Source organism: Xenopus tropicalis, chromosome 10 (genome assembly GCF_000004195.4).
Source record: "Xenopus tropicalis strain Nigerian chromosome 10, UCB_Xtro_10.0, whole genome shotgun sequence".
NCBI classification, from domain to species: Eukaryota; Metazoa; Chordata; class Amphibia; order Anura; family Pipidae; genus Xenopus; species Xenopus tropicalis.
Genome location: NC_030686.2, coordinates 13838176 through 13901456, shown reverse-complemented (window position 1 = coordinate 13901456; position 63281 = coordinate 13838176). Strand labels below are relative to the sequence as shown.

Here is a 63281-nt window from a genome sequence, read left to right as displayed (position 1 = left end):
AAGTATACAGAACAGGAAACCTACAAATTTCTTGAGTGTCTGATTATGAGGAATTATAGCAAATGAAGCAAAGCAGCCTATGTACATAGGGTGCACTCAGGGCTAAGACTGCCCATCAATTACCGCCTTTTACTCATCAATGATCCCTTTCAATCTTCTTCACCTTTCTCTATTTGCCCCTGGAGCCAATATGTGCTGCAAATCCCATACAGTAGCATTAAATCCTTAGGAAAAAAAATCAACTAGAAGTTAGGCAGGTTATATAGGCATTATGGTTGAACATGATGGACGTACGTCTTTTTTCAGCCCAACTTACTATGTTACTATGTTACTATGTATGTTCCTACAGCTGCTTAAGAACCTGAGTTCCTGTTAGAAGGAGGCTCAGTGCTTTTGCCCAAGTCATAGGGGTTTAAGTGTTGAGATGGACCTCACTAAGGGACTTCACAGATGCCCAGCCCAGGCCTGAATCTCATCCTAATTGACATTTACGTTGACTGACTGGTCCACTAGGAAACCTGGTCCCAAAGATGTCTGGTGTCTTAAGGATTCCAGTTACTGTAAATCAGCCATTACTAACTTTGTGCTGAGAATGTCACCCAGCTACATAGTTGTTATATAACAGGACGGAAGAAGAGTAACATGACTGCTAAGATCAATCGTTACCCCCTCCCCCATATACACACAGAAGGCTTTTATTTATAGCCAAACAGAAGCACTTCCCTCTTCAGGGTACACTATATACAAGAATACAACACTCTTTCAAGCACAAATTCTGTAAAACAAGAAAATACATACATAAAGTGCTGTTCGGTCTCAACCCTGACAGCTTGTCAATGTGTCGATGGGTTCTGGGTAGTAATGAGCAAATCTGTCCCGTTTTGCTTTCCCCAAAAATTCGCAAATGTTTCAAAAGATTGGCGAAATGGCGAAAATGTTGCGTGTCAAAAAAAATTGTCACCCACGACTATTCTTTTGACACCCGCAACTATTCTTTTGACGTCCGCGACTATTTATTTTGACCCGCAACTATTCTTTTGACACCCGCGACTATTTTTTCAACTATTTATTTTGACGCCCGACTATTAATTTTGACGCGCGACTATTTATTTTGACGTGCAACTATTCTTTTGACTCCCACGACTATTTATTTTGACTTGCGACTATTCTTTTCTTTTGACGCCCGCGACTATTCTTTCGACTATTTATTTTGACGTGCAACTATTCTTTTGACTCCCACGACTATTTATTTTGACTTGCGACTATTCTTTTCTTTTGACGCCCGCGACTATTCTTTCGACTATTTATTTAGACGAGCGACTATTCTTTTGACACCTGCAACTATTCTTTTGACTATTTATTTTGACCCGCAACTATACTTTTGACGCCCGCGACTATTCTTTTGACACCCGCGACTATTCTTTCGACTATTTATTTTGACCCACGACTATTCTTTTGACGCCCGCGACTATTCTTTCAACTATTTATTTTGACACGCGACTATTTATTTTGACCCACGACTATTCTTTTGACGCCCGCGACTATTCTTTCAACTATTTATTTTGACGCGCAACTATTCTTTCGATGCGCAACTATTCTTTTGATGCCCACAACTATTTATTTTGACGTGCAACTATTCTTTTGATGCCTGTAACTATTCTTTTGACTATTTATTTTGACCCGCGACTATTCTTTTGACGCCCACGACTATTCTTTCAACTATTTATTTTGACGCGCGACTATTTATTTTGACGCGCGACTATTTATTTTGACGCGCAACTATTCTTTTGATGCCCATGACTATTTATTTTGACGCGCAACTATTCTTTTGATGCCCACGACTATTTATTTTGACGTGCAACTATTCTTTTGACAGTTTTTGGACGTGTGCAAATTTTTCCACGGCAAATTTTTTCAGCCGTTTCGCGAAAAAATCCGCCAATGGTGAAATGCGGAAATTCGCCGCAAATCCATGTCTGGTGAAACATTTCGCCCATCACTAGTTCTAGGAGTATTAACAAGTTGCATGTTGGGCAACACTGTCACCATCTTGCCCCATTATACCTGCTATCCCTCACTCTTCCTATTTTAAACTGTCACATTATGAGAACTCTGTGTGTGTGTGTGCATATGGACTCATGGACAGTCGCCCTCTGCACCCACCCACCTCTGAATACACACGTTACAATGCGGGTCTGATACCTGGCACCTTTCCCTTTGAATTACAAATCTGCCCACTATTATCTAGTCATTGTCTAGTCATTATATAGCCATTGGAAGCCCAGATCACACATTCCTAAAGGAGGGGGGAATGAGTTCTTATGCATTCTTATGGGTGGGGGGAGGGGGAAAGGGAGAGAGGAGAGAACTGAGCAGACTCGTGCCCCAAACCTGAAGGAGCCCTAAAAGAGAGGAAATCTGATACCGAAGAACATGTTTACAAAAAAGGAGACAAGAAATCCTGTGTTTCTTTTGATAGAGGACTCAGTGTAACGTTTCTGTGAGTGCTTATGGCTGTATTTACATAGACTTTTCTGATAAAGGTTACATAGTTTTTACCTTTCCTTCTCCTTCAAGCTGGGTGTTGTTTGCTGAGTTCAATACAATTATACAGAGTATTAGGCTCTTTGTGCTGGAAAACCTATGCAATATGTTTTTACTGAGCTTTTAAGAGCAGATAATGGGAAATGAAACTGCTTATAAATAGCTTCATTTTCCTTTTAGGACACACAACCATTCACAAAAATATGCACAGATAGACTTTCCAACACACCAGGACACTAGGGTCTCGCAAAGAAATACCAAGTTTGATTAGGTACATGAAACATTTGGCTGCACAAGAGAATTAAAACAGACCACCAGCATTAGTAAAGCTGAAAAAATAAATATAGTAACATCATTTTCTATTTTAGTGGTTTTCGAGATATTAGCCGTTTCAATTTTAGACTGCTAATAGGTTTTCAGCTCAAAAGCTCTCTTTGAAGGTCAGAGACTTGAACTGTCTATGCACTTACTGTATTCAGCAGACCCCAGGGTTTCTACCCCTCAACTGAGCCAAAAGCCTGGTATAAGCAGTCTAAAACTGCAAATACCTCAGCCCATTAAAAACAGAGAATTAATGTACAGAGAAGCACCCTAAGTAAGTTTACATGAAATAATTTGGGTGTATATACCCTTTAAACTTAATGATCCCCTTTGTGGCTCACTATACAGCCACAAAAAAAAGACCATTTTGTACAATTAAAAAATAATCATACAGTCACCCTGTTCTTTATGTAGGGCCTAGAGATGCAACTTAACGTATACTTATAATGGAATCTAAACCCAACAACTGATATAAAGTTACTCAGGGTGCTTCTCTGAGCTCACTTGCCAGTTACATTCATTTCCTGTTTTTAAACATTTTCAGTGATATTTTGCATTATTAGACTGCGTCTAGAGACTGAGAGACTGCAGCTAGCAGGGTCAGACTGGAGGGGGCAAGGCCCACCGGGGCTTCTGCCGCCTTCACACCCCCCCCCGCAGGAGCCCCCAACACCCTCCGACCCCCTAAATGAAACTCACCTGCGGCACGTCGGGGGAAAGAGACTGGCAGATCGTGGGAGTGCCCTGGGGGGTTTGGGTCTAGGCTGCCGGGGCCCACCAGGTTTTTTCCCGGTGCCCCGATGGCCCAGACCGACTCTGAACTCTAGAGTTAATTGTATACAGAAAATGCATAGAATATGTGTATAGATTATATATGTCAAACACAAGGCCCGGGTTCCAAATCCGGCCCACCTGGCTGTTTTATGTGGCCCTTGGTGAGTGTGTCTGACCATCGAGCCTGATCAATTTCCATTTTCCTCACGTAGTAACTAAGACTAAGGGGTATATTTATCATGCTGTGTAAAAAGTGGAGTGAAGCATTACCGGTGATGTTGCCCAAGGCATCCAATCAGTAATCAGATTTCAACAGTAGCAGAGCATCTATTGGCTGCTATGAGCAACATCACCGGTAATGTCGTACTCCACTTTTTACACATTGTGATAAATATACCCCTTAGTATCTTACTCAGTGGCGTAGCGAGGGGGGTGCCGAGGGGGCCATGGCCCCGGGTGGCGTATCAGAAGGGGCGGCGGCAATCACCATGATATTTAACGTACCCCCAACAGACCATCGGCGGCGGTTCCTTCTCTCTTATGGCGCGGCAACAGGCGCTTTTATAAGGTTGCGCCCGTGCGTATGACGTCACACGTCAGCGACGAGGCGCAACCTTATAGAAGTGCCTGTTGCCTGTAAGAGAGAAGGAGCCGCCGCCGATGGTCTGTTGGGGGTATGTACTATGGGGGAAATTGGGGGCACTGTGTGGGGGCTACTGTCTATGGGGAAATTGGGGCACTTTCCATGGGGGGGGGGCAGGTCTTTGTGGGGTATTGTGTATGGGGGCACTTCCTATTGGGGGCACTGTGTATGGGGCAATTGGGTCTCTGTGTATGAGGGCACTTTCTATTGGGGGGCAAGGACTTTGGGGGGTATTGTCTATGGGGACACTGTGTATGGGGCAATTGGGGCACTGTGTATGGGGCACTTCCTATTGGGGGCACTTTGTATGGGGCAATTGGGGGCACTGTTTATGGGGGCACTGTGTATGGGGGCACTTTCTATTGGGGGAACTTTTTAAGAATAACTAAATAGAGGGGCGGCAAATTTCCGGTCGGCCCCAGGCGACGAAAGCCCACGCTACGCCACTGATCTTACTAAGTATATTAATAAAAAATTTGGCCCGCGACTTAGCCTGTGTTTTAGATTTCGGCCCCCTTATGTGATTGAGTTTGACACCTCTGGTATAGACAGTTAGGGTCACTGACACTTTGACCTTAAAAGAGCTGTTGAGCTGTTCTGGTATTAGCAGTCAGAACTTTTGTCTAAAACTACTACAGGTATAGGACCTATTATCCAGAATGCTCGGGACCAAGGGTATTCCGGATAAGGGGTCTTTCCGTAATTTGGATCTTCATACCTTAAGTCTATTAAAAAATCAATAAAACATTAATTAAACTCAATAAGATTATTTTGCATCCAATAAGGATTATTTATATCTTAGTTTGGATCAAATACAAAGCACTGTTTTATTTTTACAGAGAAAAAGGAAATCAATTTTTAAAATCTGAATTATTTGCTTATAATGGAGTCTATGGGAGACAGGCTTTCCGTAATTCGGAGCTTTCTGGATATCGGGTTTCCGGATAAGGGATCCCATACCTGTACAAGGTACTGATTTATTATTACAGAGAAAAAGGAAATCAGTTTTAAAATTCTGAATTATTTGATTAAAATGGAGTCTATGGGAGACAGGCTTTCTGTAATTCGGAGTTTTCTGGATAATGGGTTTCCAGATAAGGGATCCCATACCTATACCCTCAAAAAATATCCAGACATTCCATAAAGGTCTTTGAATGACATGATAAATGTAATATAACACTGCCCACTAACATGTGGCTAAAGTAATCGGCCAGCTACATGAAGAAGTGGGCAGTGCTGCTTTAGCTAATGGTTTGATGGGAAATATAACCGGGAAGCTGAAACTCACAATTAGAACTGGACATCTGTCAGCAGATTGATACCAGTACATTTAAATACTTCCCGGTTCTGAACCTCCTCACTGATATCATTATCCTCTTATGGAATTCTGATAATAAGATCAAAGAGGATTCCAAGTGATCTGAAGGTTAATATGGAGCCTTTTTTAGCAATGACGTGACCCCTTTCCCATCCATCCCCCGCATTTTTTGAATACCTGTTGTTCCACTTGTGACTTGTACATATCACTGGGTATGAATTCTAACCTTGCCTTAGCTAGTGATAGAGATGACTTGGTTCTGATATTAGTAACAAACCTAGGGCATTGTGTTTCTGCTTGTAAAGACATACAATAGACAATTCTAAGGGGCAGGTGTACTAAAAATCGAATCCAGTGTAAAAAAGCATGGGTGGCAAAAAAGTCGCAAGGGGGCCCAGCATCTAAACAATTAGGGGCCCATTCATTAAAGCACAATTTTTTTTTTTCAGAAAAAATCGTATTATTTTTAATTTATAGAATTTTCGTAATGACCACGATAATTTTGTTAAAATTGCACAACTTTTTTGTGGTCTTCATTACCTTCTACGAAAAAGTCATATTTTTTGCAAAGACTACGACCATTTCGGAATTTATTCAAGCTTCGGTATCGTGACTTTCCTTGGGCCAGGTTGGAGCTGCAGAGTGCCATTGAGCCCTATGGGAGACTTTCCTTGGGCCGGGTTGGAGCTGCAGAGTGCCATTGAGCCCTATGGGAGACTTTCCTTGGGCCGGGTTGGAGCTGCAGAGTGCCATTGAGCCCTATGGGAGGCTTTCCTTGGGCCGGGTTGGAGCTGCAGAGTGCCATTGAGCCCCATGGGAGAGTCTCCTTGGGCCGGGTTGGAGCTGCAGAGTGCCATTGAGCCCTATGGGAGACTTTCCTTGGGCCGGGTTGGAGCTGCAGAGTGCCATTGAGCCCTATGGGAGGCTTTCCTTGGGCCGGGTTGGAGCTGCAGAGTGCCATTGAGCCCCATGGGAGAGTCTCCTTGGGCCGGGTTGGAGCTGCAGAGTGCCATTGAGCCCTATGGGAGGCTTTCCTTGGGCCGGGTTGGAGCTGCAGAGTGCCAATGAGCCCTATGGGAGACTTTCCTTGGGCCGGGTTGGAGCTGCAGAGTGCCATTGAGTCCTATGGGAGACTTTCCTTGGGCCGGGTTGGAGCTGCAGAGTGCCAATAAGCCCTATGGGAGACTTTCCTTGGGCCGGGTTGGAGCTGCAGAGTGCCATTGAGCCCTATGGGAGACTTTCCTTGGGCCGGGTTGGAGCTGCAGAGTGCCATTGAGCCCTATGGGAGACTTTCCTTGGGCCGGGTAGGAGCTGCAGAGTGCCATTGAGCCCTATGGGAGACTTACCTTGGGCCGGGTTGGAGCTGCAGAGTGCCATTGAGCCCTATGGGAGACTTTCCTTGGGCCGGGTTGGAGCTGCAGAGTGCCATTGAGCCCTATGGGAGACTTTCCTTGGGCCGGGTTGGAGCTGCAGAGTGCCATTGAGCCCTATGGGAGACTTTCCTTGGGCCGGGTTGGAGCTGCAGAGTGCCATTGAGCCTTATGGGAGACTTTCCTTGGGCCGGGTTGGAGCTGCAGAGTGCCATTGAGTCCTATGGGTGACTTTCCTTGGGCCGGGTTGGAGCTGCAGAGTGCCATTGAGCCCTATGGGAGACTTTCCTTGGGCCGGGTTGGAGCTGCAGAGTGCCATTGAGCCCTATGGGAGACTTTCCTTGGGCCGGGTTGGAGCTGCAGAGTGCCATTGAGCCCTATGGGAGGCTTTCCTTGGGCCGGGTTGGAACTGCAGAGTGCCATTGAGCCCTATGGGAGACTTTCCTTGGGCCGGGTTGGAGCTGCAGAGTGCCATTGAGCCCTATGGGAGACTTTCCTTGGGCCAGGTTGGAGCTGCAGAGTGCCATTGAGCCCTATGGGAGGCTTTCCTTGGGCCGGGTTGGAGCTGCAGAGTGCTATTGAGCCCTATGGGAGACTTTCCTTGGGCCGGGTTGGAGCTGCAGAGTGCCATTGAGCCCTATGGGAGGCTTTCCTTGGGCCAGGTTGGAGCTGCAGAGTGCCATTGAGCCCTATGGGAGACTTTCCTTGGGCCGGGTTGGAGTTGCAGAGTGCCATTGAGTCCTATGGGAGACTTTCCTTGGGCCGGGTTGGAGCTGCAGAGTGCCATTGAGCCCTATGGGAGACTTTCCTTGGGCCGGGTTGGAGCTGCAGAGTGCCATTGAGCCCTATGGGAGGCTTTCCTTGGGCCGGGTAGGAGCTGCAGAGTGCCATTGAGCCCTATGGGAGACTTTCCTTGGGCCGGGTTGGAGCTGCAGAGTGCCATTGAGCCCTATGGGAGACTTTCCTTGGGCCAGGTTGGAGCTGCAGAGTGCCATTGAGCCCTATGGGAGACTTTCCTTGGGCCGGGTTGGAGCTGCAGAGTGCCATTGAGCCCTATGGGAGGCTTTCCTTGGGCCGGGTTGGAGCTGCAGAGTGCCATTGAGCCCTATGGGAGGCTTTCCTTGGGCCGGGTTGGAACTGCAGAGTGCCATTGAGCCCTATGGGAGACTTTCCTTGGGCCGGGTTGGAGCTGCAGAGTGCCATTGAGCTTCCAAAATCATGCACTGAAGGTTCAAAGTCAGAAAGGTTTTTACATAGTAACATAGTAAGTTGGGTTGAATAAAGACATACGTCCATCACGTTCAACCATAATGCCTATATATAACCTGCCTAACTACAAGTTGATCCAGAGGAAGGCCATTTACAATTTTGTGACTTTCGGATCAACAGTGTTTTCATCATAGGAAAACTCAATTACACACTCCGTGTGTCTGCACCCAGGCTGATGCAGAGGTTGACAAACAGCCTTGTCTGATCTTAGCTATAATCACTGTAAATTGCCCAAGATTATGGTCTTCAGAGTTTTTAGAGATAATCGTGCCCATGTTCTGCACACATGCTCAGTCTGGCAAGCAGGGGTACAGAGCTACAATGTCAGCTGGGGGCTGGACAGTTTAGGGGGGCAGTAGCCACAAAATTGGTACAATTAAGATAGTTTTCAATAAATTTCCTTTAATTGTCCAAAACTGTTTAAAGCTATAGTATCCCAATGATTAGCTAAATGGCTTCTGGAATGTTTCTACTTGTCTTTTGGAACCAAAAAGACAAGTTATCTTGTTGTGCCTCTGGCAGCTTAAGGCCAGAAGGGTGATGCCTCCATCAGAAACCCAAATAGTTGCTCAAGGTTGCAGTACAAACAGGTCATCATGAGCCTTACATACCTTTCACAACTTGAAAATTGTTATTTAAGCCAGGATTGTTGGCATTTTGTACTTTGGCATTTTGCACCCCTTCTAGCTATTTTACAGCTACCCTACTCCTCACAGAGCCATCTATGCCCAAAGGGAAAAGCCACGCTCTAGAGGGTTGATAGGAGAAAACCTGTTACAGGTAAATTGAGAAAAGGGGCACTCAGATGGACACTACTGGACAGGAGATCTCTTAAGCCGCCAGAGACACAACAAGATAATGGCTCCATTGCAGCAAAAAAAATGTGCTCATCATTAGTGATGAGCAAATCTGTCCCGTTTCACTTCGCTGAAAAATTCGCGAATCTTTCAAAAGATTTGCGAAACGGTGAAAATGTTGCGCGTCAAAAATAAATAAATTGTCGCCCGCAGCTATTCCTTTGTCACCCGCGGCTATTCCTTTGTCACCCGCGGCTATTCCTTTGTCGCCCGCGGCTATTCCTTTGTCACCCGTGGCTATTCCTTTGTCACCCGTGGCTATTCCTTTGTCGCCCGCGGCTATTCCTTTGTCACCCGCGGCTATTCTTTTGTCGCCCGTGGCTATTCTTTTGTCGTCACCGGCTATTCTTTTGTCGCCCGCGGCTATTCCTTTGTCGCCCGCGGCTATTCTTTTGTCGCCCGCGGCTATTCTTTTGTCACGTGGCTATTCTTTTGATGCCCGCGGCTATTCTTTTGCCGCCCGGCGCTATTCTTTTGTCGCCCGCCGCTATTCTTTTGTCGCCTGCCGATATTCTTTTGTCACTCGCGGCTATTCTTTTGTCGCTCGCGGCTATTCTTTTGACGCCTGCGACTATTCCTTTGTTGCCCACAGCTATTCTTTTGTCGCCTGCGGCTATTCTTCTGTCACGTGGCTATTCTTTTGTCGTGCGGCTATTCTTTTGTCGCCCGCAACTATTCTTTTGTCGCACGGCTATTCTTTTGTTGTGCAATATTGGAAACCCCTAATATATCAATTGTCAATGTATGCAAATATATGTTTTGTTATGGCTCTATTAATATCCCCTATATGTAATACAAAAGCCATTAATCAATAGCGAATTTTACTTATTAATAACAAATGCACTGTTTAGTCATCTATTTAAATATAATTATTATTATACACAAACTGCTTCAGCACACTTATATTCTCAACACTGATACTGAACTCTAAGCAGGTTAGACTTCCAAGCTGTTTATCAGATTAGGATTAGAAGGAAGACTTCCATCTGTGGTCTTATATACAGTGTAACAGGGAAGGAATCAGATCAGAAACCAGAAGGAGTCTGAGAGAGCGCCGATAGCTGTTTCTAGAGGAAAAAAACTCTATCCAAATATTCCTCCATATATCACCTGTGTATTAGCCAAGGCACTCACAGACAATGGCTCAAGATATGACGGAGAAGGATATACTGAAGATGGAAGTGGAACAGCTAAAGAAAGAAGTCAAAACAGAGAGGGCACCGGTAATTTTTCTCTATTTTTCTACTACCCCTCTCAAACAAGGCCTTACTTGTGTTAAATTGTGTCTATATATATATCTATACATACACGCTCTTCTTCTGAGCCCTATTGTTGCTAAATGTAGGAAGTATTTTGTTCACAGGGCTGTACAGGGACATGTTGAAGTCCAAAACAAAAGGTATTTATAGAGGATGTGGAAGTGAAGATATAGTATCGATTTGTCATCAGGGAGATAATAATCTACTCCTGGTATTGAAAAAGCCCTATGTTAGAATACAAAAGGAAAGATCTGGTTGGTTGATATGGACAACATCAACGGTGATGTTTATATGCCCCTTAGTGTGGAATGCAGGTGTAAATGTGCATTAATACCCCTGTGTTTGGGGTAATTTAGTTTTAGTTTTTATAGTTTATTGAGCTCTTCTAATTGGCTGAGCCATAAGGTTTTTCATTGCAACCTCTGCCAATATGCAATATTACTGCTAATTACATGCAAACTCCCTGGGAGGGACACAGCAGAGGATGGGGGGTTTGGTGAGGTGCCATTTGGGGTGAGGTTTGGGTATAAACCTTTTTACTCTCCTAGATGCTAATGGAAAGCTCAGGCATAAAGAAGAAGGAAAGTTAAATCACTGGGGGTACCTACAGTGTCGGACTGGCCCACAGGGATACCAGGAAAACTCCCGGTGGGCCCAGGTGTAAGTGGGCCCTCCTGCTTCTAACCATATGACCTAATTCATGGTTATTTCCTATGGGAACAAATCAACTAAATATAAAGAAGAATGGATTATAGTATGTAAAGATTAAAAACTAGGAAAAAAGAGGTTGAGTGAGAAGTGGATGAAAAATAGTTTGAAGAGGGGGCCAATGGTCTAAGGTTTTCTGGTGGGCCCCTGGCATTCCAGTCCAACACTGGGTACCTAACCCTCTTTGAGAGCTAACATTTGGCCAGGCACTCTCTTAGGTCATAGCAATGCTCCTATTGAAATGAAACCTACTGTATCATCCCTAGTTCCCATAATATCTAGCACAACAAATCAGATTTCAGTTCAAATCTCACAAATATGACCTAAGAGAGTGCCTGAGAAGTCTCAAAGAGGCTATGACATTTACCTGTAAGGCAGTTATAAAAGTGCTTTCAAGCAGAGGTTCTTGTAGGTTGGCATTTACTGTACGTACAAAACACAAGTATAAAAAGTGTAGCTTGTAAGGATGTAATACCATTGAGAAATCACTTATAAACAAGCCCTTTAGACTACTTCATGCAGTATTTAAAGCACCAGAAGAATGTTATAGCTACGTTCATCCTTGGAGCAAACTACGTCAGCTACAGGTACAGACAAATGTTATCAATACCCTTACATACTGCTTATTGCTCTACATCACATTGTTAAGACATAATAAAGACCCATTTCATACAATGTAAGTTGAATATTTATGTTGCTGGGAGTTAAGTGGCTTAAATAGGTTGACAAGGACCCGAAGTAGAAAAACAAAGTCAGAATGTATCATCTCAAGGTTTAATCCTATGCATTAGGCAGGATGCCCACAATCCTACAGCTGGCCAAAAGCCTTATGTCTTTGTAGTCTCTATGTCAGGGGTCCCCAACCTTTCTTACTTGTGAGGCCTCACCACCTTGAGTATGGGGGGCAGTTTTGGGCTCCAGTCCTTAAGAAGGATATTAATGAGCTGGAGAGAGTGCAGAGACGTGTAACTAAACTGGTAAAGGGGATGGAAGGGTTAAACTATGAGGTGAGACTGTCAGGGTTGGGGTTGTTTTCTCTGGAAAAGAGGCGCTTGCGAGGGGACATGATTACTCTGTACAAGTACATTAGAGGGGATTATAGGCAGATGGGGGATGTTTTTTTTTCCCATAAAAACAATCAACGCACCAGAGGCCCCCCTTTAGATTAGAGGAACGGAGCTTCCATTTGAACCAGCGTAGGGGGTTCCTCACGGTGAGGGCAGTGAGGTTGGGGAATGCCCTTCCTAGAGATGGGGTAATGGCAGATTCTGTTAATGCCTATAAGAGGGGCCTGGATGAGTTTTTGAACAAGCAGAATATCCAAGGCTATTGTGATACTAATATCTACAGTTAGTATTAATGGTTTTATATATAGTTTATGTATGTGAGTGTATAGATTGGTAAGTATAGGTTGTGTGCTGGGTTTACTTGGAAGGGTTGAACTTTTTCAACCCTATGTAACTCTGTACCTATGTGAGCCACAGTCAAATGTAAAAAGACTTGGGGAGCAACACAAGCACCATAGAAGTTCATGGAGGAGCCAAATAAGGGCTGTGATTGGCTATTAGGGGCCTCTATGCACCCTATCAGCTTACAGGGGCTTTATTTGGTAGGAAATCTTGTTTTTATTCAACCTAAACTTGCCCCCAAGTCAGGAATTCACAAATAACTCCCTGGTTTGGGGGCACTGAGAGCAACATCCAAGGGGTTGGGGAGCAACATGTTGCTTTTAAGCTATTGGTTGGGGATCACTGCCCTATGTAGTCTTCTGATGTAGAGCTCTTAAGCTATAAGCTATATGAAAATTGGTGAGCTTTAGCATTGTGGTATTGAGCATAATTATTGACATAATTCACAGATATGACTGTATTCTATTCTACTCATTATTAGGCTAAACCCAAAACTGATGCATGGTTTGGTGCATCCCTACAGCCATGGACATATTATGTGCATTTTTTGGAACATTCTTCCTCTGTTAGACCTCTATTGTATTTACATTTTCATAAAACACTTAGAATTTGGTCAAACAACATTGATCATTTTGGCCTTTCCTTTCAGATTTCAACATCTTTATCAGAAATGAAGACTTATATTGAATCTCATGCGACAGAAGATCCTTTGATAAAAGGAGTTCCAGATGATAGGAACCCCTTTAAGGAGAAAGGCGGATGCTCCATATCTTGATGAAGGGCTAAGCAATCTCCACTGAGCAACAGGATCACAAAATTGAACTTTCATTATCTCACTTGAATCACTGCAGCTTTACTGGTCTATTCTTTACTATTTAGAAGATGATTTATGAACTGGGCTTGGGTCCTGAGCTTAAAAAAAAAGAATTTTGTTTGCGATTGATTGGCTGTATCTGCTCAGGTTGGGATATTTGTGCGCTATTGGGGATTAGTAAACAATTAAAAAACAATTTCAAAATTTGCTGCTGAATTCTGTATAATTTAAACTTGGATGCATGGATGTATTTGATAAAAGGAGCCTTTCATACACAATTATTGGTTGTTTGTTCTTATTATATATGGGTTTGCTACATTCTTATCCCCCCGATTGGCTATAGATTGGTTGAAGCCCTGCCTACTTTAAAGGTGCTTACATCTAAATTAGCAATGAGCGAATTTTTTCAACAGGCATGGATTCGCAGCGAATTTGTGCATTTCGCCATTGGCGAATTGTTTCGCGAAAGTTCCTTGAAAATTTGCAGTGGAAAAATGAATTGCGCTGAATTTTTTTTTGTCACTCGTCAAATTGGGCGCAGTTGCGTCAAAAAAAGCGCGGGCAACAAAAATAGACGCGAGTGACAAATAAAAATAGCCACGGGTGACAAAAAAATTGTGCAACAAATGCATTTCACAAATTTTTCGCCGTTTCGCAAATTTTCTTGCTGTTTTGCGAATTTTATGGCAAAGAGAAACGGGACATATTCGCTGATCACTAATCTTAATGCAAAACATCATTTACTAAAACATGATTTTTTGGATCTTTTTTTTGTCGCTGAAAACTCAATTTTGTCATGGAATAAAAATTTGAATTTCCGCAAAATTCCCAATGCTAAAATATTCCATCTGAAACCTGTACATATATAGTGATGAGCGAATCTGTCCCACGAAACGCATTTGTCGCCCACATCTTCTTTTTGTCGCCTGCGTCTTTTTCTGATGCCTGCAGTTTTTCTTGATGCGTCTATTTTGTTGTGAGCTTTGCGACTTTTTTTGACGGGCAACAAATTTTTCCACAGCAAATTTTCGCTAAAGTTTCGCAAAACAATTCGCCAATGGCGAAATATGGAAATTCGCTGCAAATCCATGGCTGCCAAAAAAAATTTGCTCATCACTACATATATATATTTAGGAAGACTTTAAAAAAGACGGTAGATGTTTTGGGTCATGTTTTGGGCTATTTCTCAACTGTAAGCTTCCACTGAATCTAAGCAACAATCAGGCCCAGTAATAATATGATTTTGCAACATTTTCAAATATTTATTTAACTTTTCACCACCAAGGAAGTAGTGAAGGGAAACTATAAGTGCACAATGAATATTTTGAAGGCCTTATTTATGTATTTATTAATTTATTTGTACAAAGAACTGCCTGGGGATAAATTGTTTGACATTGCTACCAACCTTGTTCTCTGCTGCTTCTCTGACATCTGGCATGAAATGTGCCATGTACATGGGAAATGTACTCATCTGTGCCCAAAGCAATATCGCTCTTAGTAATCATAGGTTTTGGAAAGCTTTGCCCATATGTTTTGTATCGGACCCTTTATTCAGAAACCCATTATCCATAAAGTTCAGAATTACGGGAAGGCCATCTCCATAAAACAGTACCTGTACTTGATCCCAACTAAGATATAATTACCCCTTAATGGGGCAGAACAACCCTATTGGGTTTATTTAATGGTTAAATGATTCCCTTTTCTCTGTAATAATAAAACAGTACCTGTACTTGATCCCAACTAAGATATAATTACCCCTTATTGGGGGCAGAACAGCCCTATTGGGTTTATTTCATGGTTAAATGATTCCCTTTTCTCTGTAATAATAAAACAGTACCTGTACTTGATCCCAACTAAGATATAATTACCCCTTATTGGGGGCAGAACAGCCCTATTGGGTTTATTTCATGGTTAAATGATTCCCTTTTCTCTGTAATAATAAAACAGTACCTGTACTTGATCCCAACTAAGATATAATTACCCCTTATTGGGGCAGAACAGTCCTATTGGGTTTATTTCATGGTTAAATGATTCCCTTTTCTCTGTAATAATAAAACAGTACCTGTACTTGATCCCAACTAAGATGTAATTACCCCTTATTGGGGGCAGAACAGCCCTATTGGGTTTATTTCATGGTTAAATGATTCCCTTTTCTCTGTAATAATAAAACAGTACCTGTACTTGATCCCAACTAAGATATAATTACCCCTTATTGGGGGCAAAACAATCATATTGGGTATACATACTGTTTAACTAATTTTTTTTTAATAGAATTAAGGTAGGAGATCCAAATTACGGAAAGATCCCTTATCTGGAAAAACCTAGGTCCCAAGCATTCTGGATAATGGGTCCCATACCTTTACTAGTCACTTTTTGTTTTAAAAAAATATTATTGCATCTCACACTTAAAAACTAATTACCTAATTACCTAATTACCAGTATGGAAATACAAAGCCTCTCCCTGCAAATCACTCCAGGCAGAAGTGTGTCACATTTAAACTTGTTTTCCCGAGGATCCCAGAATCCCTTGCCTTAAGCAGTTCACTAAGACCGACTTCCAAAGCTAAATCCTGGTACACAGATGTCCATCCATGGCATCTTAACTGGCCTGTCACAGACTTTGACATTTATCTGTGTCAGGTTTGTTTTTCTTTTTTCCTTTTTAAAAGGTAAATCCATTGAATGGTAAATTAATAGTGACATGTACTAGGTAATACAGGCCAGTCACAGTGACAAAAGACTAACAGGTCTCTATTACCCCTGGTACAGGCGCAAGTGCTAGAGAATAAGGAGTGTTAAACTCTTAAGGCCCATATAATGATCACTTGACCCTGCCAATCTGCATTCTGTGCAACTCATACAGACATAAGTTCAGTGTACAGTACCTCTTCTAACCTAATTCTTTTTAGGCTGAAGGTGTCATAGTAAGTTAGGTTGAAAAAAGACGTACGTATGCCTATTTATAACCTGCCTAACTACTAGTTGATCCAGAGGAAGGCAAAAACCCCCATCTGAAGCCTCTCTAATTTGCCGAAGAGGGGAAAAAATTCCTTCCTGACTCCAATATGGCAATCGGACCAGTCCCTGGATCAACTTATACTAAGAGATATCTCCCATATCCCTGTATTCCCTCACTTATACTGAGAGCTATCTCCCCTACCCCTGTATTCCCTCACTTGTACTGAGAGCTATCTCCCCTACCCCTGTATTCCCTCACTTGTACTGAGAGCTATCTCCCCTACCCCTGTATTCCCTCACTTGTACTGAGAGCTATCCCCCCTACCCCTGTATTCCCTCACTTGTACTGAGAGCTATCTCCCCTACCCCTGTATTCCCTCACTTGTACTGAGAGCTATCCCCCCTACCCCTGTATTCCCTCACTTGTACTGAGAGCTATCTCCCATACCCCTGTATTCCCTCACTTGTACTGAGAGCTATCTCCCCTACCCCTGTATTCCCTCACTTGTACTGAGAGCTATCTCCCCTACCCCTGTATTCCCTCACTTGTACTGAGAGCTATCTCCCCTACCCCTGTATTCCCTCACTTGTACTGAGAGCTATCTCCCCTACCCCTGTATTCCCTCACTTGTACTGAGAGCTATCTCCCCTACCCCTGTATTCCCTCACTTGTGCTAAGAGCTATCTCCCATACCCCTGTATTCCCTCACTTGTACTGAGAGCTATCTCCCCTACCCCTGTATTCCCTCACTTGTACTGAGAGCTATCTCCCATACCCCTGTATTCCCTCACTTGTACTAAGAGCTATCTCCCCTACCCCTGTATTCCCTCACTTATACTGAGAGCTATCCCCCCTACCCCTGTATTCCCTCACTTGTACTGAGAGCTATCTCCCCTACCCCTGTATTCCCTCACTTGTACTGAGAGCTATCCCCCCTACCCCTGTATTCCCTCACTTGTACTGAGAGCTATCTCCCCTACCCCTGTATTCCCTCACTTGTACTGAGAGCTATCTCCCCTACCCCTGTATTCCCTCACTTGTACTGAGAGCTATCTCCCCTACCCCTGTATTCCCTCACTTGTACTGAGAGCTATCTCCCATACCCCTGTATTCCCTCACTTGTACTGAGAGCTATCTCCCCTACCCCTGTATTCCCTCACTTGTACTGAGAGCTATCTCCCCTACCCCTGTATTCCCTCACTTGTACTGAGAGCTATCTCCCCTACCCCTGTATTCCCTCACTTGTACTGAGAGCTATCTCCCCTACCGCTGTATTCCCTCACTTGTACTGAGAGCTATCTCCCATCCCCTCTATTCCCTCACTTGTACTGAGAGCTATCTCCCCTACCCCTGTATTCCCTCACTTGTACTGAGAGCTATCTCCCCTACCCCTGTATTCCCTCACTTGTACTGAGAGCTATCTCCCATCCCCTCTATTCCCTCACTTGTACTGAGAGCTATCTCCCCTACCCCTGTATTCCCTCACTTGTACTGAGAGCTATCTCCCCTACCCCTGTATTCCCTCACTTGTACTGAGAGCTATCTCCCATCCCCTCTATTCCCTCACTTGTACTGAGAGCTATCTCCCATCCCCTCTATTCCCTCACTTGTACTGAGAGCTATCTCCCATCCCCTCTATTCCCTCACTTGTACTGAGAGCTATCTCCCCTACCCCTGTATTCCCTCACTTGTACTGAGAGCTATCTCCCATCCCCTCTATTCCCTCACTTGTACTGAGAGCTATCTCCCCTACCCCTGTATTCCCTCACTTGTACTGAGAGCTATCTCCCATACCCCTGTATTCCCTCACTTGTACTGAGAGCTATCTCCCCTACCCCTGTATTCCCTCACTTGTACTGAGAGCTATCTCCCCTACCCCTGTATTCCCTCACTTGTACTGAGAGCTATCTCCCCTACCCCTGTATTCCCTCACTTGTACTGAGAGCTATCTCCCCTACCCCTGTATTCCCTCACTTGTACTGAGAGCTATCTCCCCTACCCCTGTATTCCCTCACTTGTACTGAGAGCTATCTCCCCTACCCCTGTATTCCCTCACTTGTGCTAAGAGCTATCTCCCATACCCCTGTATTCCCTCACTTGTACTGAGAGCTATCTCCCCTACCCCTGTATTCCCTCACTTGTACTGAGAGCTATCTCCCATACCCCTGTATTCCCTCACTTGTACTAAGAGCTATCTCCCCTACCCCTGTATTCCCTCACTTATACTGAGAGCTATCCCCCCTACCCCTGTATTCCCTCACTTGTACTGAGAGCTATCTCCCCTACCCCTGTATTCCCTCACTTGTACTAAGAGCTATCCCCCCTACCCCTGTATTCCCTCACTTGTACTGAGAGCTATCTCCCCTACCCCTGTATTCCCTCACTTGTACTGAGAGCTATCTCCCATACCCCTGTATTCCCTCACTTGTACTGAGAGCTATCTCCCCTACCCCTGTATTCCCTCACTTGTACTGAGAGCTATCTCCCCTACCCCTGTATTCCCTCACTTGTACTGAGAGCTATCTCCCCTACCCCTGTATTCCCTCACTTGTACTGAGAGCTATCTCCCCTACCGCTGTATTCCCTCACTTGTACTGAGAGCTATCTCCCATCCCCTCTATTCCCTCACTTGTACTGAGAGCTATCTCCCCTACCCCTGTATTCCCTCACTTGTACTGAGAGCTATCTCCCCTACCCCTGTATTCCCTCACTTGTACTGAGAGCTATCTCCCATCCCCTCTATTCCCTCACTTGTACTGAGAGCTATCTCCCCTACCCCTGTATTCCCTCACTTGTACTGAGAGCTATCTCCCCTACCCCTGTATTCCCTCACTTGTACTGAGAGCTATCTCCCATCCCCTCTATTCCCTCACTTGTACTGAGAGCTATCTCCCATCCCCTCTATTCCCTCACTTGTACTGAGAGCTATCTCCCATCCCCTCTATTCCCTCACTTGTACTGAGAGCTATCTCCCCTACCCCTGTATTCCCTCACTTGTACTGAGAGCTATCTCCCATCCCCTCTATTCCCTCACTTGTACTGAGAGCTATCTCCCCTACCCCTGTATTCCCTCACTTGTACTGAGAGCTATCTTCCATACCCCTGTATTCCCTCACTTGTACTGAGAGCTATCTCCCCTACCCCTGTATTCCCTCACTTGTACTGAGAGCTATCCCCCCCTACCCCTGTATTCCCTCACTTGTACTGAGAGCTATCTCCCCTACCCCTGTATTCCCTCACTTGTACTGAGAGCTATCTCCCATACCCCTGTATTCCCTCACTTGTACTGAGAGCTATCTCCCCTACCCCTGTATTCCCTCACTTGTACTGAGAGCTATCTCCCATACCCCTGTATTCCCTCACTTGTACTGAGAGCTATCTCCCCTACCCCTGTATTCCCTCACTTGTACTGTGAGCTATCTCCCATACCCCTGTATTCCCTCACTTGTACTGAGAGCTATCTCCCCTACCCCTGTATTCCCTCACTTGTACTGAGAGCTATCTCCCCTACCCCTGTATTCCCTCACTTGTACTGAGAGCTATCTCCCCTACCCCTGTATTCCCTCACTTGTACTGAGAGCTATCTCCCCTACCGCTGTATTCCCTCACTTGTACTGAGAGCTATCTCCCATCCCCTCTATTCCCTCACTTGTACTGAGAGCTATCTCCCCTACCCCTGTATTCCCTCACTTGTACTGAGAGCTATCTCCCCTACCCCTGTATTCCCTCACTTGTACTGAGAGCTATCTCCCATCCCCTCTATTCCCTCACTTGTACTGAGAGCTATCTCCCCTACCCCTGTATTCCCTCACTTGTACTGAGAGCTATCTCCCCTACCCCTGTATTCCCTCACTTGTACTGAGAGCTATCTCCCATCCCCTCTATTCCCTCACTTGTACTGAGAGCTATCTCCCATCCCCTCTATTCCCTCACTTGTACTGAGAGCTATCTCCCATCCCCTCTATTCCCTCACTTGTACTGAGAGCTATCTCCCCTACCCCTGTATTCCCTCACTTGTACTGAGAGCTATCTCCCATCCCCTCTATTCCCTCACTTGTACTGAGAGCTATCTCCCCTACCCCTGTATTCCCTCACTTGTACTGAGAGCTATCTCCCATACCCCTGTATTCCCTCACTTGTACTGAGAGCTATCTCCCCTACCCCTGTATTCCCTCACTTGTACTGAGAGCTATCCCCCCCTACCCCTGTATTCCCTCACTTGTACTGAGAGCTATCTCCCCTACCCCTGTATTCCCTCACTTGTACTGAGAGCTATCTCCCCATACCCCCTGTATTCCCTCACTTGTACTGAGAGCTATCTCCCCTACCCCTGTATTCCCTCACTTGTACTGAGAGCTATCTCCCATACCCCTGTATTCCCTCACTTGTACTGAGAGCTATCTCCCCTACCCCTGTATTCCCTCACTTGTACTGAGAGCTATCTCCCCTACCCCTGTATTCCCTCACTTGTACTGAGAGCTATCTCCCATACCCCTGTATTCCCTCACTTGTACTGAGAGCTATCCCCCCTACCCCTGTATTCCCTCACTTGTACTGAGAGCTATCTCCCCTACCCCTGTATTCCCTCACTTGTACTGAGAGCTATCTCCCCTACCCCTGTATTCCCTCACTTGTACTGAGAGCTATCTCCCCTACCCCTGTATTCCCTCACTTGTACTAAGAGCTATCTCCCCTACCCCTGTATTCCCTCACTTGCTAAGAATCCATCCAGCCCCTTCTTAAAGCTATATAATGTATCAGCCAGTACGACTGATTCGGGGAGGGAATTCCACAACTTCACAGCTCTCACTGTAACAAACCCTTTCCGAATATTTAAATGGAACCTCCCTTCTTCTAAACGGAGTGGGTGCCCTCGTGTCCGTTGGAAGGACCTACTGGTAAATAAAACATTAGAGAGGTTATTATATGATCCCCTTATATATTTATACATAGTTATCATGTCACCTCTTAAGCGCCTCTTCTCCAGTGTAAACAGACCCAACTGGGCCAGTCTTTCCCCATAACTGAGACTTTCCATACCCTTTACCAGCTTAGTTGCCCTTCTCTGGACCCTCTCTAACTCAATAATGTCCCGTTTGAGCACTGGAGACCAAAACTGAACAGCATATTCTAGATGGGGAGTCCTTTGGCACCTCAGCACCTAGTGTATATTGATTAATGCTCCTGTTGTGCTAAATATGGTGTGCAGGGGGATGCTCATACTCCATCCCTATAGAATGCCAGTCCTGTATAAGTAAAAGGGTGCAACTCCAATATATTGATTGGATGCCACAGTACATTATATAGGTTTGGTGGCTTAGTGCAGGCAGCACAGAGGGTGCCATGGGAAAGTTACTGGGCCCTCCTGTCATAGGCTCTTCTAATAGCTAGTTACACCAATGGTTTGGAACATTTACCTAAAAAATGCACTTGTTAAGCCCAGTCTTGCATATGTTTCCTAATCCTGAACTAAAGTTCAAGTATAAAGTTTAAATGTAATGTTTATGGCTGCTAGAAGTGGAGAAATTACAAAATGTCTACTGTATGTGGGTGCTTTTAGTCTATTGTGCCTTCTTTATAGTAAGATAGGTTAATTCTAAGAGTTGTAGCATATAATATTTAACCATTACTGACTTGGTGGCATGTTTTGGAGGCATAAAGACCATGTATACTACTAAACAGAGCCTTTAGTAGTCTGCCAGTCCATATTGGGCTACTAATTAACAAATCTAAGTCCTTATTGGTCACCTAGTAGGAAAGTATTTGTGCTTGTGTTGCTCCCCAGCTTTTCTTTCATTGAAATATTACTCAGGGGTAAAAAAAGGTTGGGGATCCCTGCTATAGGAGGTTGTGTACAAATGGTCTCTATCTCTCCAAAACTTGCCTCCAAGTCAAAAATGTAAAAATAAGCACCTGCTTTGAGGCCACTGGGAGCAACATCCAAGGGGTTGGGGAGCAACATGGTTCCCCCGAGGCACTGGTTGGGGATCACTGTGCTAGACCAAGGTTCAAATGGGTGAACTGGCACACCAGGAACTTATTTTATTTAAAGCATAGGGTATGTGCCTTATGTGCTTAACATGTGTATACTTATACTAAACCCCTTCATTTAGATTTCATCATCAATCATCAGAAAAGTGTCTGCCTATGCATGGTCTGGTGGAATCTGGTGACAGTTAAAATAGCATAAAGCTAATAGCAACTGGTTTTATGCAGCTTCTTATTGACATATGTTTAAACAAAACTAACAAACTATGGGTTATCATGTGGGGAGTGGTTGCTTTTGTGTGTCTCTTATATGCAGGTTCCATGCACTACTTTACTTCACTTGGCAATTACACGTTTCTCAGTGCAAATGGTTATAGGTTATCAGATATATAGTTATAAGATATCATAGCAGTAATAGAAGATATGGCGAGACTGTAAGAACAGCAACCACTGAGGAATGTGAAAACTAAACCCCTTTTTGATATGAGCACATTTAGAAGGGCTTATGTAGAAATGGTACATAAACACTATCTGAGCAACTTCCAGAAATAAATGTGATTATATAGTTTGACATACTTCCACAGATTAAAATGAAGCCATGATAGTCTGCCTATGCTCTCAAATTGTTCCAATGGGGAAGTGATTAGTGGGGGGGGGGGGGGTTCCTACGAGTCAGAGATTAGCTAACATGGTTTCTTTCAGTCTGTTGGAACATGTATGTCTGTGTAAAACATATATTATTTGTCTATTTCTCAGACAGTGTTTGTGCACCTTTTCAACATAAACCCACCTGATTGAGCTCATGTCAAAAACGGGGTATATTTTTCATTAACATTCCTTAGCAAAGTGTTTATTGTTCTTATAATCCGAACATATCTATTCTTGCTGCTGCACTATTGCATGCATAACTACTTGTACTACCAAACACTAGGCCCTGTTTAGTAGCCTAGAAGAACAAGTCTGGGACAGGTGGAACGGCAGGGGCCATGACAGAGGGATAAATAAGGACATAAGGGGTGTGGTTTTATACTGATGGGATTTGTAGTTTTAGGGAAGGATTAGGAGGGAGGAGGAAGAGCAGTGTCACGGTCGGCACCCTAAACCAGAACAGATGCCAAGTTCCCTTGTCTCGGCTCGGCTTCACCAGTGTTGTGACCGCCTTTGGCTTCGGGAGGAGCCCTCAGCTACTCAGATGCCACCTGGACTTAACGAGGGGAACGAGGCAGGAGTTCTGGCAAGCAAAGGGGCACGACTGTAGATAACGTCAGTTAGGCCGAAGATCACGGTACAAATAGGGTTAAACAAGGTCGTCGTCAGGCAGGCTAGGTCGGGGCGGGCAGCAATCAAGGATAGTCGGACAGGCAAGGGTCAAACCGGAATAATCGATACAGCAGGATGAGACGAAAACGTAGTCGAAGTACAAGCCGAGGTCAGATATGGAAAATCAGGATAGTCAGGAGCAAGCCGGGTCAAAACACAGGAAGGCAACAAGCAGGATACAGGAACAAAATACACAAGGCTCAAAAGGCACCAGGAATCAAATCCTATCACGGGCAATGAGTAACAATAGAAAGGCCCTTTAAATATTTCAAATTTGGCGCCATTGCGCGCTGACGTCATGCGTCATGCGTCATGACGTCATTCGTCAGCGCGCCTGCGCCTTTAAGTATACGGAAGTGCGCGCGCGCGCACACTATGAAGGGGCAGGCACAGGGAACAGACGGCGCGGCGGGCGTCCCCGCCGATGGTAGCGCGGCGGGCGTCCCCGCCGTGCCGGTAAGGCACATTTCCTCACATTACCCCCCTCTCTAGGGGGGGCCACTGGACCCCCAGGCTTCTCAGGAAACTTTAAATGGAATTGTTTCCTGAGGCGATCAGCCTTGATGTCATCAACTGAGACCCAAGAGTTCTCCTCAGGACCGAAGCCTCTCCACCTAGTAAGATATTGAAGTTTACCTCTCACACGGCGGGAGTCAAGGAACTCTTGGATCTCATACTCAGGCTGACCTTCAATCAACACCGGGGGAGGAACAGACTGATGGCGAGTGTTAGCAGCAGGTTTAAGGAGAGAAACATGAAAAGTATTAGAAATTCTGAAATTAGGAGGTAACTGAAGACGGACAGAAGATGGGTTAATTATTGAAATGATGGGATATGGACCAATAAACCTGGGACCCAGTTTGGGAGAAGGAATTTTTAACTTAATATTCCTGGTTGATAACCACACTAAATCCCCCACCTTGTACTGGGGAGCCTCCCTACGGGATTTGTCAGCAGCTTTTTTCTGGGCTAGGGAAGCTGCAGATAGTGAATCATGCACTAGCGACCAGACTTCAGAAAATCTTAAGACAGAGGAATTGGCAGAGGGTACAGGGGAATTAGAGCCAGAAAAAGAAAATGCTTTGGGGTGTAACCCATAAACGACAAAGAAAGGAGACCTCCCTGAGGAGGAATGGGTAGCATTATTGTATGCAAATTCTGCCCAGGGAAGTAGTTCAGACCATGTGGACTGGTTATCGGACACATAGCACCTGAGATACTGTTCAAGGGACTGGTTCACCCTTTCAGTTTGACCGTTAGTTTGGGGGTGATAGGCAGAGGAAAAAGATAATTCCGTCCCAACCAAAGTACAGAAAGCACGCCAAAATTTAGAGACAAATTGAACCCCCCTGTCAGAAACAATATTTCAGGAAATCCATGAAACTTGAAAATATGCATAATAAATAAATCAGCCAGGGTCTTAGCAGAAGGGAGATGTGGAAGAGGAATAAAATGAGCCATTTTACTGAACCTATCAACCACCACCCAAATCACTGTTTTACCCTGAGAAGAGGGCAACTCTACAACAAAATCCATGGAAATGTGAGACCATGGTTTCTCTGGGATGGGTAAGGGATTTAACAGACCCTGGGACCGATGATGAGATGACTTAGACCTTTGGCAGACTGAACAGGAATTGACAAAAGTTTTAACATCCTGTTTGAAGGAGGGCCACCAAACATGCCGGGACAATAAACAAATGGTTTTTGCAATACCGGGATGACCCGCCACCCTGGAATCATGAGCCTCTCTTAATACTTGCTCCCTAAGTACCTCAGGAACAAACCATTTACCAGATGGTGTCTCAGTAGGAGCAGAAGACTGTAAAGGGGACAATAAGGAAGAGAGGTCAGACCTCAAGGTAGCAACAATTATCTCCCTGGGAATGATAGGAGTGCACTCACTAGAGTCGGAGGAAACTGAGTCGAAACTCCTAGAGAGTGCGTCCGCCTTGGTATTCTTTGAGCCGGGCTTAAAAGTTAAAGAAAAATTGAACCTTGAAAAGAATAAAGCCCACCTGGCTTGCCTTGGATTCAGGCGCTTAGCGGATTCAATATAAAGTAAATTCTTATGGTCGGTATAGACCGTAACTAGATGTTTAGCCCCTTCTAAAAGATGGCGCCATTCCTCGAAAGCCAATTTCACGGCCAGCAATTCCCTGTTCCCTATGTCATAATTGATCTCTGCAGGTGAAAACTTTCTAGAGAAAAAGGCACAGGGATGCATCTTGTTGGTTATCGGATGTCTTTGAGACAGGACTGCCCCAGCTCCTACCTCAGAGGCATCTACCTCTACAATGAAAGGGAGAGCGGAATTGGGAGGTCTAAGGATAGGGGCAGAACTAAACTCTTTTTTGAGGGTTTCAAACGCTTGTACAGCCTCAGGAGGCCATATACTGGGATCAGCGCCCTTTTTAGTTAAATTCGTGATGGGAGCTACAATTAGAGAAAAATTCTTAATAAATTGACGATAATAATTGGCAAAACCAAGAAACCTTTGTATAGCGCGTAACGAAAAGGGTTGGGCCCAATCTAGGACAGCCCTCACTTTACCTGGATCCATTTCTAGACCCTTGCCGGAGATAATAAAACCCAAAAACTGAACAGTAGAAACTTCAAAGGTACATTTCTCTAGTTTTGCATACAGATTATTCTCCCTTAGCCTTTTTAAGACCTCACACACATGTTTACGATGTACATTTAGATTAGAAGAGAAAATAAGAATATCGTCGAGGTAGACCACTACGAATACCCCCAGTAGGTCACGAAAGATGTCGTTGACAAATTCTTGAAAAACTGCGGGGGCGTTACAGAGCCCAAAGGGCATTACTAAATACTCGTAGTGGCCGTCCCTGGTGTTAAAAGCAGTTTTCCACTCGTCCCCCTCTCTAATGCGGATGAGATTGTATGCACCTCTAAGATCAAGCTTGGTATAGATCTTGGCTGTTTTAACCTGGTCAAATAACTCAGAAATTAGAGGGAGAGGGTAGCGATTTTTAATAGTGACTTTGTTTAAGCCCCTGTAATCTATACAAGGACGGAGACCCCCATCCTTCTTACCCACAAAGAAAAACCCAGCACCTGCAGGAGAATTAGAAGGCCGGATAAAACCTCTTTCGAGGTTTTCCTGGATATATTCCTTCATGGATTGGGACTCAGGTAGGGAAAGAGGGTATGTACGACCACGAGGGGGAGAGGAACCTGGAACCAGATCAATGGGACAGTCATACTGTCTGTGTGGGGGTAAGGTCTCGGCCGCCTTTTTGGAAAAGACATCGGCATAAGCCGAATAGGCTGCAGGTAACCCCTCAAGTGAGGTGGCTGCTATAGTTGAGGGAATACAGATACCCCTACAACAAGAACCCCATTGAGAAACCTCCCCAGTAACCCAATTAATCTGGGGGTTATGAACCTGGAGCCAGGGTAAACCCAAAATGAGTGGAGAAGAGGCACCTTCAATAAGAAAAAGGACTATCTCTTCAACATGGAAATCGTTCACACATAAGGATAAAGATACAGTTTTCTTATTTACTACACCAGACCCTAAAGGTCTTTTGTCCACCGTTAATAATTTCATGGGAACACTAAGAGGGACTACAGGAATGCCATGTTTAGCAGCAAATCTGGCCTCAATAAAGTTACCCTCTGCCCCAGAGTCCACGAAAGCGGACAAGTTAACGGAGCCCGTAGGCCAGGACAGTTTGACCGGTAGCTGAACCTTGGAGGCAAATTGGGGAGAGGAAACGCCTGCACCTAAATGAAGCTCCCCTTCTTCATTTAGGCTTGGGCGTTTCCCGGCCTCTTGGTACATTGTTTGAGAAAGTGACCCTTGTCCCCACAATATAAACATAACCCAAGGGTCCGCCTGCGTGTCTTTTCCTCAGGAGAGAGATGGAATAGGCCTAGTTGCATAGGCTCCTCCTGAGGTGGAGACACCGGGGAAGCCGAAGACTTAACATTGGTCCCTAAGTCAGGCCTCATATAAGTAACCCCAGAAAAATTAGTATGACCCCTTTCACTCCTTCTTTCCCTTTGTCTCCTATCAATCAGGATGGCTAGGGACATGAGATCATCCAGACTAGACGACAAGGGGTAATTCACCAGGCTATCTTTAATAGAGTCGGATAGCCCGATACGGAACTGACTGCGCAGGGCTGCATCGTTCCACTCAGTTTCTCCTGCCCACCGGCGGAACTCTGTGCAATACACCTCTGCATCCCGTCTCCCTTGGCGCAGTTTACGAATCGCCGAATCGGCAGATGAGGCACGATCCGGGTCATCATAAAGGATTGCCATGGAATTAAAGAATACATCAAGGGAAAAGCGGGCTGGATCAGAGGGAGGCAGCCTAAGGGCCCAAACCTGGGGATCTCCCAGAAGAAGGGTCATAACAAATCTTACTTTCTCCTCACCAGAAGGGAATGAATGAGGGAAAAAGCTAAGATATAATTTACACGCCTCTTTGAAGACGAAAAACTTTGACCTGTCCCCAGAGAATTTCTCAGGAAATGCAATCTTAGGCTCCTGGGGTCTATAGGTGTTACCTCCCATAGCAGATGCCCCCACAGAAGGGGAAGAACTAGGAACAGGTTGCTGCTGCGAAGATTGCGTAGTCTCCAGCTGGCGGGTTAGATTGTGGAAACCCTGCAGGAGATAATTCTGCTTTTGCTCCTGATCCTCCAAGCGCTGTAGCAAGGCAGTAAGAAGCGCTTCAGTGGTAGCAGAAGTAGTGGGAGGAGCAGCAGCGGACTCAACGTGATCTTGGTCCTCCATGGCCCGTGATAATGTCACGGTCGGCACCCTAAACCAGAACAGATGCCAAGTTCCCTTGTCTCGGCTCGGCTTCACCAGTGTTGTGACCGCCTTTGGCTTCGGGAGGAGCCCTCAGCTACTCAGATGCCACCTGGACTTAACGAGGGGAACGAGGCAGGAGTTCTGGCAAGCAAAGGGGCACGACTGTAGATAACGTCAGTTAGGCCGAAGATCACGGTACAAATAGGGTTAAACAAGGTCGTCGTCAGGCAGGCTAGGTCGGGGCGGGCAGCAATCAAGGATAGTCGGACAGGCAAGGGTCAAACCGGAATAATCGATACAGCAGGATGAGACGAAAACGTAGTCGAAGTACAAGCCGAGGTCAGATATGGAAAATCAGGATAGTCAGGAGCAAGCCGGGTCAAAACACAGGAAGGCAACAAGCAGGATACAGGAACAAAATACACAAGGCTCAAAAGGCACCAGGAATCAAATCCTATCACGGGCAATGAGTAACAATAGAAAGGCCCTTTAAATATTTCAAATTTGGCGCCATTGCGCGCTGACGTCATGCGTCATGCGTCATGACGTCATTCGTCAGCGCGCCTGCGCCTTTAAGTATACGGAAGTGCGCGCGCGCGCACACTATGAAGGGGCAGGCACAGGGAACAGACGGCGCGGCGGGCGTCCCCGCCGATGGTAGCGCGGCGGGCGTCCCCGCCGTGCCGGTAAGGCACATTTCCTCACAAGCAGGTTGTATAAGGGTAGAGTGTTGGTGGTGGGGTTTGGCCAAGTGTTGGTGGTGGGGTTTGGCCAAGTGTTGGTGGTGGGGTTTGGCCAAATGTTGGTGGTGGGGTTTGGCCAAGTGTTGGGGGTGGGGTTTGGCCAATTGTTGGTGGGGGGGTTTGTCCAAGTGTTGGTGGTGGGGTTTGGCCAAGTGTTGGTGGTGGGGTTTGGCCAAGTGTTGGTGGTGGGGTTTGGCCAAATGTTGGTGGTGGGGTTTGGCCAAGTGTTGGTGGTGGGGTTTGGCCAAGTGTTGGTGGTGGGGTTTGGCCAAGTGTTGGTGGTGGGGTTTGGCCAAGTGTTGGTGGTGGGGTTTGGCCAAGTGTTGGTGGTGGGGTTTGACCAAGTGTTGGTGGTGGGGTTTGGCCAAGTGTTGGTGGTGGGGTTTGGCCAAGTGTTGGTGGTGGGGTTTGACCAAGTGTTGGTGGTGGGGTTTGGCCAAGTGTTGGTGGTGGGGTTTGACCAAGTGTTGGTGGTGGGGTTTGGCCAAGGAATACAGTATAATTGTCGCAACTGGGGGCACAGTAAGGCTGCCCCCAAAAATTAGGTAAATAGATTAAGGTGCGGTGTGTTTTTTCTCGAGGGGCAGGCCTGGGGCTAGGCTTTGGAAATAAATGGCCACAGTAACCACAGGATGCAGGGAAGTTTAGGGATTGATGCTTAGTCACAGGCTTGGTACTTTAAGAGTTAATTTTAATTTGTTGAGTTATTGTAAGCTGATAACTATAATGCATCCTTCAGCTTCTAAATGTTACTTACCCATGTTTGTGTAAAGTGTTTTATATCGAAGCTGGCTCAAACTGTTGTATCATTTTTATCAATCAAGCTGTGGCCTCTCCATCCATATAATCTGGATATTTGTCTCTCTATTCAGGTAAAATGGTGTCAATCAGCTGTGAAACTGAAATTCAACTATGATATCCCAAAAGTATTTAAAGCTCTTAAACATGTTCTTAAGTCGAAGAAACGATTCCAGGAGGTCATGTTCTGCTTTGTTCCTCTGCCTCTTTATATTAAACAAGATTATTAGGCAGTGGGGTTGCTGTTCTATTGTCAGAGCCACAAGAGATTCTTAAGTAATATTCTCATTACCTCTAATTAAAGTGCAGTCATGATGCTAGAAAAGTGTTATTGTGATATCACAAATGGAAAGTAATGTCACAACAGCCCCGTTTTGAAATAATAGCCGCACGACAAAATAATAGCCGCGGGCGACAATTTTTTTTGTCGCACGACATTTTCGCGGATCTTTTGAAAGATTTGCGAATTTTTCGGCTAAGCGAAACGGTACAGATTCGCTCATCACTACTCAGCAGTAAAGCCATTGACTGCAGTGGTGGGGGCTCTGTGCCAGGGGGTATAGCTCAGCGGTAGAGCATTTGACTGCAGATCAAGGGGTCCCCAGTTCAAATCTGGGTGCCCCCTTTCTGTGGCACATGGTTGGTATGTGGGAAGGCTAGCTTTGCCCCACTGCCATATATATTAATTTCTTTGACATCATGGTAGGATGAGTGATGTGAAACTGGAGTTAGTGAATGTCACAATGGAATTGGTGTCATGTGACCTTATATTACCATGTGGTAATAGTGTCAATTAGCTGTGAAACCTGCCTGCAACAGTGATATCACAACAAATGTTTTTAAGTGGAAGAAAAGATTCCAAAATGTCATGTTCTGCTTTTGTTCTTCTGCCTCTCCATATTAAACAAGATTTTTAGGCAGTGGGGTTGCTGTTTCAATGTCTTAGCCACATGGGATTGTCATGTAAAAATGTCCTTAAATAACAAATTACTATTCTTCTTGTGTCTTACTGAAATGCAGTCATGGTGTTAGAAAAGTGTTATGGAAGGAAAGGTGATGTCACAATGGGATTTTATATTTTGATTGTGATACCCCACTGTTATCACTGAGAGTTTCACACTGTTGTCATGTTATCTGTAAAGGAAAATCTAAGCAGTTCAAGTCTGAACCATTACTATCCTGACACACAGAAGTTGATGCTGTCATTGAAATGTCTAATTATTTCTTTGACATCATGGTCGCTATGTGGTGTAAAACAAAATGGTGTCAGGTCACAGTGGAATTGGTCTGATGTCATGGACACTGAGATTTTGATGTCGTAAAAATGTGAAACTGACATGCAACAGTGATATCACAATAGTGTTTAGAGCTCCTAAACACATTTAAGCTCAGAACTAGAGCATTTTACTGCAGATCAAGAGGTCCCCAGTATAAATCTGGGTGCCCCCTTTCTGTGGCACATGGTTGGTATGTACGAAGGCCTGTTTTTACAATAAGCATACATGAGGATAGTTTCCAAAGACTGTTATGATGTTTGAACAGTCTCATTACCATCCTCACAAATGGAACGTGACGCAATCATCTTTATGTTCAGTAAGTGATGTTTAACTGAAGTCGGTGTAATGTCACAATGGAATCGGTGTGCTGTCATGTCAATTGTGATTGTGACGTCATAACAGTGTCAATCAGCTGTGAAACTGAAATGCAACATGTTCAAAGGTCCTAAACATGTTTTCAAGGGGAAGAAAAGATTCTCAAAAGCAAATTTCTGCTTCGTATTTCTGCTCCTCCGTATTAAACAGGATTATTAAGTAATAGGGTTTTTGTTCCAATGTCATAGCCTCATGGGATTCATAAGCAAAAATATCTTAAAGTAACAAACTGCTATCCTTATTGAGTCTTATTGAAATGCAGTCATGGTGTTAGAAAAGTGTTATAATCGCACTAGAATGCACTGACACAATGGGAATGCCACTTTTAAAATGCACTCTTTGATTTCATAGTTCAATTGTGATGTCGGGATGTGCCGGGTAAGGGGGCGGAGTATAGCTCAGCAGTAGAGCATTTGACTGTAGCAAAACAATGCCTGTGCCAGGGGGTATAGCTCAGGGGTAGAGCATTTGACTGCAGATCAAGAGGTCCCCAGTTCAAATCTGGGTGCCCCCTTTCTTTGATACATGGTTGGCATGTGTGAAGGCTTACTTTGCCAATCCACACACAAAGGAGATTGTCATGATGTTTAAACTTTGTCAATACCATCATCACAAATAGACAATAATACAATCATTGACATAAAAAATAGCTTCTTTGACATCATGATAGAAAAGGGATGTGAAAGTGGAACTGGTATAATGTCACAATGGAATTGGTGTGATGTCGTATGAACTGATAATGGGATTTCATAAAAGTGTCAATTAACTGTGAAGTAAACAAACAACAGGGATATTATAGGAGTGTTTAGAGCCCCTAAACATGTTTTGAAGTAGAAGAAAAGATTCCAAAATGTCAGTTCTGCCCTGTACTTCTGCTTTTCCATATTAAACATGATTATTAAGCAATGGAGGTTGTTACTTCAATGTTATGGCCACATGGGATTCTCATGTAAAAATGCCTTTGAAGTAACAAACTACTCTCCTTACTGTGTCTTATTGAAATGCAGTCATGGTGCCAGAAAAGTGTCATTGTGATATCACAAATGGAGGTGATATCACAATAGGAATGCCAACTTTGAATGGAACTCTTTCATTTCGTAGTTGGACTGTGATGTCACAATGTTATCTTTGAGAGTTTCACACTGTTGTCATATTATTTGTAAAGAAAAATCTAAGCAGGAACAGCTTTGTGCCAGGGGGTATAGCTCAGTGGTAGGGCATTTGACTTCAGATCAAGATGTCCCCAGTTCAAGTCAGGGTGCCCCTTTCTGTGATGCATGGTTGGTCCATGTGTAGGCTAGCTTTGCCAATCTGCATTTATGAAGACTGCCATAATATTTGAGCTGTGTCACAACCATCATCACAAGTAGAAGGCAATGTAATCACTGACATATAAATTCATTTCTTTTACATCATGGTAGGGTAAGTGATGTGAAACTGGAGTTAGTGTGATGTCACAATGGAATTGGTGTCATGTGACCTTATATTACCATGTGGTATTAGCGTCAATTAGCTGTGAAACGGCGGCTCCATCACAAAAAAAAACAATTATCATTGAAAAGTTCACACTGTTTTCATGTTATTAGTAAAGGAAAATCTAAGCAGCATTAGCCCTGTGCGTGGGGGTATAGCTCAGCGGTAGAGCATTTGACTGCAGATCAAGAGGTCCCCAGTTCAAATCTGGGTGCCCCCTCTTTGCAACACGTGGGAGTTACATGCAAAGGCATGTTTTGACTTGAGGAAAATTTCAAAAGTCTGTTATGCTATTTGAACAGTGTCATTACCATCCGCACACATGGAAGGTGATGCAGTCATTGAAATGTCATATGATTTCTTTGACATCATGGTCGCTATGTGGTGTAAAACTGAAATCGGTGTCAGGTCGCAATGGAATTGGTGTGATGTCATGAACTCTGACATTGTGTTGTCATAAAAGTGTCAATTAGCTGTGGGACTGACATGCAACAGAGATATCACAATAGTGTTTAGAGCTCCTAGTCCTAAACACATTTAAGCTCAGGACTAGAGAATTTGACTGCAGATCAAGAGGTCTCCAGTATTAAACTGCGTTCCCCCTTTCTGTGGCACATGGTTGGTATGTACGAAGGCCTGTTTTTACAATAAGCATACATGAGGATAGTTTCCAAAGACTGTTATGATGTTTGAACAGTGTCATTACCATCCTCACAAATGGAACGTGACGCAATCATCTTTGACATTATGTTCAGTAAGAGATGTGTAACTGAAGTCGTTGTAATGTCACAATAGAATCGGTGTGCTGTCATGTCAGTTGTGACGTCATAACAGAGTCAATCAGCTGTAAAACTGAAATGCAACATGTTCAACGGTCCTAAACATGTTTTCAAGGGGAAGAAAAGATTCTCAAAAGCAAATTTCTGCTTCGTATTTCTGCTTCCCCGTATTAAACAAAATTATTAAGCAATAGGGTTGTTTTTCCAATGTCATAGCCTCATGGGATTCATAAGCAAAAATATCTTAAAGTAACAAATTGCTATCCTTATTGTGTCTTATTGAAATGCAGTCATGGTGTTAGAAAAGTGTTATAACAAATGGAAGGCACTGACACAATGGGAATGTCACATTTAACATGAACTCTTTGATTTCATAGTTGGATTGTGATGTCACACTGTGCCGGGTGAGGGGGGTGTATAGCTCAGCGGTAGAGCATTTAACTGTAGCGGTGGGATCACTTCGCCAGGAGGTATAGCTCGGTGGTAGAGCGTTTAACTGCAGATCAAGAGGTCCTCAGTTCAAATCTGGGGGTCCTCTGTCTTTGATACATGGTTGGTATGTGTGAAGGCTTACTTTGCCAATCCGGACACAAATGAGACTTTTATGAAGATTGTCATGATGTTTAAACTGTGTCAATACCATCATCACAAGTAGACAATAATGCAATCATCGACATAAAAAATAACTTCTTTGACATCATGATAGAAAAGGGATGTGAAAGTGGAACTGGTATAATGTCACAATGGAATTGGTGTGATGTTGTATGAACTCATAATGTGATTTCATAACTGTGAAGTTAACATGCAACAGGGATATTATAGGAGTGTTTAGAGGTCCTAAACATGTTTAAAAGTAGAAGAAAAGATTCCTAAATGTCATTTCTGCCTTGTACTTCTGCCTTTCCATATTAAACATGATTATTAAGCAATGGAGGTTGTTACTTCAATGTTATGGCCACATGGGATTCTCATGTAAAACTACCCTTGAAGTAACAAACTACTCTCCTCACTGTGTCTTATTGAAATGCAGTCATGGTGCCAGAAAAGTGTCATTGTGATATCACAAATTGAGGTGATATCACAATAGGAATGCCAACTTTGAATAGAACTCTTTCATTTCATAGTTGGACTGTGATTTCACAATGTTATCACTGAGAGTTTTACACTGTTGTCATATTATTTGTAAAGAAAAATCTAAGCAGAAAAAGCTTTGTGCCAGGGGGTATAGCTCAGTGGTAGAGCATTTGACTGCAGATCACGAGGTCCCCAGTTCAAATCTGGGTGCCCCCTTTCTGTGTCACATGGTTAGTATGTGGTTAGGCTAGCTTTGCCAAGCTGCATACATGAGAGACATTTATGAAGACTGCCATAATATTTGAGCTGTGTCACTGCCATCATCACAAGTAGAAGGTAATGTAATCACTGACATATAAATTCATTTCTTTTACATCATGGTAGGGTGAGTGATGTGAAACTGGAGTTAGTGTGATGTCACAATGGAATTGGTGTCATGTGACCTTATATTACCATGTGGTATTAGCGTCAAATAGCTGTGAACAGCGGCGTCACAAAAAAAACAATTATCATTGAAAAGTTCACACTCTTCTCATGTTATTAGTAAAGGAAAATCTAAGCAGCATTGGTTCTGTGCTAGGGGGTATAGCTCAGTGGTAGAGCATTTGACTGCAGATCAAGAGGTCCCCAGTTCAAATCTGGGTGCCCCCTTCTTGCAACACGTGGGAGTTACATGCGAAGGCATGTTTTGACTTGAGCAAAATTTCAAAAGTCTGTCATGATGTTTGAATGGTGTCATTACCATCCGCACACATGGAAGGTGATGCAGTCATTGAAATGTCATATGATTTCTTTGATATCATGGTCGCTATGTGGTGTAAAACTGAAATCGGTGTCAGGCCGCAATGGAATTGGTGTGATGTCATGAACTCTGAGATTGTGATGTCTTAAAAGTGTCAATCAGCTGAGGAACTGACATGCAACAGTGATATCACAATAGTGTTTAGAGCTCCTAAACACATTTAAGCTCAGTACTAGAGCATTTGACTGAAGATCAAGAGGTCCCCAGTATAAATCTGGGTGCTCCCTATCTGTGGCACATGGTTGGTATGTAAGAAGGGCTGTTTTTACAATAAGCATACATGAGGATAGTTTCCAAAGACTGTTATGATGTTTGAACAGTGTCATTGCCATCCTCACAAATGGAACATGACGCAATCATCTTTGACATTATGTTCAATAAGTAAAGTGTAACTGAAGTCGGTGTAATGTCACAATGGAATCGGTGATTTGTGATTGTGATTGTGATGTCATAACAGTGTCAATCAGCTGTGAAACTGAAATGCAACATGTTCAAAGGTCCTAAATATGTTTTCAAGGGGAAGAAAAGATTCTCGAAAGCAAATTTCTGCTTCGTATTTCTGCTTCTTCGTATTAATCAAAATTATTAAGCAATAGGATTGTTGTTCCAATGTCATAGCCACATGGGATTCATAAGCAAAAATATCTTAAAGTAACAAACTGCTATACTTATTGTGTCTTATTGAAATGCAGCCATGGTGTTAGATAAATGTTATAACAAATGGAAGGCACTGACACAATGGGAATGACACTTTTAAAATGAATTCTTTGATTTCATAGTTGGATTGTGATGTCACACTGTTGTCATGTTAATTTGAAAGGAAACTCTTAGTGGCATTGGCTCTGTGCCGGGTGAGGGTGTATAGCTCAGCAGTAGAGCATTTAACTGTAGCGATGGGATTTCTGTGCCAGGGGGTATAGCTCAGCGGTAGAGCATTTGACTGCAGATCAAGAGGTCCCCAGTTCAAATCTGGGTGCCCCCTTTCTGTGACACATGGTTGGAAAGTGGGAAGGCTTACTTTGCCAATTCACACACAAATGAGACTTTTATGAAGATTGTCATGATGTTTAAACTGTGTCACTACCATCATCAGTAGACAATAATACAATCATTGACATAAAAAATAGCTTATTTGACATCATGATAGAAAAAGGATGTGAAAGTGGAACTTGTATAACGTCACAATGGAATTGGTGTGATGTTGTATGAACTGAGAATGTGATTTCATAAAAGTGTCAATTAACTGTGAAGTTAACATGCAACAGGGATATTATAGGAGTGTTTAGAGCCCCTAAACATGTTTTGAAGTAGAAGAAAAGATTCCAAAATATAATTTCTGTCTAGTACCTCTGCCTTTCCATATTAAACATGATTATTAAGCAATGGAGATTGTTACTTCAATGTTATGGTCACATGGGATTCTCATGTAAAAATGCCTTTAAAGTAACAAACTACTATCCTTACTGTGTCTTATTGAAATGCAGTCATGGCGCCAGAAAAGTATCATTGTGATATCACAATAGGAATGCCAACTTTGCATGGAACTCATTCATTTCATAGTTAGACTGTGATGTCACAATGTTATCACTGAGAGTTTCACACTGTTGTCGTATTAGAAACAGCTTTGTGTCAGGGGGTATAGCTCAGTGGTAGAGCATTTGACTGCAAATCAAGAGGTCCCCAGTTCAAATCTGGGTGCCCCCTTTCTGTGATGCATGGTTGGTATGTGTGAAGGCTTGCTGCATACATACATCTGCACACATGAGAGGCATTTATGAAAACTGCCATAATGTTTAAGCTGTGTCACTGCCATCATCACAACTAGAAGGCAATGTAATCACTGACATATAAATTAATTTCTCTGACATCATGGTAGGAAAGTGATGTGAAACTGGAGTTAGTGTAATGTCACAATGGAATTGATGTCATGTGACCATGTGGTAATAATGTCAATTAGCTGTGAAACCTGCCTGCAACAGTGATATCACAACAAATGTTTAGAGCTTACAAACGTGTATTTAAGTGGAAAAAAAGATTCCAGAATGTCATGTTCTGTTTTGTTCTTCTGCCTCTCCATATTAAATTAGTTTTTTAGGCAGTGGGGTTGCAGCTCCAATATCTTAGCCACATGGGATCGTCATGTAAAAATGTCCTTACAATAACAAATTACTATTCTTATTGTGTCTTACTGAAATGCAGTCATGGTGTTAGAAATGTGTTATGGAAGGAAAGGTGATGTCACAATGGGATTTTATAGTTGGATTGTGATATCCCACTGGTATCACTGAGAGTTTCACACTGTTGTCATGTTATTTGTAAAAGAAAATCTAAGCAGCGCTAGTTCTGTGCCAGGGGGTATAGCTCAGTGGTAGAGCATTTGACTGCAGATCAAGAGGTCCCCAGTTCAAATCTGGGTGCCCCCTTTCTGTGACACATGGTTGGTATGTGTGAAGGGTTGCTTTGCCAATCTGCACACATGAGAGACATTTATGAAGACTGTCATAGTGTTTAAAGTGTGTCACTACCATCATCACAAACAGAAGGCAATATAATCACTGACATATAAATTCATTTCTTTAACATCATGGTAGGATGAGTGATGTGAAACTGGAGTTAGTGTAATGTCACAATGGAATTAGTGTGATGTCATGCCAACTAAGACTATCATGTTTTAATAATGTTAATTAGCTGTGAAACCTGCCTGCAACAGTGATATCACAACAAATGTTTAGAGCTCCCCAACATGTTTTTAAGTGGAAGAAAATATTCCAAAATGTCATGTTCTGCTTTTGTTCTTCTGCCTCTCCATATTAAACAAGATTTTTAGGCAATGGGGTTGCTGTTTCAATGTCTTAGCCACATGGGATGGTTCTGTAAAAATGTCCTTAAATAACAAATTACTATTCTTATTGTGTCTAATAAAATGCAGTCATGATGTTAGAAAAAGTGTTATGGAAGGAAAGGTGATGTCACAATGGGATTTTATAGTTGGATTGTGATATCCCACTGGTATCACCGAGAGTTCACACTGTTGTCATATTATCTGTAAAGGAAAATCTAAGCAGTTTAAGCTCTTTGTGTGGGGGTATAGCTCAGTGGTAGAGCATTTGACTGCAGTTCAAGTGGTCCCCAGGTCAAACCTGGGTGCTCCCTTCTTGCCACACGTGGGAGTTACATGCAAAGGTGTGTTTTGACTTAAGTAAAAATTTCAAAAGTCTGTCATGATGTTTGAACCATTACTATATTCACACACAGAAGTTGATGCTGTCATTAAAATGTCTAATTATTTCTTTGACATCATGGTCGCTATTTGGTGTAAAACAAAATGGTGTCAGGTCACAGTGAAATTGGTGTGATGTCATGGACACTGAGATTGTGATGTTGTAAAAATGTCAATCAGCTGTGAAACTGACATGCAACAGTGATATCACAATAGTGTTTAGAGCTCCTAAACACATTTAAGCTATGGTCTCCAGTATAAATCTGGGTGCCCCCTTTCTGTGACACATGGTTGGTATGTGTGAAGGCTAGCTTTGCCAATCCGCACACATAAGAGACTTTTATGCTTTGTACCTGCCTTGTACTTCTGCCTTTGCATATTAAACATGATTATTAAGCAATGGAGGTTGTTACTTCAAAGTCATGGCCACATGGGATTCTCATGTAAAAATGTCTTTGAAGTAACAAACTACTATCCTTACTGTGTCTTATTGAAATGCAGTCATGATGCCAGAAAAGTGTCATTGTGATATCACAAATGGAACTGATATCACAATAGGAATGCCAACTTTGAATGAAACTCTTTCATTTCATAGTTGGACTGTGATGTCACAATGTTATCATTGAGAGTTTGGATACAAACACACTTGTTTAAGCCACAGACCTGTGTAAATATCACATCCACAGCTCTGGTGGTGCAAGCCTTCCGTAGGACTGGCAGGTCCCTGTCTCCAGTAAAAAAAAATTTTGTAATGGAGCTGCACACACAGATATATGCAGTCGGGGAGCTTACCCCATTTATTGTGACCACCTTGATCAATGTTTTGGGGGGATACACCCTCCCTTCATCAGATTTCCCCAGTATCCTGATGAAGGGAGGGTGTATCCCCCCGAAACGTTGATTAAGGTGGTCACAATAAATGGGGTAATCTCCCCGACTGCATATATCTGTGTGTGCGGATCCGTTACAAAAAAAAGTCCACACTGTTGTCATGTTATTAGTAAAGGTAAAACCTAAGCATTGCTGTCCCTGTGTGTGGGGGTATAGCTCAGTGGTAGAGCATTTGACTTCAAATCAAGCGGTCCCCAGTTCAAATCTGGGTGCCCCCTCTCTGCAACACGTGGGTGTTTCATGCCAAGGCATGTTATGACTTGAGCAAAATTTTAAAAGTCTGTCATTACCATCCGCACACATGGAAGGTGATGCAGCATTGAAATGCCAGATGATTTTTTTGATTTAATGGTCGCTATGTGGTGTCAAACTGAAATCGGTGTCAGGTCACAATGGAATTGGTGTGATGTCATGAACTCTGAGATTGTGATGTCATAAAAGTATCAATCAGCTGAGGAACTGACATGCAACAGTGATATCACAATAGTGTTTAGAGCTCCTAAACACATTTAAGCTCAGTACTAGAGCATTTGACTGCAGATCAATAGGTCCCCAGTATAAATCTGGGTGCCCCCTCTCTGTGGCACATGGTTGGTATGTACGAAGGCCTGTTTTTACAATAAGCATACATGAGGATAGTTTCCAAAGACTGTTATGATGTTTGAACAGTGTCATTACCATCCTCACAAATGGAACGTGACGCAATCATCTTTGACATTATGTTCAGTAAGTGATGTGTAACTGAAGTCGGTGTAATGTCACAATGAAATCGGTGTGCTGTCATGTCAATTGAGATTGTGATGTCATAACAGAGTCAATCAGCTGTGAAACTGAAATGCAACATGTTTAAAGGTCATAAATATGTTTTCAAGGGGAAGAAAAGATTTTTGAATGCAAATTTCTGCTCCTCCGTATTAAACAGGATTATTAAGCAATAGGGTTGTTGTTCCAATGTCATAGCCACATGGGATTTATAAGCAAAAATATCTTAAAGTAACAAACTGCTATCCTTATTGTGTCTTACTGAAATGCAGTCATTGTGTTAGAAAAGTGTTATAACAAGTGGAAGGCACTGACACAATGGGAATGCCACATTTAAAATGAACTCTTTGATTTCGTAGTTGGATTGTGATGTCACACTGTTGTCATGTTAATTTGAAAGGAAACTCTCAGTGGCATTGGCTCTGTGCCGGGTGAGGGGGCAGGGTATAGCTCAGAGGTAGAGCATTTGACTGCAGTGGTGTGATCTACGTGTCAGGAGGTATAGCTCAGGGGTAGAGCATTTGACTGCAGATCAAGAAGTCCCCAGTTCAAGTCTGGGTGCCCCCTTTCTGTTACACATGACTGCAGATCAAGAGGTCCCCATCTGACTGCAGATCAAGAGGTCCCCATCTGACTGCAGATCAAGAGGTCCCCAGTTCAAGTCTGGGTGCCCCCTTTCTGTTACACATGGTTGGTATGCTTTAAGACTAGCTTTGCCAATCTGCACACATAAGAGATGTTTTTGAAGACTGTCACGATGTTTAAACTGTGTCACTACCATCATAGACAAGTAGACAATAATACTATCAGTGACATAAAAAATAGCTTCTTTGACATCATGATAGAAAAGGGATGTGAAAGTGGAACTGAAATAATGTCACAATGGAATTGGTGTGATGTTGTATGAACTCATAATGTGATTTCATAAAAGTGTAAATTAACTGTGAAGTTAACATGCAACAGGGATATTATAGGAGTGTTTAGAGCCCCTAAACATGTTTGAAGTAGAAGAAAAGATTCCAAAATATAATTTCTGCCTTGTACTTCTGCCTTTCCATATTAAACATGATTATTAAGCAATGGAGGTTATTACTTCAATGTCATGACCACATGGGATTCTCATGTAAAAAAGCTTTTGAAATAACAAACTACTATCCTTACTGTGTCTTATTGAAATGCAGTCATGGTGCCAGAAAAGTGTCATTGTGATATCACAAATGGAGGTGATATCACAATAGGAATGCCAACTTTGAATTGAACTCTTTCATTTCATAGTTGGACTGTGATGTCACAATGTTATCATTGAGAGTTTCACACTGTTGTCATATTATTTGTAAAGAAAAATCTAAGCAGCAGCAGCAGCAGCAGCTCTGTGCCAGGGGGTATAGCTCAGTGGTAGAGCATTTGACTACAGATCAAGAGGTCCCTGGTTCAAATCTGGGTGCCCCCTTTCCGTGATACATGGTTGGTACATGCGAAGGGTTGCTTTGCCAATCTGCATACATGAGAGACATTTATGAAGACACTGACATATAAATTCATTTCTTTAAAATCATGGTAGGGTGAGTGATGTGAAACTGGTGTTGGTGTAATGTCACAATGGAATTGGTGTGATGTCATGCCAACTAAGACTACCATGTTTTAATAATGTCAGCTAGCTGTGAAACCTGCCTGCAACAGTGATATCACAACAAATGTTTAGAGCTCTCCAACATGTTTTTAAGTGAAAGAAAATATTCCAAAATGTCCTTTTCTGCTTTTGTTCTTCTGCCTCTCCATATTAAACAAGATTTTTAGGCAGTGGGGTTGCTGTTCCAATATCTTAGCCACATGGGATTGTCATGTAAAAATGTCCTTACAATAACAAATTACTATTCTTATTGTGTCTTACTGAAATGCAGTCATGGTGTTAGAAAAGTGTTATGGGAGGAAAGGTGATGTCACAATGGGATTTTACAGTTGGATTGTGATATCCCACTGGTATCGCTGAGATTTTCACACTGTTGTCATGTTATGTGTAAAGGAAAATCTAAGCAGGGTCAGCTTTGTGCCAGGGGGTATAGCTCATTGGCAGAGCATTTGACTGCAGATCAAAAAGTCCCCAGTTCAAATCTAGGTGCCCTTTTCTGTGACACATGGTTGTTACATGTGAAGGGTTGCTTTGCCAATCTGCACACATGAGAGACATTTATGAAGACTGTCATAATGTTTAAGCTGTGTCACTACCATCATCACAAGTAGAAGGCAAAGTAATCACTGACATATAAATTAAGTTCTTTGACATCATGGTAGGATGAGTGATGTGAAACTGGAGTTAGTGTGATGTCACAATGGAATTGGTGTCATGTGACCTTATAGTACCATGTGGTAATAGTGTCAATTAGTTGTGAAACCTGCCTGCAACAGTGATATCACAACAATAGAGCTTGCAAACGTGTTTTTTAGTGGAAGAAAATATTCCAGAATGTCATGTTCTGCTTTGTTCTTCTGCCTCTCCATATTAAAAAAGATTTTTAGGCAGTGGGGTTGCAGTTCCAATAGCTTAGCCTCATGGGATTGTCATGTAAAAATGTCCTTACAATAACAAATTACTTTTCTTATTGTGTCTTACTGAAATGCAGTAATGGTGTTAGAAAAGTGTTATGGAAGGAAAGGTGATGTCACAATGGGATTTTATAGTTGAATTGTGATATCCCACTGGTATCGCTGAGATTTTCACACTGTTGTCATGTTATTTGTAAAGGAAAATCTAAGCAGCACAAGTTCTGTGCCAGGGGGTATGGATCAGTGGTAGAGCATTTGACTACAGATCAAGACGTCCCCAGTTCAAATCTGGGTCCCCCCTTTCTTTGATACATGGTTGGAAAGTGGGAAGGCTTACTTTGCCAATCCACACATAAAGGAGACTTTTATGAAGACTGTCATGATGTTTAAACTGTGTCACTACCATCATCACAAGTAGACAATAATACAATCATTGACATAAAAAATAGCTGCTTTGACATCATGATAGAAAAGGGATGTGAAAGTGGAACTGGTATAATGTCACAATGGAATTGGTGGGATGTTGTATGAACTGATCCATATTAAACATGATTATTAAGCAATGGAGGTTGTTACTTCAATGTTATGGCCACATGGGATTCTCATGTAAAACTGCCCTTGAAGTAACAAACTACTATCCTTACTGTGTCTTATTGAAATGCAGTCATGGTGCCAGAAAAGTGTCATTGTGATATCACAAATGGAGGTGATATCACAATAGGAATGCCAATTTGCATGGAACTCTTTCATTTCATAGTTGGACTGTGATGTCACAATGTTATCATTGTAAAGAAAAATCTAAGCAGAAACGGCTTTGTGTCAGGGGGTATAGCTCAGTGGTAGAGCATTTGACTGCAGATCAAGAGGTACCCAGTTCAAATCTGGGTGTCCCCTTTCTGTGATGCATGGTTGTTATGTGTGAAGGCTTGCTACATACATCTGCACACATGAGAGGTATTTATGAAGACTGCCATAATGTTTAAGCTGTGTCACTGCCAGGGCCGGAACTAGGGGTAGGCAGAAGAGGCAGCTGCCTAGGGCGCAATGATTGGGGGCGCCAGGCAGCCTCTCCTGCCTACCCCTAGTCTGCTCTCTTTAGTCATTGCCCCCGCCGCTTGTCCTTACGCGGTGGGGGCAATGATCCATAGAATCGCAACGCGAACCCCGCCCCCCAGCGCGTTCAACTGCGCATGCGCGCCAAAGGGGGGGGCAAAGAGGAAGGTGCAGGAGCGAGGTGGCCGACCGAGTTGCCTAGGGCACCAGGTTGGCTTGGCCCGCCCCTGGTCACTGCCATCATCACAACTAGAAGGCAATGTAATCACTGACATATAAATTAATTTCTTTGACATCATGGTAGGAAAGTCCTGTGAATCTAGACTTAGTGTAATGTCACAATGGAATTGACGTCATGTGACCTTATATTACCATGTGGTAATAATGTCAATTAGCTGTGAAACCTGCCTGCAACAGTGATATCACAACAAATGTTTAGAGCTCTCCAACATGTTTTTTAGTGGAAGAAAAGATTCCAGAATGTCATGTTCTGCTTTGTTCTTCTGCCTCTCCATATTAAACAAGATTTTTAGGCAGTGGGGTTGCAGTTCCAATAGCTTAGCCTCATGGGATTGTCATGTAAAATAACAATAACAAATTACTATTCTTATTGTGTCTTACTGAAATGCAGTCATGGTGTTAGAAAAGTGTTATGGAAGGAAAGGTGATGTCACAATGGGATTTTATAGTTGGATTATGATATCCCACTGGTATTGCTAAGGTTTTCACACTGTTGTCATGTTATTTGTAAAGGAAAATCTAAGTTAAGCTTTGGGCCAGGGGGTATAGCTCAGCGGAAGAGCATTTAACTGCAGATCAAGAGGTCCCCAGTTCAAATCTAGGTGCCCCCTTCTTGCAACACATGGGAGTTACATGCGAAGGCATGTTTTGACTTTTTCAAAAATTTCAAAAGTCTAACATACTGTTTGAACAGTGATATTACCATCCACACACATGGAAGTTGATGCAGTCTTTGAAATTATTTCTTTGACATCATGATCGCTATGTGGTTAAAACTGAACTCTTTGATTTCATAGTTGGATTGTGATGTCACACTGTTGTCATGTTAATTTGAAAGGAAACTCTCATTGGCATTGGCTCTGTGCCGGGGTAAGGGGAGAGGTATAGCTCAGCGGTAGAACATTTGACTGCAGTGGTTTGAGCACTGGACCAGGGGGTATAGCTCAGGGGTAGAGCATTTGACTGCAGATCAAGAGGTCCCCAGTTCAAATCTGGGTGCCCCCTTTCTGTGACACCTGTTTGGTATGTGGGTAGGTTTGTTTTGCCAATCTGCACACATGAGTGATGTTTCTGAGGACTGTCACGATGTTGAAGCTGTGTCACTACCATCATTACAAGTAGAAGGAAATATAATCACTGACATATAAAATGGTTTCTTTAACATCATGGTAGGAAAGTATTGTGAAACTGGAGTTAGTGTGATGTCACATTGGAATTGGTGTCATGTCAACTAAGATTACCATGTTGTAATAGTGTCAATTAGCTGTGAAACCTGCCTGCAACAGTGATATCACAACAAATGTTTAGAGCTCTCCAACATGTTTTTAAGTGGAAGAAAATATTCCAAAATGTCCTGTTCTGCTTTGTTTCTCTGCCTCTCCATATTAAACAAGATTTTTAGGCAGTGGGGTTGCAGTTCCAATATCTTAGCCACATGGGTTGTCATGTAAAAATGTCCTTACAATAACAAATTACTATTCTTCTTGTGTTTTACTGAAATATAGTCATGGTGTTAGAAAAGTGTTATGGAAGGAAAGGTGATGTCACAATGGGATTTTAAAGTTGGATTGTGATATCCCACTGGTATCACTGAGAGTTTCACACTGTTGTCATGTTACTTGTAAAGGAAAATCTAAGCAGCATTAGTTCTGTGCCAGGGGGTATAGCTCAGCGGCAGAGCATTTGACTGCAGATCAAGAGGTCCCCAATTCAAATCTGGGTGCCCACTTCTTGCCACACGTGGGAGTTACATGCGAAGGCATGTTTTGACTTGAGCAAAATTTCAAAAGTCTTACATACTGTTTGAACAGTGATATTACCATCCACACACATGGAAGGTGATGCAGTCATCGAAATTATTTCTTTGACATCATGATCGCTATGTGGTGAAAACTGAACTCTTTGATTTCATAGTTGGATTGTGATGTCACACTGTTGTCATGTTAATTTGAAAGGAAACTCTCAGTGGCATTGGCCAGGTGAGGGGTATAGCTCAGGGGTATAGCTCAGCGGTAGAGCATTTAACTGCGGATCAAGATGTCCCCAGTTCAAAGCTGGGTACCCCCTATTTTTTGGACATGTGGAGTCATGCTTTTACCTGAGCAAAATTTCAAATTTCACAATAAAATTATTATATCTATTATACAGATATTATTATATTAAAGGTTAACCTCCCCTTCAAAGGAAAGCTATACACCCAAACAATGTAGGATTTTAATGACAGGAATACAAACTGTCGGAGCGAGGACTTCATGGAACAGTATTCGATCTGACAGGAAAATCAGACCTACATGATTGACATCTGTCTGATTTTCAGAGGGCCCTATATACGGGAAAATATGCTGAAGAATTGGTCTAAAGGGCCAGAATTGGCAGTTTATATCTGAATGTGTATGGCCATCTTCTTTGAGTCCTTATCGTTAACCCACAATGTGGCAAGATTACTGAGCTCCATCAAGCCCTAATCTAGAGATAACAGCTGAGGGTTTGGAACTGACCTCAATGCCTTAAGCTAGCCATACACGTGGCGATTTGACGATGTTTCGTACGACCATCGGTCGCACGAAACATCGTAAGATCCGCCACACACCATTCAGGGCTGAATTGGCAGGTAAGGAGGTAGAAACAATAGGATTTGAAGGGAGAATTTTGGTCAGGCGCCTTCTATGGCGCCTGATCAAAATTTTCAAACTGGTCCGATCGGCGAGTCGTCCGATATCAGCAGCTTCCTGCGATATTGGTCGACTCGCCGACATGCCATACACGCACCGGTTATCATACGAATCGAGGTTTCGTACGATAATATTGGTGCGTGTATGGCCACCTTTAATCGACCCCATGTCTCAACTGCACCCTATTAACTCTTAGCAAAGCCTTCCCTCTGAGACCACAATAAAAACGGGTCTCCTCAGTTAGTGAAAAACTTGTTACCTTGCAGTCACTTCTAACCTACAGGCAGTACACTCCAGTACTCTCTTAAAGGTCACCTATCATAAAAATTGTCTTCTCCACCAAAGGTTAATGAAGCCCATGAAGCCAATGTGAGTGTATAGATAGGTCAGTATGGGTCTGTATGGGAGTGTATAGATAGGTCAGTATGGGTCTGTATGTGAGTGTATAGATAGGTCAGTATGGGTCTGTATGGGAGTGTATAGATAGGTCAGTATGGGTCTGTATGTGAGTGTATAGATAGGTCAGTGTGGGTCTGTATGTGAGTGTATAGATAGGTCAGTATGGGTCTGTATGTGAGTGGATAGATAGGTCAGTATGGGTCTGTATGTGAGTGGATAGATAGGTCAGTGTGGGTCTGTATGTGAGTGTATAGATAGGTCAGTGTGGGTCTGTATGTGAGTGTATAGATAGGTCAGTATGGGTCTGTATGGGAGTGTATAGATAGGTCAGTATGGGTCTGTATGGGAGTGTATAGATAGGTCAGTGTGGGTCTGTATGTGAGTGGATAGATAGGTCAGTATGGGTCTGTATGTGAGTGTATAGATAGGTCAGTATGGGTCTGTATGTGAGTGGATAGATAGGTCAGTATGGGTCTGTATGTGAGTGGATAGATAGGTCAGTGTGGGTCTGTATGTGAGTGTATAGATAGGTCAGTGTGGGTCTGTATGTGAGTGTATAGATAGGTCAGTATGGGTCTGTATGTGAGTGGATAGATAGGTCAGTGTGGGTCTGTATGTGAGTGTATAGATATTCAGTATGGGTCTGTATGTGAGTGTATAGATAGGTCAGTATGGGTCTGTATGTGAGTGGATAGATAGGTCAGTATGGGTCTGTATGTGAGTGGGTAGATAGGTCAGTATGGGTCTGTATGTGAGTGGATAGATAGGTCAGTATGGGTCTGTATGTGAGTGTATAGATAGGTCAGTATGGGTCTGTATGTGAGTGGGTAGATAGGTCAGTATGGGTCTGTATGTGAGTGTATAGATAGGTCAGTATGGGTCTGTATGTGAGTGGATAGATAGGTCAGTATGGGTCTGTATGTGAGTGGATAGATAGGTCAGTATGGGTCTGTATGTGAGTGGATAGATAGGTCAGTATGGGTCTGTATGTGATTGGATAGATAGGTCAGTATGGGTCTGTATGTGAGTGGATAGATAGGTCAGTATGGGTCTGTATGTGAGTGGATAGATAGGTCAGTATGGGTCTGTATGTGAGTGTATAGATAGGTCAGTATGGGTCTGTATGTGAGTGGATAGATAGGTCAGTATGGGTCTGTATGTGAGTGGATAGATAGGTCAGTATGGGTCTGTATGTGAGTGTATAGATAGGTCAGTATGGGTCTGTATGTGAGTGGATAGATAGGTCAGTATGGGTCTGTATGTGATTGGATAGATAGGTCAGTATGGGTCTGTATGTGAGTGTATAGATAGGTCAGTATGGGTCTGTATGTGAGTGTATAGATAGGTCAGTATGGGTCTGTATGTGAGTGTATAGATAGGTCAGTGTGGGTCTGTATGTGATTGGATAGATAGGTCAGTATGGGTCTGTATGTGAGTGGATAGATAGGTCAGTATGGGTCTGTATGTGAGTGGATAGATAGGTCAGTATGGGTCTGTATGTGAGTGTATAGATAGGTCAGTATGGGTCTGTATGTGAGTGGGTAGATAGGTCAGTATGGGTCTGTATGTGAGTGGATAGATAGGTCAGTATGGGTCTGTATGTGAGTGGATAGATAGGTCAGTATGGGTCTGTATGTGAGTGGATAGATAGGTCAGTATGGGTCTGTATGTGAGTGGGTAGATAGGTCAGTATGGGTCTGTATGTGAGTGGATAGATAGGTCAGTATGGGTCTGTATGTGAGTGGATAGATAGGTCAGTGTGGGTCTGTATGTGAGTGTATAGATAGGTCAGTGTGGGTCTGTATGTGAGTGGATAGATAGGTCAGTATGGGTCTGTATGTGAGTGTATAGATAGGTCAGCATGGCTCTGTATGTGAGTGGATAGATAGGTCAGTGTGGGTCTGTATGTGAGTGGATAGATAGGTCAGTATGGGTCTGTATGTGAGTGGATAGATAGGTCAGTATGGGTCTGTATGTGAGTGTATAGATAGGTCAGTGTGGGTCTGTATGTGAGTGTATAGATAGGTCAGTGTGGGTCTGTATGTGAGTGGATAGATAGGTCAGTGTGGGTCTGTATGTGAGTGGATAGATAGGTCAGTATGGCTCTGTATGTGAGTGGATAGATAGGTCAGTGTGGGTCTGTATGTGAGTGGATAGATAGGTCAGTGTGGGTCTGTATGTGAGTGGATAGATAGGTCAGTGTGGGTCTGTATGTGAGTGGATAGATAGGTCAGTATGGGTCTGTATGTGAGTGGATAGATAGGTCAGTATGGGTCTGTATGTGAGTGGATAGATAGGTCAGTATGGGTCTGTATGTGAGTGTATAGATAGGTCAGTGTGGGTCTGTATGTGAGTGGATAGATAGGTCAGTATGGGTCTGTATGTGAGTGTATAGATAGGTCAGTATGGGTCTGTATGTGAGTGTATAGATAGGTCAGTATGGGTCTGTATGTGAGTGGGTAGATAGGTCAGTATGGGTCTGTATGTGAGTGGATAGATAGGTCAGTATGGGTCTGTATGTGAGTGGATAGATAGGTCAGTATGGGTCTGTATGTGAGTGGATAGATAGGTCAGTATGGGTCTGTATGTGAGTGGATAGATAGGTCAGTGTGGGTCTGTATGTGAGTGGATAGATAGGTCAGTGTGGGTCTGTATGTGAGTGTATAGATAGGTCAGTGTGGGTCTGTATGTGAGTGGATAGATAGGTCAGTATGGGTCTGTATGTGAGTGTATAGATAGGTCAGTATGGCTCTGTATGTGAGTGGATAGATAGGACAGTGTGGGTCTGTATGTGAGTGTATAGATAGGTCAGTGTGGGTCTGTATGTGAGTGGATAGATAGGTTAGTGTGGGTCTGTATGTGAGTGGATAGATAGGTCAGTATGGCTCTGTATGTGAGTGGATAGATAGGTCAGTGTGGGTCTGTATGTGAGTGGATAGATAGGTCAGTGTGGGTCTGTATGTGAGTGGATAGATAGGTCAGTGTGGGTCTGTATGTGAGTGGATAGATAGGTCAGTATGGGTCTGTATGTGAGTGGATAGATAGGTCAGTATGGGTCTGTATGTGAGTGGATAGATAGGTCAGTATGGGTCTGTATGTGAGTGTATAGATAGGTCAGTGTGGGTCTGTATGTGAGTGGATAGATAGGTCAGTATGGGTCTGTATGTGAGTTGATAGATAGGTCAGTATGGGTCTGTATGTGAGTGGATAGATAGGTCAGTGTGGGTCTGTATGTGAGTGGATAGATAGGTCAGTGTGGGTCTGTATGTGAGTGGATAGATAGGTCAGTATGGGTCTGTATGTGAGTGGATAGATAGGTCAGTATGGGTCTGTATGTGAGTGTATAGATAGGTCAGTATGGGTCTGTATGTGAGTGTATAGATAGGTCAGTATGGGTCTGTATGTGAGTGGATAGATAGGTCAGTATGGGTCTGTATGTGAGTGTATAGATAGGTCAGTATGGGTCTGTATGTGAGTGGATAGATAGGTCAGTGTGGGTCTGTATGTGAGTGGATAGATAGGTCAGTATGGGTCTGTATGTGAGTGGATAGATAGGTCAGTATGGGTCTGTATGTGAGTGTATAGATAGGTCAGTATGGGTCTGTATGTGAGTGGATAGATAGGTCAGTATGGGTCTGTATGTGAGTGTATAGATAGGTCAGTATGGGTCTGTATGTGAGTGGATAGATAGGTCAGTATGGGTCTGTATGTGAGTGGATAGATAGGTCAGTGTGGGTCTGTATGTGAGTGGATAGATAGGTCAGTATGGGTCTGTATGTGAGTGGATAGATAGGTCAGTATGGGTCTGTATGTGAGTGGATAGATAGGTCAGTGTGGGTCTGTATGTGAGTGTATAGATTGGTAAGTATAGGTTGTGGGTGCTGGGTTTACTTGGAAGGGTTGAACTTGATGGACTCTGGTCTTTTTTCAACCATATGTAACTATGTAACTTTGTCCCAGAATATCTGTTAAACCAGTTTTTCTTGGAGATGGTCTGCACTGTTTATATGGAGGAATAAACAGCCAGAGATTAATTTAGGAAAAGTGACTCCAGCTGTCTTTTATGTCTTTGTTGTGAGAATGAGAAGCTCTAGCAATGGCCAATATTATTTCTATCATAACATATAGAATATAGTCCATAATAACATAACTGACATTTCTTCATTTTGTAGCAGGGCTGAAACTAAGGGTAGGCAGAAGGCGCACAATGCATCAGATATTTGATATGGCGCTTGGGTGATTGCATTTACCCATTGTGTATCTTTCTCCCTCCCTCCTGCTCTGTTTTGTATTAGTGGTTGGTTACTTCCAAAAATATCACTACTGACACGTTGATCTTTGCATCAGCTATTACAACATAAATGTGTAACACAAATATAGATTTTCAACTCATCCCCCACCAATGAAGTATTACTGGTAGAACTGGTCTTGCTGCTGATTGCTAATTTTGTCTGGTTGACTACTTCCTATTTATGGCTTGGGTTGTTTTTTAATGCTTTAAAGGTAGGTTCCTGAACACAACAGTTTCTAAGGACTCCCTCACTATGGGTAAAGATACAAATGCAAACTGAAAAACAGTATATAATTGTAAGACACCACTGTGGTTTGATTGCAGGATCTCCTGATTGCTGGCTGATCACCCAACCACTGGGCCCAGAAAGCAGCCAGCAAGTGCTCAGCTCTCATTTATTCTCCTCTTCACCTGAATACTGGGCTTTGTTACATAACCCTAGCAACCTAATTGGTTGGGTGGGGTCAGCCAATCAGGGCTGACTCTGCCCTATATTAGCCCAACACTCCTCACTGCTGGTGCCTGAGTACTGGCCTTTACTTGAGCGATGAGGCACTATTCCTAGCATTCAGGCATAGGCTCTTACTCCTGTTCTGCAATGGCTCTGCCCTTGTTCTCATCCCTAGTCCTGCTCTCGTTCTGTCCTTGCTTCACCCCTGTTCTTGCTACAGTCCTGCTCCAAATTCTTCCCCACTTTTTCCTCTCCATCCAGTCACCTCCCCTTCATCTGCCTGCTCCAGTCTGTCCCAGAGCCTCGTCCAGTCCACCCTGCACCATCCTGTTTTCAAAATGTCGGATGGTATTGTGTCACTGGCACTGCACATGCTCAGTGTGCTCTATGCTGCTCCTGAGAAGCTGAGCTTTGGGGTTGTCAGAACACATCAACACATTGGAAGAAAGTTAGGTTACATCTGCCAGTATAGTTCATTAAAAATGCCCAGGTTTTAGTGTTGGTCCCTAAGCTCAGGTAAGTGACAGTAACCCAGAGATTATGCTGTGAATCACCATGGGGTGCTACTGGGGGCATTTTAGAGACGGTTATTGAGAACAGGAGAGAGGAAGAAAATATGAGAAACAAATAGAGAAAATGTAGAATATGGAAGCTTATTGAGGGATGATAAGAGGCTGATTACGCAAATTTTTTGCCATTTTTCAGCAGTTTTGCGAATTTTCTGTCAAAGCAAGAGGGTACTAACGGAGAGATTTTTTTTTCTGTTAATAACCATCTGTTATTCTTGTAGCAAGTAAATAAGGCCCTCTCCTAGCGATCCTCTTCCTACTACTTCTTTCTTTACGCTGGTGTGCATGCACAGTAGAGTGAAGAGCAGAACTTGAACAAAAAAGCTGCCTTTTTCGCTCTACTTTTGACACCCTCAAGCAGTGCTTGATTTGGGGTAAAAAAGTGAAGGGATACTATGTGCACCATGGGTAGCTTGTTGTGCCAAAAATAAGCTCCTCTTATGATTATAAGTCACACACACTGTTATAATAAGCCTCGTCCACCAACACTTTCTGGTTTCACCCACTTTAAAGGAGAAGGAAAGGCTAATAAAGAGTTAATCTCAAGCTGCAGGCATACCTTCAGTTCTCTCAATAGTGCCCTTAAGTCTCCCCATATTTCTCCCGTTCAGATGATCAGAAGCCAAACAGGAAGAAAAAACGCTGAGCTGTGTAAAGAAAGTTCCCATAATGCCTCACTCCTGCACCAAGACCAAGACCATGTGTACATGCTCAGTTAGTTAGACAATGGGGCACATTTACTAATCCACGAATCCGAATGGGAAAAATTCAGATTGGAAACGAACATTTTGCGACTTTTTCGTATTTTTTGTGATTTTTTTCATCGCCGTTGCGACTTTTCGTAAATTGTTGCGACTTTTTCGTAACCGTTACGACTTGCTCGTATATTGTCGCGACTTTTTCGTATTGAGCGCTTGTAAACGGCGGGCAAACCTTTCAGACTTTGCATGATTTTGGAAGCCTTCCATAGGACTCAATGGCACTCTGCAGCTCCAACCTGGCCCAAGGAAAGTCTCCCATAGGGCTCAATGGCACTCTGCAGCTCCAACCCGGCCCAAGGAAAGTCTCCCATAGGGCTCAATGGCATTCTGCAGCTCCAACCTGGCCCAAGGAAAGTCTCCCATAGGACTCAATGGCACTCTGCAGCTCCAACCTGGCCCAAGGAAAGTCTCCCATAGGGCTCAATGGCACTCTGCAGCTCCAACCTGGCCCAAGGAAAGTCTCCCATAGGGCTCAATGGCACTCTGCAGCTCCAACCTGGCCCAAGGAAAGTCTCCCATAGGGCTCAATGGCACTCTGCAGCTCCAACCCGGCCCAAGGAAAGTCTCCCATAGGGCTCAATGGCATTCTGCAGCTCCAACCTGGCCCAAAGAAAGTCTCCCATAGGGCTCAATGCACTCTGCAGCTTCAACCCGGCCCAAGGAAAGTCTCCCATAGGGCTCAATGGCACTCTGCAGCTCCAACCCGGCCCAAGGAAAGTCTCCCATAGGGCTCAATGGCACTCTGCAGCTCCAACCCGGCCCAAGGAAAGTCTCAAATAGGGCTCAATGGCACTCTGCAGCTCCAACCTGGCCCAAGGAAAGTCTCCCATAGGGCTCAATGGCCCTCTGCAGCTCCAACCCGGCCCAAGGAAAGTCTCCCATAGGGCTCAATGGCACTCTGCAGCTCCAACCCGGCCCAAGGAAAGTCTCCCATAGGGCTCAATGCACTCTGCAGCTCCAACCTGGCCCAAGGAAAATCTCCCATAGGGCTCAATGGCACTCTGTAGCTCCAACCTGACCCAAGGAAAGTCTCCCATAGGGCTCAATGGCACTCTGCAGCTCCAACCTGACCCAAGGAAAGTCTCCCATAGGGCTCAATGGCACTCTGCAGCTCCAACCCGGCCCAAGGAAAGTCTCCCATAGGGCTCAATGGCACTCTGCAGCTCCAACCCGGCCCAAGGAAAGTCTCCCATAGGGCTCAATGCACTCTGCAGCTCCAACCCGGCCCAAGGAAAGTCTCCCATAAGGCTCAATGGCACTCTGCAGCTCCAACCCGGCCCAAGGAAAGTCTCCCATAGGGCTCAATGGCACTCTGCAGCTCCAACCTGGCCCAAGGAAAGTCTCCCATAGGGCTCAATGGCACTCTGCAGCTCCAACCCGGCCCGAGGAAAGTCATGATACTGAAGCTTGAATGAATCCGAAACTTTCCTACTCGGCGCGACGGCTACGAAAAAGTCGCGACAATTTACGAAAAAAACGCAAAATACCGATCATTACGAAAAAAATGCATTCGGGCGCTTTTCGGACGTTCGTGGATTAGTAAATGTGCCCCTATGAGTCAGCTTCCTGCTGATTGGCTCAGATCCACATTCCTAAGAGGGGGGAGTGAGTTCTTAGCATTCTTGAGTGAGGGGGGAGCAGGAGAGAGCAGAGAGCTGTGTGTCTCTGGCACATGAATTACAGACACAAGAAATCTTTTGACAGAGAACTCAGTGCAGCATTTCTGTAAGTGCTTATGGCTGTTTTTACCTTTCTTTCTCCTTTAAAGCAAAGCCATTTTTCTATTTCCTTCTACTGAACAGTTTGATGCCCAGTATGCAGAGATTGGTGTGTCGGACCCCAAAAATGGAAATCTTGGCTGCCAATTCAGCTTCTGCAAACACAGCACCCTGCCTGCATATTGTGTATTGTAACACAACACAACCAAAGCATATACTATATTACCCCACATTATTTAATATATATCAGCCTCTTATCATCCCTCAATAAGCTTCCATATTCTACATTTTCTCTATTTGTTTCTCATAATTTCTTCCTCTCTCCTGTTCTCTATAACCGTCTCTAAAATGCCCCCAGTAGCACCCCATGCTGATTCACAGCATTAGCTCTGGGTTACTGTCACTTACCTGAGCTTAGGGACCAACACTAAAACCTGGGCATTTTTAATAAACTATACTGGCAGATGTAACCTAACTTTCTTCCAATGTGTTGATGTGTTCTGACAACCCCAAAGCTCAGCTTCTCAGGAGCAGCATAGAGCACACTGAGCATGTGCAGTGCCAGTGACACAATACCATCCAACATTTTGAAAATGGAAAGAGTAACAAAAAGAAATGCCATGCTAGAGTGATGGAAATTTGTGACCACTCCCATTTTTGTAACCACACCTCCTAAATACCACTCCCATTTGACTAAATTTGGCAGGTTATTCAAAGTTCGAACACATTTCTGGGGGTTGTGGGGTCTTGTTTTATGCGTTATTTCAGTTTTGCTAATGAAGGTGAAATTGCCCTTTAAGTTGCAAGTCTCAGTTCCCCCAAGATACCTGTTTAGTGTATTAGTTACAATTGTATCTAAGTGCAGGTGAAGCTTGTTAACTTTCTGGGCTCACTGCCAAAAGCCCACTTATTTAATTAAGTTTGAGAAACAATGTATCTAAGTACAGGCAAAACTTGTTAATTTTCTGGGCTCTCTGCCAAAAGCCCACTTAAGTGCAAGAGATGAAAGGGAAATGAGGCACTTTTCAGTAATAGCGGGTTGAGCTGTCAAAAGAGGGACTGTTCCGAGACAATCGGGACAGTTGGGAGTTATGCACTTAAAAGACAGCAAGGTCAGAATATAGACAGCCTGGATCTTTAAAAAAAACAGCATTAAACCGCATTTGTTGCTATATTATTTTTATGCTTTAGTTTTGCTGTAAGCACATCAAAGAGTATTCAGGTTTCCAGTGAAGCTTATGGCAATCATTTTTATTTTACACATTAAAATAAATATCTCCATTCTGGTTCTGTACACACATGCCAGCATAGTTTGATGTGATTTCCCTCAGGCAGATGAATCACGATGCACACAATAACTCATTTATATGTAACTGCCCAGAGATGGAATGCCTGATGCGCTGCAAGATATCACCAATATTGTTATTAGAAATGAAGTTTAACTGAAAACCCTATATGATGTTACCATCCCATGTTCCCCTGCTGTACAGTTTAGTGCCAGGGAGCCTGGGACCAGAAATCCTGCTGATCAAATTGCAGAGACATCAACCAATCAACCAGCCCCATGTCATGCCGTCCAGAATGTGTTTAATCCTATATTTCTAATGGCAATGAGGTCTCAAAAATGCCCGAAGTGGCTCATTGTCCCCCCCTGTGACATGGGGTTGGTTGAAGTCCCTGATGGGGTATGGGGGATTTGTGTGATTAAGAAAGGGCAGTGGTTAAAAATTCATTGGTGGGGGGGGGGGGGGGCAGTTACCCTTCTGAAATGATCAATGTGATGCAGAAATACAAACCTTATATTCATTTCAATATTCACCCATTAGTGGTGCAATGAATGGCAGAAAGGGTTGCTGTGGGTGTTTGTGGGTGGGCAGTGATGTCACGGGGTGGGCAAATGGGTGGGATAAGTAGGGGAATGGGCGTATGGGACAGGAAATGGGTAGGCGGAACAGGAAAATGGGCGGGGCAAGATGCTGTCTCTATTTAAAAGTAGCTGATTGGCCATAGGAAGAGTTAGGGAAGGGATTTATAGGTAGGGTTACCAGCCTTACAAGTTTACTGGCAGGTATATTGCTGGTTAATTTGTAATACCAGTACCGGCCATAGCTGGTAATCCGCCAATTGGATGGCAACCCTAATGGCAAAAATGGTAAAAATTAGTGATAAGCAAAACTGTCCCCGAAATTTGCAAAGCTGCGAAAACAATCGTGAAACAGGGAAAGATTTGTGAAAAGTCGGTACCGCACAACTATTTTGATGTGCGGGATTTTGTTTGACCCGCCCGCAACCAAAATTTGTTTGCGTGAAATCTATTGGAAGTCTGGCTAAACAATTAACCAATGGCGAAATGTGGAATATCGCTGTGAATCCATGCCTGGTTCAAAAATATGCCTATCACTAGGGATGAGCGAATTTTTTCGGCAGGCATGGATTCACAGCAAATTTCTGCATTTCGCTATTGGCGATTTGTTTCGTGAAACTTCAGTGAAAAAAAAGGGCGCGGTCGTGGCAAAAAAGACGCGGACGACAAAAAATAGATGCGGGAGACAAAAGAAGACGCGGGTGACAAAAAAGACGAGCGACAAATGCGTTTCACGATTTTTTTGCAGTTTCGCGAATTTTCTTGCCGTTTCACGAATTTCATGGCGAAGTGAAATGGGGCAGATTCACTCATCACTAGTTGCAATAGATATACAATAGATACTGCCCAAATACAGGGCATAACAGATGTTTAAAGGGGAACTCCGGCTTCCAAACCAACATTTGTTAAAAACCCCACACAACACAGAAACCCCTAATATCCCTATCACTGTAATCTGTTCCTTCAAACAGTATGAATAAATACCATTTTATATGCTGAAATCCAGCTGCAAAACAGTTCTCTTTCTGCATCATTTGTTATCCTGGCAGGGGAGGAGGGACTAAAACACTGATGTTACAAATTGTAACAACTTCCCCACAGCTTACAGACAGCCTGCAGGAACTACATAACCCACAATGCATTGCACTGGGATGTTCCTTTCCGCATTGAGCCTCAGTAGCGATGAGTGAATTTTATCACCAGGCATGGATACGCAGCTACATTCCGCATTTCACGAAACTTCCGCAAAATTTCACAGCAAAAAATTTGCAGTCATGTCAAAAATAGGCACGGATCACGTCAAAGAAATTGCGCGGTACCTGCGTTTCGCCAATTTTTCACCGTTTCTCGAATTTTTTGGCAGTTTCGCAAATTTTTCTGCGAAGCGAAATGGGGCAGATTCGCTCATCACTATGCACCAGCTTAGGGAACTGTTCCAAACCATATTATTACATTACACGAAAAAGACTGCACATTTATTCATTGATGTATATTGCAAAGTTGCTTGATATTATGTTTACTTTCCAAAAAAAGTTGTGTTTGGGTGGAGTTCCCCTTTAAAAAAAAAAAAAAGACGTGCTGCTGGTCTTACAATGTTTAACTCTACTGATACTGGATGTATTTTGCCACAGAAAACTGGCATTTACTTGTATCTGTGTGTAGCCCACTTTATAAATAGATGTGGCACTACCTGCTGATATCACTATACTTGGCGCTTTCAGGAGTCCTGAGCCCCGCTTACTATGGGGGAACAGCTATTACTTTGTACTTTGGCGTGCCTCCACCCAGGATAGGGATAGAATGAACTATAACTCCCCTCCTGAGACCTTGATACTGTACTGCAGTGTGAGGACTCCCAACACTCCTGGCACCTTGCCCCCTCCCTGGGGTAGTTGCTTACCAGGCAGGTGGATCCTCCAGATATGCAGAGACAGGACACTGGATGGATGTTTAACCAGTGGAACTTATTTATTGTCACAGATGTATCAGACAGGCAGGTTACACACAGGAGCAATGAGACAGTCAGGGTATACTCCCTCTTCCTTAAGAGACCCTCTCTCCACAAGATATTAGCAGTACTACACGCCAGATGATTCCCTTTAGGGGTTCCCTCCGGTACTTCTCGCCAGAAGCCCCTCTCTAGGGCACTTCCCGGTACTCCCGCCAAGCGGACACCCCCTCAGCAGACCTCACCCCGGTACTTCCACTTAGATACCCCTGGATTAGGCAAATCTCCTATACTTAGCACTTTATACCCTGACTCCAGCTATGAGTGCTGGTGGATCTTAATCCAGTTAATCCTCCTGTAGGGGCCACGCTGCCCAACTAGATAACCTACCTACCACTCCTAGAGCGGTCTATAACAATCACTTACTGTCTAACTCTGACCTGTTGTTAACCTCTTATCCAAGAGGGGTCCCAGGCTGAAAGACCTGCAGGCACATGGCTGCACAGCCTTATATACTGTGTGCACCCTGTGGCCTAACTATTGAACTGCAGGGGAGCTAACTCCCTGTTAACCCTTATAGTGCCAAACCACCCAAGGTGTCCCACTACTAAAGTGTTACCCTCCCTGGGGTCTATCCTGGGGGCAACCAACCTAGGGGACCCAATTTTGGGGATCCCTACATGTGCATAAAGAAATTAAAACAGAATGAGTAACTGGGGGGGTGCTATAATATCGCCTTCATGTTCCAGTTGTTGTACAACCTTTTTCTTTGTTAATACCTTTTGTATACTTGTAGGGAGCTCAGAGCCGGCTTACGCAGCAGTTACACAGTTAGAGGCGGGGTTGGAGTTAGGTGTGAGCAGCCGACTAACCTTAATTATATGTTTATTGTACTGAGCAATTCATTCTCCCAGGCTCTGGCTCTGATTATCCTCTCCTGCACTGCGAGTGGATTTCATACAAACTGACAAACATGTTCCTGAAGGGAAAACGCACTTGTTCAGGGTTTGGGCCCCGGATATGGCTGTTTGTTATTTTTATTGTGATTGTAGCAGGTTTCGCTTTTCTGCAGCACAGGAAAAATGGGCTTATTGGCTTGACCGCCATTCATCACCCCAAGAGACAACTGCCACCTTTGTATTCTGATGAAGAACTTATGTCCAAGTTCATCTACAATGATGTCAAGTAAGTTCTGGAAGGGGAAATCAAGGTACAGGTATTGGACCCCTTATTTGGAAACCCATTATCCAGAAAGCTCCAAATTACAGAAAGGCCATCTCCCATAGATTCCATTATAAGAAAATAACTCAGATTTGTAAAAATTATTTCCTTTTTATCTGTAATAATAAAACAGTACCTGTACTTGATCCCAACTAAGATATAATTACCCCTTATTGGGGGCAGAACAGCCCTATTGGGTTTATTTCATGGTTAAATGATTCCCTTTTCTCTGTAATAATAAAACAGTACCTGTACTTGATCCCAACTAAGATATAATTACCCCTTATTGGGGGCAGAACAGCCCTATTGGGTTTATTTAATGGTTAAATGATTCCCTTTTCTCTGTAATAATAAAACAGAACCTTGTACTTGATCCCAACTAAGATATAATTACCCCTTATTGGGGGCAGAACAGCCCTATTGGGTTTATTTAATAGTTAAATGATTCCCTTTTCTCTGTAATAATAAAACAGTACCTGTACTTGATCCCAACTAAGATATAATTACCCCTTATTGGGGGCAGAACAGCCCTATTGGGTTTATTTAATTGTTAAATGATTCCCTTTTCTCTGTAATAATAAAACAGTACCTGTACTTGATCCCAACTAAGATATAATTACCCCTTATTGGGGGCAGAACAGCCCTATTGGGTTTATTTAATGGTTAAATGATTCCCTTTTCTCTGTAATAATAAAACAGTACCTGTACTTGATCCCAACTAAGATATAGTGAATCCTTATTGGAGCCAAAACAATCCTATTGGGTTTAATTACAGTTTAAATAATGTTTTTAGCAGACTTAAGGTAGGAGATCTGAATTACAGAAACACCCCTTATCTGGAAAACCCCAGGTCCCGAGCATTTTGGATAATGGGTCCCATACCTGTATTTAGCTGTGAGTAATTAACATTGTGCTCTAGAGATTTACACATGAAACTACTCTTTTGCTTGCCTAGCTATGCACATTCTTTTTCGACTTGACCGCTTGAGAAAAGGCCACATGTAGGCCTGAAACGTTGCTTTATCCAAAAGCCATGTATACCAAATAAAGGCTTTTTTTAATGGGGACAAGAAGGTGCTCTTTGCTATGTTTCTATATAGTATTAGTGATGGATTGTGGCCATTGAACAGACATGCACCTGCTTTTGATTAAGAGAGAGACACAGGAGCTGAAAATTCAGATACCATTCTTTTTAAACAACAATAGAGACTTTGTATGTAGGGCCACTATGGCAAATGCCTTATACAGTATAAAGAATGCCTTAGCTGGGGCAAACATTACTTGTATGCAGTGTCGGACCAACTCTCCAAACTATTTCCTCCCCCCCTTCCTCACCCAACCTCTTTATTCTCCTAGTCTCTTCTATTTACATGCTATCATCTATCCTTCCATCTATTTCCCCTGTTTCTTCCCATTCAGAAATAGGGAATGACCATGAAGTAGGCCAAATCATTAGGAGCAGGAGGGCCCACTGACACCTGGACCCACTGAGAAAATTTGCAATTGGTCTTCATATTTTTATTTTTTAATTATTTAGATTCTTTTTCAGCAGCTCTCCGGTTTCAGCAGCTATCTGGTTGCTACGGTCAAAATGACCTTAGTAACCAGGGAGTGGTTTGAATGAGAGACTGGTTTATGAATAGGCAAGGACCTGTATAGAAAAATAAGTTATAAAGAGTAACAATAAAACTGTAGCCTCACAGAGCAATAGTTTTTTTTGACTGCCGGGGTCAGTGACGCCCAATTGAAAGTGGAAAGATTTAGAAGAAATAGGCAAATAATTTAAAAACAAAGAATAAAATAATGAAGACCAATTGAAACGTTGCCAAGAATTGGCTATTGTACATAATAAAACTTAATCTAAAGGTGATCCACTCCCTTAAAGGGCACCAACCGAAAGTTATTTTGACTAGTTTGACGAAGTTGTGCTTTTATTTGCAGTGTTCTGCTGTATTTGACCAACTTATCTTTTGTCAGAACAAAAGCCGCACCTTGCTTACACCTTAATAAGGGCAGGTTAATTGGCATTTTGAGCCTGAAGGCGACATCAAGGGAAGGAAGGTTATGTGTTACGCAGATAAGCTCTAGTGTGCTCCTGTGAGTAAAACTGATCAGTAGTGATGGGCGAAATGTTTTGCCAGGCATGGATTCGCGGCGAATTTCCGCGTTTCGCCATTGGCGGATTGTTTCGCGAAACGAATGAAAAAATTCGCCGCACGTCCAAAAATTGTCGCGGGCGTCAAAAGAATAGCCGTGTGCGACAAAATAATAGCCGCGTGCGACGAAACAATAGCCGCGCAACGAAATAATAGCCGCGGGCGACGAAACAATAGCCGCGCGACAAAATAATAGCCGCGGGCAACGAAACAATAGCTGCGCGACAAAATAATAGCCGCGGGCGACAAATTTTTTTTGTCGCACGACATTTTCGCTGTTTTGCGAATTTTTCGCCATTTCGCGTATCTTTTTAAAGATTCGCGAATTTTTCGGCGAAGCGAAACGGAACAGATTCGCTCATCACTACTGATCAGCAGTAATCAAGTTTATCTGGGTCACTCACCCTTTGTTACCCAACAGTTAGCCAATAACATTGCAACTCATACTTTATCCTATTGTTCTATTAATAATTGTTGGCTTCCCCTGCATCAATCAGTTCAGTCTGTATAATTGCTTTCACTGTGTTGCGTACTGTACAGGTATCGGATCCATTATCTGGAAACCTGTTATTCAAAAAGCTCCAAATTACGGCATAGCCATCATTCATTGACTCCATTTTAATGTGATTCCCTTTTTCTCTGTATGTACCTGTACTTGATCCCAACTAAGATATAATTACCCCTTATTGGGGCAGAACAGCCCTATTGGGTTTATTTAATGGTTAAATGATTCCCTTTTCTCTGTAATAATAAAACAGTACCTGTACTTGATCCCAACTAAGATATAATTACCCCTTATTGGGGGCAGAACAGCCCTATTGGGTTTATTTAATGGTTAAATGATTCCCTTTTCT

The 63281-nt window shown here is 43.3% G+C and overlaps 2 protein-coding genes and 14 non-coding genes across 16 annotated transcripts in view; all 16 read left to right on the top strand.

Annotated features, from left to right (window-relative positions):
* The first annotated feature begins 10133 nt into the window (after positions 1 to 10133).
* gngt2 (guanine nucleotide binding protein (G protein), gamma transducing activity polypeptide 2) lies at positions 10134 to 13564 on the top strand. The gene is made up of 2 exons (NM_001171620.1): positions 10134 to 10319; positions 13122 to 13564. The coding sequence occupies exons 1-2, from the start codon at positions 10236 to 10238 to the stop codon at positions 13245 to 13247; spliced, it is 210 nt and encodes a 69-aa protein (NP_001165091.1). The 5' UTR covers positions 10134 to 10235; the 3' UTR covers positions 13248 to 13564.
* Positions 13565 to 30440: 16876 nt separating this feature from the next.
* On the top strand, positions 30441 to 30512 carry trnac-gca. The gene has a single exon. It is a non-coding gene; the product is annotated as a tRNA-Cys (tRNA).
* Positions 30513 to 31981: 1469 nt separating this feature from the next.
* On the top strand, positions 31982 to 32053 carry trnac-gca. Its single transcript has one exon. It is a non-coding gene; the product is annotated as a tRNA-Cys (tRNA).
* Positions 32054 to 32734: 681 nt separating this feature from the next.
* On the top strand, positions 32735 to 32806 carry trnastop-uca. Its single transcript has one exon. It is a non-coding gene; the product is annotated as a tRNA-Sec (tRNA).
* Positions 32807 to 33160: 354 nt separating this feature from the next.
* trnac-gca lies at positions 33161 to 33232 on the top strand. Its single transcript has one exon. It is a non-coding gene; the product is annotated as a tRNA-Cys (tRNA).
* A 1777-nt stretch (positions 33233 to 35009) lies between these two features.
* trnac-gca lies at positions 35010 to 35081 on the top strand. Its single transcript has one exon. It is a non-coding gene; the product is annotated as a tRNA-Cys (tRNA).
* A 363-nt stretch (positions 35082 to 35444) lies between these two features.
* On the top strand, positions 35445 to 35516 carry trnac-gca. The gene has a single exon. It is a non-coding gene; the product is annotated as a tRNA-Cys (tRNA).
* Positions 35517 to 36577: 1061 nt separating this feature from the next.
* Positions 36578 to 36649, top strand: trnac-gca. Its single transcript has one exon. It is a non-coding gene; the product is annotated as a tRNA-Cys (tRNA).
* A 650-nt stretch (positions 36650 to 37299) lies between these two features.
* Positions 37300 to 37371, top strand: trnac-gca. The gene has a single exon. It is a non-coding gene; the product is annotated as a tRNA-Cys (tRNA).
* Positions 37372 to 38018: 647 nt separating this feature from the next.
* On the top strand, positions 38019 to 38090 carry trnac-gca. Its single transcript has one exon. It is a non-coding gene; the product is annotated as a tRNA-Cys (tRNA).
* Positions 38091 to 39924: 1834 nt separating this feature from the next.
* On the top strand, positions 39925 to 39996 carry trnastop-uca. The gene has a single exon. It is a non-coding gene; the product is annotated as a tRNA-Sec (tRNA).
* A 1922-nt stretch (positions 39997 to 41918) lies between these two features.
* On the top strand, positions 41919 to 41990 carry trnac-aca. The gene has a single exon. It is a non-coding gene; the product is annotated as a tRNA-Cys (tRNA).
* A 1323-nt stretch (positions 41991 to 43313) lies between these two features.
* trnac-aca lies at positions 43314 to 43385 on the top strand. The gene has a single exon. It is a non-coding gene; the product is annotated as a tRNA-Cys (tRNA).
* A 521-nt stretch (positions 43386 to 43906) lies between these two features.
* On the top strand, positions 43907 to 43978 carry trnac-gca. Its single transcript has one exon. It is a non-coding gene; the product is annotated as a tRNA-Cys (tRNA).
* Positions 43979 to 45310: 1332 nt separating this feature from the next.
* trnac-gca lies at positions 45311 to 45382 on the top strand. The gene has a single exon. It is a non-coding gene; the product is annotated as a tRNA-Cys (tRNA).
* Positions 45383 to 59928: 14546 nt separating this feature from the next.
* The window catches only part of b4galnt2 (beta-1,4-N-acetyl-galactosaminyl transferase 2), a 53052-nt gene continuing 49699 nt past the window's right edge, over positions 59929 to 63281 (top strand). Inside the window, exon 1 of the mRNA XM_002935708.5 lies at positions 59929 to 60235. Coding sequence (XP_002935754.2) covers positions 60024 to 60235 — 212 coding nt within the window. The 5' untranslated portion in view covers positions 59929 to 60023. The remainder of the gene's footprint in view (positions 60236 to 63281) is intronic.

What these genes read in the sequence shown, in the direction of transcription:
- gngt2 (NM_001171620.1), top strand. Translation starts at nt 10,236, where the DNA reads ATGGCTCAAGATATGACGGAGAAGGATATACTGAAGATGGAAGTGGAA. An exon ending in TCAAAACAGAGAGGGCACCG is followed by an intron (nt 10,320 to 13,121) that starts GTAATTTTTCTC and finishes CTTTCCTTTCAG; the next exon opens with ATTTCAACATCTTTATCAGA.